Consider the following 70,554-nt stretch of genomic DNA (forward strand, 5'->3'; position numbering starts at 1 on the left):
GTGGCCAACACTTCCCCCCCAGCCGACTCCTCAGAAAGGAGTTAAAAGACCAAACAGACCAGTTAGACGCTTTTAACCAAAGCGACGATAAGTACACTTGTCAGAAGCAGTTGAAACAATATATCGCTGTCTGTGCAGATACGATGTTCATAGAACCAATGGCCAAGCACTAACAATCGCTAGGCTAACCCATTCCCCGTATACAACAAAGATAGCTAGGATAAGATGCTACACAACTAAGTACTATAACTAAGTACGATATACAATAAGTGCGTATAAGTGCCAGGACGTACAATATCGGTTCTTCCACCACAGACCCCAAACTCATTTCAGGCTGCACCTCGGCACCACCACCGAGGAATCATGCAAAAACACTCTATATCTCTTGTTTCTGTGATAGGTGAAAGCGGTTTGCATATTTTGTTGTTTTATGCAATTGCATAATGCCTGCACTTTTTGGGGTCGTATCCTCACTGTTGAATGCACTTAATGTTACTCAACTTGGACAAAAGTATCCGCTAAATTAATTTAATGTAATGCAGTGATGAGGCATAGAAATGCTTCCCTGTTTAGGCCTGGAAAGAATTTCAAACATCACTCAAGACTCAATTGTTTAGAGTTCACCTAGACTCTGCATAGCCACCCCCTCCTACTTATTGTATGTTGTACGTCCTGGCACTTAATGTACGCACTTATTGTATGTTGTATGTCCTGGCACTTAATGTACGCACTTATTGTATATTAACTTCTACGTGCTGGCACGAAATGTACGTACTTATTGTATGTTGTACGTCCTGGTACTTTATGTACGCACTTATTGTATGTTGTACGTCCTGGCACTTAATGTACACACTTATTGTATGTTGTACTTAGTTATAGTACTTAGTTGTGTAGCATCTTATCATAGCTATCTTTGTTGTATACGGGAAATGGGTTAACCTAGCGATTGCTAGTGCTTGGCACTTGGTTCTATGAACATATTTACTGTACCGACAGTGATATATTGTTTCACCTTCTTCAGCCAAATGTACTTAAGTCCCTTTGGATAAAAGCATCTGCCATATGCCCTAGCGCTGCGAGTTGAAGAGTCGCAAAGACCTTCAGAGCGGGGAACGGGGTCAGGATCTAAAAAAGGGGGTGGAAACCCAACCAAAAGACTCAAGAGGCACTTGTTCAGAGTTCACCTAGACTCTGTTTAACCACCCCTTCCCACCCCTCTTATGCACTTATTGTATGTTGTCCTGGCACTTAATGCATGCACTTATTGTATGTCGTACTTAGTTATAGTACTTAGTTGTATAACATCTAATCCTAGCTATCTTTGCATTACACAGGGAATGGGTTAACCTAGTGATTGTTAGTGCTTGGCACTTGTTTCTATGAACATTCTTACTGTACGGACAGTGATGTATTGTTGTTTCTCCGTCTTCTGACAAATGTACTTATTGTAAATCACTTTGGATAAAAATGTCTGCTAAACGCCCTAGATGTAAATGTATATCGATTCTTTCACTTGAGTTGTGAGCAGGAGAGAAAGCCCATGAGCTAAATTCAAGTTCCCAGCGATGGAAAATTATCTCTTTCTCGCGTAACAAGCATGCTACCTCACACCGATTGGTAACAATTTCTCTGCTCAATCCACTGGTATACGTTGGCGTTGGTCGTCACAAACAGACACGGAAAGCACTTGGTTATGTGTCGGTGTGCTGTGTTATGATGGCAATGTACTTAAGATAAGCATTATATCTAGGGTCCAACATTAAACAGTACAACACAAACACAGACAATAGAAACACTTCTAGTTTGAACTCAAAGCATTCAGTTCATCAGTTCAGGTCTAGCCAAAAGGGAATGCATACTACTGGCTAGAAAAATAGGTGGAAAATGAACTCCTAGGCCAAGGCAACAGATACCAGGGATGGATTAGGAAAAGATGGAAGGATAGAATATTCAGAATTATTATGACCTGCAACCATACTTTGCACCCAGCATGCAAGAGTGTGTAAAACCGATGGACAGTTATTCTGCCAAATATAAATACTCTGGATGTTTCACTGTTTACCTACCTATAAATACTCTACTGCCCTATTTAATTATGCTTTGTACAAAGGCTATTATAAGCATCCAAACACACAACATATCACCACACACATGCACACACACACACACACACACACACACACACACACACACACACACACACACACACACACACTTGCACACACACACACACACACACACACACACACACACACACACACGCGCACACACACACACACACACACAAACACGCACGGGGGTTTCCAGAACAAAACACGAAGAAGGAATGAAGGAATGTATCAAACATATGATTAGATAACTATATATCATTTCATTATTAAACACACTGCAGAATTAATTGAATATTTGATAGTTTGATAGATTTTATAAGCTGTATTCATGATTGACATATGCCAACACACGGAAGTACAGCTCTAGATAACTAGCTAAAAGGTAATCAATGAGTGATTGGCAAAGCATTTTTGTGAAGAAAATGTGAACCAATGCTCTGAAAGAGCTTATAATAGCCTTAATACTGTTAGTCAAATGTATGCGCTGTGTGATATTCGATGAGACTCGCTGATACAGACAGCGGGACTGTATGACTTACAGGCTGAACTCTTTCTCACCGGAGGAATCTTGTTGCATACTCAGCTTGCTATGCTGTGTGTGTTTTTAAAGATGAACCCCCCACCACCACTCTACCACCACCACCACCAACATCACCACCACCACCAACATCACCACCACCACCACCACTCTACCACCACCACCACCAACACCACTCTACCACCACCACCACCATCCCCAGCATAGGTCAAATACAATTTTGACCAAAATGTAACTGAAATGTTTTTAACAAATGTATTTTGATTAATTTTATGCGTACAAACACTGTCCAAAATCCAACGCTGGCCAGACAGAGCTCCACACATCTACAACATCCACACATGTACCAAATGCTCTGACTAAACAAATCAGGTATGTGGTGATGGCAGGCCTGTGGTAAGCCTACCTGGCCTACTACATCTACTGTGTAATCTTTGCGCATGACCGGAACCTTCAACACTAAAGGCTAGGTCGAGCTAACACTAAGGTTTGTGTTTTGTGTGCGAGGCTTTCGAGGGAGGCATGAAGGCAAGGGTTTGTTATTTTTGCTAACTCTCGCTGCTTTCTGCAAATCGCCTCCCCTCGCCTTAAACATCTCGGGGGGTGGGGGGGTTGTTGCCCTGCGAGCTTCAGTGATGGTTTCTATAACAATTCAATAACTGTTGATCCTCCGTTCCCCCCATTCTCCGTTCCATTTAGAAACGTGTTTAGAAAACATTTTGTATTTCGCTTGCTTCAATTAAATGCATTAAAGGTCCCATGACATGCTATTTTATGTATTCTTTAATATAGGTATTAGTGGGCAACTAACACAGTATTCAAAGACGTTCCTGAAATTCAGCCGTGGTGCAGAGTTACAGCCACTCCGAGCCAGTCGCACATTGAGCTTCCCCCAAATGCGCTGTTTCGGTGGGCGTGTCAAGGAGGAGGGTGGGGGTGTGGCCCTGAGCAGCTTGCAGCCAGGGACGGTACCATGCGCTGTTTACAGTGGATGTATCGCAATGGCGAGGCGCACACAGCCTTTAGCCGTGTTCTGTAAATATTCTAGAACACACGGGAGTCCTGGAGCTCTATATCTAAATATTATCATATAGCCTACACAGATATCTATATCATATAATATATATTATCACGGCCAAAAGCTGTGTGAGCCGATATTATGAATCTCAAACGACCGCGTTGGGTTCTCCGACGTTCCTGGTTCTTCAACGTCCACATCAATGTGAATACACACACTGTAACGCAAGTGTTTCTTGTCGGTTCTTTTGTCTTGTATTTCCACAACGAGACTGTCGTGGGGGTTATCTGAGCCATGGTTGAGAAGGAATTGGGGGAAAGGAACTTTGGTTTGACTCGCTGAAGTACATGAACTGCGACATGCCGCCGGTTGCCGCGAGGCACCATCGCCCGGCAGCGGGCAGCCGGCAGCAGGCAGCGCGCAGTTCAGTCGACTTCAGGTTGATGTGAAAGTGGAAGAACCAGAGACGTCGCAGAACCCGACAAAGTCGTTTGTGATTCATAATATCGTCTGGAGGCGCACACAATATGTTATATGATATAGATATCTATGTATTATATGATATTATTTAGATATAGAGCTCCAGGACTGTAACGCAAGTGTTGTACACTTCCTTGTTATTTGGATAACCGTTCTGCTGTTGGTGTTATGGCGCATAACACGTCGGACTCTCGTCTCTGGTATTTCTACAACGAGACTCGTATTGGGGGTTATCTCAGCCAAAGTTGAGAATGAATTGGGGGGAAGGAACTTTGGCTTTGACTCCCTCAAGAACATGAACCAGGACATGGAGGAGAAAGGGATTGTTGGCGGCGAATGTCTCCCGCTTGAGCCCCGCTGAGGGACCACCGCCGGAGGCGGAGGTGCCTAAGCGCTGCCCGGCAAAGATCCCTTTCTCCTCCTTGTCGTGGTTCATGTTCTTGACTTGAGGGAGTCGAAGCCAAAGTTCTTTCCCCCAATTCATTCTCAACCTTGGCTGAGATAACCCCCAATACGAGTCTCGTTGTAGAAATACCAGAGACGAGAGTCCGACGTGTTATGCGCCATCACACCAACAGCAGAACGGTTATCCAAATAACAAGGAAGTGTACAACACTTGCGTTACAGTCCTGGAGCTCTATATCTAAATAATATCATATAATACATAGATATCTATAATCTACATCATATAACATATTGTGTGCGCCTCCAGACGATATTATGAATCACAAACGACTTTGTCGGGTTCTGCGACGTCTCTGGTTCTTCCACTTTCACATCAACCTGAAGCCGACTGAACCGCGCGCTGCATGCTGCCGGCTGCCCGCTGCCGGGCGATGGTGCCTCGCGGCAACCGGCGGCATGTCGCAGTTCATGTACTTCAGCGAGTCAAACCAAAGTTCCTTTCCCCCAATTCCTTCTCAACCATGGCTCAGATAACCCCCACGACAGTCTCGTTGTGGAAATACAAGACACGTCAAAGAACTGACAAGAAACACTTGCGTTACAGTGTGTGTATTCACACACACACACATGTGGCGCTCGCACGGTCGAGTCTCATTGGCGGGCCAACGTCTCTGGGCGGGCCAGGCAGAGTAAGGGGAGGAGCTGAGATTCCTCATGACGTCATGAGCACAGACATTCCAAATCAGCGCGCTTGGGCCTCCGTTTTTTCAAAGGCGAGCAGAACAGCTAGTGCTCGTTTTACACCAAACGCAAGTTTTAGCCACTGGGGGACCATGGGCAGGCTAGGGGAACTCATATTTATGTTAGAAAACCTCACAAAGTGAGATTTTCATGTCATGGGACCTTTAATAAATTAGGGCCGCCAACAGAGGGCGCCGCCAGAGGGCACCCCAAACGCTTTTGCCCCCCTATGCCATCGCCTAGTTCGTCTATGCCTAGCGCCGGCCCTGCATCTCGGTGGTGTTAATTAACTGTCAACTGATGGCTGTCAACTGAATTTCCCGGGATACCTTTGGGTAGCGCAAAGTATCTGTTCTCCAAACCTTTTAAAGAGGAATTGGCACACTTGGCTATTTTCTAATGTAAAAGTAGGCCTAATCGCGTTCTGCAACAGTAACGCCTCGTGCCCACTGCATCCGTCCGTTGACTGATCCCCATTGACTTTGAATTGGGACGGACGCGCAATGCATTGTGGATCTGTGCGCTCCGTCAAAAAGTTGAAAAATGTGCAACTTTTTCGGCAGCGACGGATCCGGCATCCAATCAGATCGTGTATGGAAATTTAAGCACTGTGACACTACTCGGGCTCTGACGATCCTGGAAAGCTCCCCCATCCGTCAGCCACGCCTTCCGACGTCCTTTGACGGACAATGCAGTGGGCACGAGACGTAATTCCGTTTCTGCGCACGAAAAAAATCCCTGATAAATCAATCCTTTGCGGTCAATGTGGTCAGTTCTGGGGATGCATCAACCAACCGATGACTTCAGCGGTCCAACGTTAATTCACAGATCGTATTACCTTCTCCGAGGTCCATGACGGCAAGCACGGCGCTGCTGGTCGCCTCGCCCAGGGTGTTGCTCGCCACACAGGTGTACAGCCCGGCGTCGCAGGTCCGGCAGTCCCTGATCCACAGGCCGCCTGGGTCCTGGGCCTCGTTGGGCGGCAGCGGCTCCTTGTTGCGGTACCATCTCAGCTTGGGCTCCGGGTTCCCCAGGACGGACACCCTGAGGCGGATGTCGCACCCCGTCCCCACCGCCGCCTTGCGGAGCTTACGGACGAAACAGGGCGGCGTGGGTTCGTCCGGAGACACGGCCTTGGCCGCCGCCGGCTTGGTGACCTTTGCCCTTCTGGAAGGGGTGCTGAGGTCGGACGCCTGGCTCATTGTGGCTGCGGTTTGAAAGGGAGGGGGGGGTTAGGCCGAGGCTCCAACGGGGCGCACGGACCACAAAGCATTGCGTGTCCGTCCCCATTCAAAGTCAATGGGGAGCAGTCAATGGACGGATGCAGTGGGCACGAGGCGTAAGGCATCAGTACACTGGGGTTAAGTACATGGTTAAGTAAGTGGTTAGGGCAGGGGTCGGAAACCTTCACTATCAAAAGAGCCATTAAAGGTCCCTCCCACAAAACCTCTTCGCCCCCTAAAAGGAAGATAATACAGCATCTAACGCTTTATTTATAGTTATACTACATATAAAATAACCAATAGCCTGAAGTTTGTAAAATGTATGGGTGTAGGTTGTGACGTTTATTTTAGTTGACAAAATATTAAAACACTTTATTTTTCTATTCTAGCGTCACAGTATCACATTGATCTCTGAAATAAGAGGAGTTCCTTTGAAATAAAAAATAAATAGTTTTTCTTATTTTTTTTTTAATCAAAGCTCCATTGAGCCAGTGCAGAGGGTTGGAAGAGCCTTAATCGGCTACAGAGCAGCGGGTTGCTTACCCCTGGGTTGGGGTGTTCTATTGCACTCCCAGTGCAAAGGAACCCGGTTCGATCCACAATGTCAACAGCCTACCCAGCAGGCATCCTGTTGCGTAACCCCTACCGGCTCCGTAATGTCGCGGATCTGAATTCGCTGCAAATCTTTTTGGATCAGAGCTTTTGCTAAATGAAGCGTGGTACAATATCATGCGTACGACGCATCTATAGGCTAACATTTTTAGCGCGGGGGGCTCAGTGGGAATCGAACGCCTAACCCTGGTTAGTGTTTCAGGCCATGCTCTCGCAGTCAAGCTAGATAGGAAGCATTTTAGTGGTAAAACATTGTTATACATGCACGTTTGCAATGTTTTATTTTATTTTGTCAGTTGATTGAAAACTAGTCGTAAGAACAGCAATGCTACTACAAGAACCATTCTGTCCAACTGCATTTTGCCTATAAATAGGCCTACTCAAACCTAAATGACACTTCTCAATTCAAAACACCTATACAGACCGACTGCGACTTTAAGTTATTTAAAAAAGTAAACAGAAGTGAATGCTTTTCATTCATTCCATTTTTTCATTCAAAATGATTACGTTGCAAATACGGACGTTGCAAATATGGAATAATGATCAAACTCCCAAAACATTTGTATTTATTTATTCTTTCTTCTAAGTATTGAGACAACGAACAAAATAACTCATCTTATATCCCATTGATCAGCTACAGGGTGGTCCTTATAATAACCAGGTGTGTGTTAACCGTACAAAGTGTAGCTGTAGACCTACTTACCTTTCCTAAAAGCTTGGAGTAATCGCACTTTTGACATCCCCAAAGGTCTGCAGCGGGTTACATGATCTGCAAATACCCCCCCGGTACCATGTCTCAAAGGCCAGTTCGCGGTGTGTCCTCGGGCGTCAGCCTCCGGGGGTGATAAGTCCCTTCTGATTGAAGAAGCATTAGCGATTCGAAAAGTTCTGGAGGGTTGGCGTTAACCCCTTGGTGAAGAGGTGTGTGGGGGGGGGGGGGGGGGGGGGGGAAGAGAGAGAGAGAGAGAGAGAGAGAGAGAGAGAGAGAGAGAGAGAGAGAGAGAGAGAGAGAGAGAGAGAGAGAGAGAGAGAGAGAGAGAGAGAGAGAGAGAGAGAGAGAGAGAGAGAAAGAGAGAGAGAGAGAGAGAGAGAGAGAGAGAGAGAGAGAGAGAGAGAGAGAGAGAGAGAGAGAGAGAGACCGTGCTGGTGTTTCGTGACGTCATATTGTCCCTTAACTAGGAGCTCTGAAAACTTTGCCTCGGTTGTTCTTTTTTGGTGTGTCTTCGCTCTATCTTATCTGTTCCTCAGCCACACGCCAAACTAGTACCAGAGCGGTAGAATATCACACGCACACTCTCCGAGCTCTGAAAGGACAGCTGCACCACCAGGTCAAATGCACGCGCCTGCTTGTGTCACTGACCCATCTAGGCCAATGCACACGCGCACACGCACGCAAACACCCCCACACACGAACACGCAAAATCGTGAAAAGATGATTGGGACTTTGTGATCCGGTACCGCAAACCCAGAGAGATAACACACACACACACACACACACACACACTTTAGTATCGGATATCGATAGCACAAATGTATAGGAATCTTAGTGGTGAGAAACATCTATTTTCTCTCGAAACAAACTAATATTGGCGCAGTTTCTGTAATGGAACATAACATACAAGACCAATGGAGATTACAATATTCAATTTTCCTATTTTTTCCATTTATTTTATCCATTTCAAGTGTGCCTTACGTTCACAATGTTTAGTTCCCATGGCAACAGTGTCACCTGTTCTAAATCCCTAATTTCGTTCAGATGGAAAGAGGATGAAGACCGCCCTCTAGGGGTCACACTGGGTTAGAAATAGAAACAAACAAACATTAGAAATAGAAATATAAGAGAAATTACCAAAAGACTGATCAATCAGGATATACATTAATAATATGATGATGTCTATTACTGTAGATTAAGCAAAATATATAATGCTCTGCCGTGTTATCTAATTATATAAGGATTGTTAATAAAATAGAGGAAGCTAAATCCATAATTATCTTTATAACTGTTGAGGAGGCTCAATGTATAAGGAAGAAAAATATGATACATAATACAAATAGATATACCTTATTGTATGCTATGAATTTAAATCACAGAAACTTTTATTTTAACTGTAGAGTACTGTTGCGATCAAACAACACAACGCAATACATGTACATCCATGGTTCCAGATGCATGTATATAAATGCAGAGATGAGAGATGAACAAGAGAGATTGATACAACCTGCTGCATTACTACCTACATGTCTGTCAGTCCGTCCGTCCGTCCGTCCGTGCGTGCGTGCGTGCGTGCGTGCGTGCGTGCGTGCGTGCGTGCGTGCGTGCGTGCGTCTACAGCTCACATAAGGACACTGAGCAACCAGACCACATGAGCCTGAACCCAGGGTAGAGGTCCTGGGTGAAGGTGGACAGGAAGGTGTGGATGTGTGTTAGTGTGTCTGAGGACCCTCCTCCATCTGGGGACACTCTGTAGAAAGACAGAGTGCCAGCAGGCCGGTCCAGATACACTCCTACTCTGTTGGATTCATTAGGGCGGAGATCTATGGATGTTCTAACATTGGCGTAACAGGCAAAGTAACCAGTGGGAAAACAATAAAGACTCCATGAGGGGTTGTTCGCTCCAAGCCTGCCATCAGGTCCTTTTCCTCCCCTTCTAATCCCTCTGTATGTCACTCCTATGGAAACATCACCTTCTTTCCATTCTACCTCCCAGTAACAGCGGCCAGTCAGACCCTCTCTACACTACACCTGGAACTGGGAGTCAAATCTCTCTGGGTGATCAGGAAACGACTGGTCCTCTCCAACCCACGTCACCTTCCTGTTGTCCTCAGAGTCTGAAGACAACAGGAAGGTGAGGTCCTCTCTCCGTCTGAGGCTCAGACGGAGAGAGGAGTTTGTGGGCTGTGTTTGGGTCCAGTGTGAGTTCACAGGCATCTGGCGGGAGAACAAGACATGATGAGCTGCTGAACTGCACAGAAATAAATGATTATTATTATACTATTATTGTTTATAATAGTATCATGATATTAATGTTGTTATGTCTAAATAATAATCATAATAATAATAAAAAATACTTGTTAGGGTTAGGGTTATGTTTGATAAAGAGGATGCATCACTTAAATTGTCCGTGATGTGGCCACGGAATTTGCTCCAAGGCAAGTTAATGACACTGATATTCCTTGGCACACACCAACCCAGTATCACGCCAAGGCTTGAAATAGATACGTTGGTCCACATCGCAAGGCGTGTTCAGGGTCACGCTTTGCCTGACCAAGCTTGACCCTGAACATGCTTTCTTCTCCATTCGAAATGAATGGAGGAATAGCAGCAACAGGGGGCTAGACGTTCTCCTAGCATTTGGTGAAATTGTTACGTAGCCTATATTAATCTTTATTATCTGAATGGGAAATGCAATATTTTAGGACAGATACACCATTAAACGTGTTTTTAATAACATTTCTAGCCAGAAATATACCTTTTCCTTGCATAATCTCCAGTAAGTGAATGTGTATGATCTTTATTAATCTTTATTATCTGAATGGGAAATGCAATATTTTAGGACAGAATCACCATTAAACGCGTTTCTAATGACATTTCTAGCGAGAAATGTACTTTTTCCTTGAATAATCTTCAGTCAGTGAATGTGTATGATCTTTATTAATCTTTATTATCTGAATGGGAAATGCAATATTTTAGGACCGATTCACTGATAAACGCGTTTCTAATAACATTTCTAGCGAGAAATATACTTTTTACTTGCATAATCTTCAGTCGGTGATTGTGTCGCATCTTTAGTTTTATAGTTATTAGGAAGATTTTATCGGCTCGCTCGCATGTTTCAACGACGTCATGTTGCTAGGGACGCTGCTTTCGCTAAACTAGCAGCTCACGTGTTTCCTGCGTTTGTGTTATTAAACCGTTACTTTATGTAACTTTTAATGATATCATCTTGTTAGAAACACGTTTATCTGAGAGCCAACCCAGACGCCAAAAGCATACGTTGACAGTGTACGTTTTCGTAAACACTGGATTACGTCGCATTTCAACATAAAGTAGCGTGGTACACGCGCGCGTATGAGGGGCCGCCTGGGACAGAATTCATACTTGGTCTTACACACACTATTATAATCTCGCATATACACCACTATACTCATACACACACACTATTAAACTCCTTTTACATGCAAGTATGAGAGTGTATAGTCGTGTATGTAAGAGAGTATAGTAGTGTATGTAAGAGAGTATAGTAGTGTATGTAAGAGAGTATAGTAGTGTATGTAAGAGAGTATAGTAGTATGTGTAAGAGAGTATAGTAGTGTATGTAAGAGAGTATAGTAGTGTATGTAAGAGAGTATAGTAGTATGTGTAAGAGAGTATAGTAGTGTATGTAAGAGAGTATAGTAGTGTATGTAAGAGAGTATAGTAGTATGTGTAAGAGAGTATAGTAGTGTATGTAAGAGAGTATAGTAGTGTATGTAAGAGAGTATAGTAGTGTATGTAAGAGAGTGTAGTAGTGTATGTAAGAGAGTATAGTAGTATGTGTAAGAGAGTATAGTAGTGTATGTAAGAGAGTATACTAGTATGTGTAAGAGAGTATAGTAGTGTATGTAAGAGAGTATAGTAGTATGTGTAAGAGAGTTTGAATGAAATGGAAGTGAGTTTGAATGAAACGGAAGTGAGTTTGAATGAAACGGAAGGGTTTCCTCATTACCATTTACCTCCACAAACAAAAAGTGACCGTGGAAAATAAAGTAAATAAGAAGAAATACCACTGGCATCTTTTTGCCACGGTTGTTTCTGCTGCTTGATTTAATTGTTCCTTTTTAACCGTACGTCCACACCAGGAGCGACCAGACGCTTTGGTCGCTCACAAAGTTTCGCTGCGAATATTTCTGTTCGCTTTGGTCGCTCAAGTTGCTCATTACATACAATTCAATTATGCAGACGCATTTAAAGGAGCCGTATGCTTTTAGTACAGACAGCCCTATCAAAGAGTGAACTCCCATACACTTTGGCCATATTGCCGAGACGGTTTAGCTTGTTGGATAAAGTGCTTTGACAACAAGTAGGACAGTGATTCCCCCCAATATAAAAAAACTCCTAAAATGTAGGCTAATTACAACAGAGAACAAAAACCCCTGCGTGCTGTAGTAGGCTAGTTAAAATATGTTTCACTGATCTGCATCAGCAAATCATGATCTGCACTCATTCGTTGCACTCAAAACAAATAGACATTGGCGCACATGGCTAATTTGCATACGTGCACGGGGACTGGTTGGCTCCGCAAGGCAAATAACGGAACATATCTATCTATCTAGGCCTATCTGTCTATCTATCGATCTATCAACGCGTGTCTAGTTTTAATGTGATGTATTGTGTGTGTGTGTGTGTGTGTGTGTGTGTGTGTGTGTGTGTGTGTGTGTGTGTGTGTGTGTGTGTGTGTGTGTGTGTGTGTGTGTGTGTGTGTGTCCAGTCAGACTTGTTCTGTGTGGTCTTGTAGGCTACTGTCCTGTGTGGGCCGAACCACCTAAATGGATTCCCGACGATTTGGGTAGTTTGGTATTAATAAAGACTTGACTAGGCTATCTATCTATCTAGACTATTTAATTAACAATTATTCACCTCAGGCTCCGTGAATAGTGGGGAATAGAGGGATAAACGATAAGAGATATATCCCTTGTCATTTATCCCTCGTCTTGTCGATTAGTTTGTTTATGTGACGATTTCAAAAACTTTTTGGGTTTTGTTTAAAGCATGCTACACGCGATTAGTTGGTTAGATTGGTGGCATGTAGAGCAAATGAAAATGATTCCCGCTTAAATACGAACGTTCTAGATGTATAAATACTCCCGCTTATCATCACTTGGTATCCAAACAACTATGGCGTTTCGATCTCTGAACTGAAAAAGGGTTGGGTCGTACCAGAGCTATAGAGAGAGAGAGTTGCGACACTTCCATTGGACTCCGTTGTAGCGCCTACTTCCGGGGTATGGAGCCTCGAATAGTTCCAAACAACCATTTTACGGCGTAGGAGACCGTTCATTTTCATTGCTGGCCGCCGAGTAACTTCTGAGGTAAATTGATTAAATAGCTACCTCTTTTGAATTATCAACTGTCTATATAGTATCAGAGGCCCTTTATGATGCATATACTGATATTTATTTGTATATGCACAGCGTAATTATATATATATTTGTCTTGGTAGACGACCGATTGCCGGCTAGTTTGTTAGCTTGATTTCCCCATCTGTGAAGGTATCTCCAGGGGTAAATTGATTAAATAGCTACCTCTTTTGAATTGTCAACTGTCTATATTGTATTAGGACCTTTTTGATGCATATACTGATATTTATTTGTATATGCACCTCGTAATTATATATATTTTTAGCTTGGTAGACGACTGATTGCCTGCTAGTTTGTTAGCTCGACTTCACCATATATGAAGGTATCTCCAGGGGTAAATTGATTCAATAGCTACCTCTTTTGAAATTTCAGCTGTCTATATTGTATCAGGACCTTTATGAGGAATATACTGATATTTATTTGTATATGCACATCGTAATTATATATATTTTTATCTTGGTGGGCGACTGATTGCCTGCTAGTTTGTTAGCTCGACTTCGCCGTGTGATGGTACTAGGGTTGCCAACCGTCCCGTAAAATACGGAATCGTCCCTTATTTGGCAATTAAATGTTGCGTCCCGTATTGAACCAATACGGGACGCAATTTGTTCCGTATTTCCATAAATGTCCAATACACATGTCTGTCACACACACAAATACTAAATCTAACAATAATGATCAAAACAAAACACAGGGAATACTACGGTCAGCAAAATTGTCGCGGCGGGATCTACGCAAGACCCGCTCCGGTCATCTGTGTGTCTGCGCATGCGTGTGGTGGTCACGGTTGCCTAGCGACAGACACCACACACCGGCGCTGCTCACAAAACCCGCGCCTTTTAAAAATGTCTACTACACCCGATACTCCACCACGTCCTCAAAAGCGTAAACGCTTGCAGAGGTACGGACGTGAGTGGGAAGACGCACGTCCTTGACTGGACAGCGTCAGTGGAGATGTTTACAAGGCAAGTTGTCAAATATGTCGGCGAGTGTTTTCAGTGGCACACGGTGGGCTGTCTGACATCAGACAGCATGCAACAGGAGAGCAACACTGCAGACACGAAAGATCACAGAAGACCCAAGCGTCAGTGTCACAGTTCTTCATACCCCAATCATCTCCTGAGGTTGATACGGTATGGGACATTATGTTGTGATTGATTTCCTATCTGGTTGTGCTTTTGCCAGAACATCGCAGTGCATGGGCAGAGCCTATTTTAGTAAACTGTTGTGGTTTGATTGATTGTTTAGGATGTTGAGTTTTAAAAGTCGAATGAACGACCATTTATTTAATATACAGAAGTATATAAATATTATATATGGCCATTTAAAGAACAAATCATACTAATGGATTATCAGTTAATAAATAAATAAATACATTTGTTAAAAGAAAACCTTTATTCTTTAATATACATACATTTCCTAGATTAAAAATGTTTGTAGAGCTTTCTGTGTATTCTGTGTCACAATTTTTATATTTTTGAGGAATGCATTTTTCAGTGATCATTACATCAATTATATTATTAGTGTGGATTAACTGTTTGGATGACCTGACTTCTTTTCGAGTGACAAGACAGGCAGCAGACAAATGTTCAATTTGATCAACAATATGTCATCCCACTCCTCCTCTCTATATTACCGCAGCTGAGGTGACACAGGTGTACCACAAAGACACAACCTCAGCTACAACAGTGTTGACTGTGCACATAAACTGAATCAAAAGATTCTCCTGGATTCAAAAATTTAAAAAAAAAAATGTATAGGGACAACAATGGCAGAGTCAGTGGTTAAAGATGTCCTTGCTCCAAAGGTAGTGGCTGATGTTTTCAAGGCCCTAACATCAGATAAACCCCTCCCATTTTCCATTCAGACAGATGCATCAAATAAAGGAAACAGGAAGATGTTCCCCCTTGCTGTTCAATACTTCAGTCCAGAATGCGGGGTCACCAACAAAATGCTGGATTTCATTGAAAATGCAGATGAGTCCGCTGCTGGGATTGTAGCTCTCACAGAGCAGTCGCTTGACAAATTTGGCTTATCGTTGGATCATGTGACAGCATTTAGTGCACTGCAGACAACACAAATGTGAATCATGGAATTCACAACTCTGTCTTCACCAACTTGAAGAAGTAACAAAAAGATCTGCTGCAAGGAAACTGCCATGCCCATATTTTGCACAACACAGTGAAGCATGCTCTTGACCAGCTCACTGTAGATGTGGAAAATGTTGTGCTGAAGGTCTATGCCTTCTTTTCCACATCTGCCAAACGAAGAGAATCACTCAAAGAGTTTTGTAGGTTTTATGATGTTGAGTTCCAGGAAATTCTGCAACATGTCACAACCAGGTGGCTCTCCCTTAATCCAGCCATCACCCGGCTAATGCAAACCTGGATTGCACTGAAATCGTACTTCATCAGCCTGGGGGGAGGAGTGTCCTAAACAACTTCGAGCATTGTTAAAGTTCAGTGAGGACTCAACTGAGGAAGATGGAGACATTGTGGAGGTTTACCTTCTTTTCTGCAATAATATCCTCTCTCTCTTTGAGGAAGTTGTAAAGAAGCTGGAGAGTGATGAAACCACCTGTGTTGAGTTATATTCCATCATGGAAAACTTCAAGCAAAAGCTCACACAGAGACAAGATTAACAGTTCTATGGCTACTTAACTAAATTGAAGCTGCAGCGTCTCCGTCCACTTGATGCTGACATGGCAAGGGCAGATTTTAGTGCATTCCTCAACACAGCACTCTCATATGTTGAGAAATGGTTCAACTTTTCGGAACACTACTGGTTGTTCTCACTGCAACCTCTCTCTCTGCACCATGGCACCATGACCTTTACTGACATTGAGAGGGTGACCACCAAGCTCAACCTCATCCATAAAGTCAACATGGAGGAACTTTATGATGAATGCTCCACATTAAAACCCATTCTGAAGAGGCTCAAAGAAGATGCTGAAGATGAATGGAAGTCCAAAGGTGTGGCTGCCAGGTGGGTGGCTCTCTTTCGAGTAGCTGACCTGCCAAACATGTTGTCTATCACCAGACACATCCTGAGCATCCCAGCATCCACTGGATGTGTGGAAAGGATCTTCTCCAGAATGGCCAACAAATGGAGTGACTGCAGGAACAGGTGCTCCACAGAGCTCATGAGAAATGAGCTCCTGATCACTCTCAACTTTGAGCAGTCCTGTTCAGAGTTTTACAACAGCGCTTTAAAAGACAAAGAGTTACTCAGTGCTGCAAGGAGTAACAAGAAGTACACCTGGAAAAAGAAGTAACAGTTTTGAGGGGTGGAGTAATGTTGAGGGAAGGAGTAATGTTTTGCACTCTCTTTTCTTACATAAGTTTATAAGTGTTTTTGTTGTTTATTTGTACTGGTTTTTTTTGTAAAAATGTTCAAAGAGAGTCCCTATAGTTATGCACTTAAAAAGTAACATGAAGTTCTCAGTTTATTTAGTTTATATTTTAAAAGTTCATTGCTGCACACGCCACACAAAGAGATTTCATTCAAGATTTAATTGACTGCACTTTATAAAAGAATGGTATGTGGTAATAAAGCATTTCAAGCTTTAAGTATGACTAATTCCTTTCTTGATCAACCCTTTACTAAAAACACCAGCACAAAATAAAACATACCACTGCTGCGGGCGCCCCGCCCCACAGGAGTCGGGCCCGTGGTGGCCGTCCCTTATTTTAATTTCTGAAAGTTGGCAACCCTATATGGTACCTACACCAACAATTACAAAGTTCAGTAGTGAATCTAACTTTTAGTTAGTTAGTTATTTAGTTAGTTATTTATGTTGGATTGCTAGGATAATTTAGGTTGATTTAAGGACGGGTTTTATGATGCGATAGCTAGTAGAAATAACAGTGTGTTTGTTTAATTATATCCTGGAAAGGGTGATGTTCAGCCAGATGCCGCCGCTTCAACAATGCTGATTATGATGGGCAGTCAATTTAACCTGTATGGTTGACTGAATTGTTTCTCTTTCTTAGTGCCAAATTGATTCTCTTTCTTAGTGCCAAATTGATTATTTTTTGTTGTGTAAGAGCCCTCTGCTCTCCTTCTCATTATTTTTTCCTTTTTAGTTGCCTTATTAGGTGAAAAACTCATTATTCCACCAAAAAAAATCAAGTCATTGTGAGATTTTACATGTTTTATACACAGAAATTAATGAGACTGCTGATGCTGTTGGTGGATGCTGTTGGTGGCTGGTGGTGGTGGCGGCTGACGACGTTTGCTGATGGTGGTGGCTGGTGCTGGCGTTGGCTGCTGGTAGATGCTGCTTGTTGTGACTGCTGGAATAAGAGGAGGCTGGGGGCTGCGGACGGTGGGCCAGGAATGGAGAGGCCAAATACATCCATGGCAATCAGTAAGCCGGTTGGCAGTGGCCTAGATGTTATGACCTCAGGTGAGGAAGTCTGCTTTGTTGAAATTGCCTTCTTAGTCTGACTCTTGCTTCCAAGGTACCCCTTATTATGCTTGTTTACCTTCCTCTCAGCCCTGATGCAGTTTGACTGAATCCTTAACCTCAGCCTGATATATGTTGACAAGATTTTTTTTTTCAGCTCATGGCATGAGGGAAGGTTGCTGTCCAGACCCATGGCCTCTCTTTCCAGCTGTGCCACTACATTGGAGGACTGCATGAGGGAATCACTCGTCTGAGAACGGAACAGCTGCTCCACGTTCTGCAGGAGAGTGAACACCTCATCGGATGGACGCTATAATGCTCCCCTTTTAAATTATTTTAATTCAAGTAATACAGCTCTCTCACTTGCGGTGTTGGTGACTTTTTCCACCAGTGCACACTTGCATTCCTCACAGAGTGAGAAGCCGATAACCCTCTTCACTATGTATCCTGCCAGGTGGTAGAGGACACAGGACTCGGTCTTTGTCATGTTGGGTGGTGATGGGTCTACCAGCTGCTTCACTCTCACAACCTCAGAAGCACTGCAGCTGCTGTTCTGGGTGTCCAGGAAGTCCGCCAAGTGGTCTGATGCATCATCCAGGTAACTGCCAGTATGTGTTGTGGAGAGGAACTGCCCTACAGTGACAGCCCGTAGTGCATAGTGGAACTCCACAGGTGTCGGGACAGAGTTCCTCTGACATATGCAAGAAAACATATTTTCTAGGCAGTCCTGTGTGAACCGGCTTGTGAGAACAAATTTGTGCCCTTGTCTCAACAGATCTTGCTGGACCTCCAGAATTGTTGTTGTGGCCATCACCAGTCCAGTCTGGACTGGTTTCCAGCTGCCCTGGGGACCGATCTTCAGGCCCCGAAAAAGATGGATCGAGTTGCGGAGGAAGCTGATGGCCTTTTCATACTCTTCCATCTTGAAATGACTGAGGGCACAAACAACATTGCGGGATGACATGAGGTCAAACCAGTGGTCCATCTTCTCCAAAAACCATGACGTTGTAAGGTAGGACTCTGGTCTGCGCTCCTCCTCCACCATGTACCTCAGGGCTGCACTTGTTGACTTGCTGAATACGTGCATTGCTGAACTCACCTTCATCTTTTCGAAATGGCTAGGCTCCAGGACACCTCTGGACAGATTGGGTGCCAGCTTAAGTGCCATGCCCTCCTGGAAGGACACCAGATCCTTTTAAGGGGGCAGCAGAGACTTCACTCGATGCCAGCTGCTCCTTTTCCACCACATCCTGTGGTATGGTGATGATGTGACCACGGACAATGGCACTCTTCAAGTTCTTGACGAGATGAGGAACGTCAGGCATGAAATGGAGGCGCTGGCTTGGCTCAACAGGATGCTGGATCCATGGCTTGTCGTAGGTCACCCCAAAGGACTTCCACATTGCTCTATTGGGGCTCCCCATGTTTGTGGTGATGTTCAGTACATGAAGCCCTACAGATGCCGCTGCTTCAACAATGTTGATTATGATGGGCCGGTAAACTGCTCCATTGGTGGAATTGCCACTATAGTGGTAAGCCACAACTTGTTTCCACCGTGTTGTAGCTCCAGCCAGCATAAACACCAGTGCATGTGTCGCTTGACCTTTGTGCTCAGGCAGTGTGACATTTCCAAATAGCCTCCCCGTTCCCAAATGGAGCTCCACGCCTGGAGTAATGGACATCTCATCTAAGGTGAGCACACACTCTCTCTCCATTTCCGTCATACCACCTGCCTTCAGCCTCAGCATCTCAAACACTTCGCCCAAAACTCCTGGCTCCAGTTTTACGTGCTGCATCCTCCTTTGCAGCGTCCGGATGTTGGGCAGCGGAATATGCATTCGCTGGAGGGTTTTGTAACCAGTGGTGCCAGCAGTAAATTTAACCTGTATGGCTTTTTTAATTGTCTCCTTTCCCCACCGTATTTGTCTATTTTCCTGTCCAAGGGCTCTAATTTGGTCGGAATTAAACACTCGTTTTAAATTCTTGTTGACTGAATTGTTTCTCTTTCTTAGTGCCAAATTGATTCTTTTTTGTTTTACAAGAGCCCTCTCTGCTCTCCTTCTCAATAATTGTTCCTTCTCTAGTTGCCTTATTAGGTCCTCCACAGTCGCCCCATCAGTCCCTGGCAGTCTGGTCCCTGGAGCAGCAGTCCCTGGAGAAGCTGTCCCTGGAGCAGCTGGCCCTGGCAAAGTTATTACTTCACTGTTGACCCCTGACTGACTGGCCCTCGGCACACACATCCCTGGATCTCCTGCCACTGAATCACCTGCCACTGGCAATGTGGCCTCTTGATTTCTCTCTCTGTCTCCTGTCATGTCCCTTTCAACGCTCTTGAAATTCACCTCAATTTCTCCCTCAATCTCTGTAAAAATTACAGGTAATGTTGCTGTTATATGTATTTTGCCTTTGCATTTGCAACTACTGTCATCTCCAATGTAAGAAAATGAATTGAAGCGAAACATTTCTGTAATGTGAATTAAATCATCTGCCACAATCAGAAACCAATAAAATGTATAAATGGATCTACCGGCAAATAGTGTCTTATCTACATTGTGTGCAAATCCTCAGAGAATCCCTGCCTTCTGGTTGTTTTTTAAACTGAATGTACAAATATGAATTAGGTTCTCATTCGGAGTGTAGTCTATCCTTGAATTACATGAAATGGGGAATATTGTTAGCTGCATGGATCATACCGAAGTTTAATTTGGCGCAATATGTGTGGTCCGTTGCCCTTGTATCCGGAGGCACCCTCACAGAAGGGGGTTTCCTCCTCTTCGGTTTAGGGCGATGGATGAAAATTGTTGGGACTGCATCGGGCCTCAGCTTCAACATCCCAACTACTTTTGTGGCTTTGAATTTGTCATTTTCAAAGTGTACCTGTAGGTAGGCTTGTAAGATCAGTTTCCATTGCACTTCAAATATCATTGGAAATTTGGAAAGTCATAATTCTCTACACTTACAATTATTATGCCCTTTGAAATGCTAGCAAGTGATCTGAACATTACTTACGTTACATAGTTTGTGACTGTTGCTGACTGTCAGTAAGTTTTGACGGCTGACCATTGCCATCCATTTTTTCCTGCGCTCTTGGTCCTTGGGGAAGCCGTACATGTGGTAACCATTCTCGGACCGATTGGAGCATCCAAATGCTGCACAGCCAACCAAGGTATGACCATTTATCTATAAAATGTTAGTTGTAACCAATGAATCATGACACCATTGAAGATCACAGAGCGGGTAACAACTGTTCCTCAACCACTTATGCCCCGACTTTTGAGAATAGGTTAGAGTTCATGACCAAACGAGGATCCTCCCTCCTAAACCCATTTTGAATTTGCTCAGGGCTATTATAGATATTGTAATGGCATAAAGTATAGTATATTTGCAACGTTATATGTTAATGGTTTGCCCTAAGTATATAGTGTTCCCTGCTGTGCATTGTTGAATCTGTTCACACAATCGCAATCACTTGTTCTTGTTGTCACACTAATTGTTTCATAAAAAAAATACAATTTCATTCATCCAAGCGTAATGAGTTGTTATTCTTTAATATATTTGATACTTTGTGTGGCTTATATCTTTAAATGATCATGGTAGAACATCTTGAATACTTTGATTTAAAAACAGATGTAAGGTAAAAGTTAAGGTTAGGCCAGTATGCTAACACGAACGTGAAGCTTTCCCCCCAAAACTTAAAACCGTATCTAATAGCTTTCAGTTGTCCCCCTACCACTCTAAAACGGACATTTACAAATATGCAATAATGCAATAATGCAGTAAAAAAATAATAACAGTCAGACAAATACTTGTATGTGTTTTTTCATTCATATTTACCATTCAATATTGAAATCTCTGCTGTCGTCCCATAGAATAACATTGAAAGCGCGGCGTGTTTGGAACTATTGAGGCTTACATGAACCACGTGACAACCACGTGACCACCCTGTCGGCGAGATCATAGCGTGTCGCAACTCTCTCTCTCTATAGCTCTGGGTCGTACAACACCGGGGCCGTGTTCCAATACCCGTACTGTCCGTACTGCGTACTCAAAATTTGAGTACGCAGTACGTTCCAATTCAGATCCGGCGAAAAGAAGTACCTATACTTCAAGGACCCGGATGCCGTACTCAAAATGGGCTAATCGTGAAGTGTGGATTGAAGGACACTCTCCGTACTCAACGGCAGCCATCTTAGCTACGTAGCGGAAGAGGCGGAGCCAGGCTGAGCCAAAGTCGGCGCATTTTCCACATAGCCTGCATTAATAGTCATTTTGTAGTTTTTATAGCTTTTTATAGCTGCTAGGCGTAAAGAGTTCACCATTCAAAGCGGGATGTTTATTGCGGGGGAGGAGCCGCGGCGGCAGTCGTGATCGTCATTTCCGGTAAGTGCACCACAGAGTACTCGATTTGGAACAGCACTCACATCTGAAAAATTAGCGTACTCAAGTGAGTACGGATAGTGCAGATAGTGTACTTCCTTTAAGTGTACTCATGGAAGTACGGGTATTGGAACACAGCCGGGTGCCCAGTTACAGCCGCGATTAATACTTTAGCCGACATTTTGTTCAGTGAGTGAATAAAGGTAGGTAGGAACCAAAGTTCCTGCCGGTGTTCCCTGGGATCTACGCAAGCGAAGAGCGTCTACATTCCGATTGGCTGTCAGTGTTTGGCCGCTGAAGCGCGTCATAGTCATTTGCATAAAGTTAAAAAGTTTTCAACGTTTTTTTGACGCTCTGGTCGCTCAACTTTGGCCGCTGGTAGCGTTGGTCGCTTTGGTCGCTTTGGTCGCTCTTGCCCATAGAAAGTGAATGACTTCCGGCGATTTGGTCGCTCAACTCGCTTCTGGTGTGGACGTACTGTACGTCTTGAGTTGGTGGTGCTAGCTTTACTTTCAAAGCAGCAAGCCCACTAGATAATATAGGCGGCGGGCGCAGAGCCACATAGGGACCAATGTGGGCCAGTGCCACTATGATTGACAGGCGGCCCACCCCATCAGGAACCGAGGAATCAAACTCATTCAAACTCACTTCCGTTTCATTGAAACTCACTTCCGTTTCATTCAAACTATTAAACTCCTTTTACATGTAAGTATGAGAGTGTATAGTCGTGTATGTGAGAGAGAATAGTAGTGTATGTGAGAGAGAATAGTAGTGTAGGTGAGGGAGTATATAAGTGTATGTGAGAGAGTATAATAGTGTATGTGAGAGAGTATAATAGTGTGTGTAAGACCAAGTATGAATTCTGTCCCAGGCGGCCCCTCATACGCGCGCAGGCAGGCAGGCAGGCAGACAGACAGACAGACAGACAGACAGACAGACAGACAGACAGACAGACAGACACACACACAATGCATTTCGCTGATAAAACAACAACAGGTGGTGAAATGCTCCAGATCTGGATCCACCATTGCCAAAAGACCCCCCCTTAAATAAATACTATGGCAGTTTAAAGAATTAATTCATGCATTATCATTCAACTTGAACATGTGTTTTTACAGTATAGAGTGGTGGAGGGATGACGTATGTTGGCCAACCCGGAAGTGAGCGTCGCCCTGGGTTCCCTTGACAAGAAGCCAACAGGTTTTTCCATCGGATTATTGAAGAAAATAAATAAATAAATAAAAATAACCGTGCTCCAAAGAACGAAATGTAAACCAATGCATTCTGAATGTTCTCTGATTTTTCCATGCTACACAGAACGAAATGTAAACCCATGCAAATAAAGACTTAGGCCTGCAGGGGGAGTATGGGCAGGTTGGGAGCGCACCGGATTGGCTGGGGGGGGGTTGGACATGAGTGCGAGCAGGTGTCAGCACTCAGGCCAATCAGGGAATGTTTGTATATATGTGCCTGCTTTGTGGTTAGGGGGGAAACCGGGGAGCAGAGAGAGAGAGGCAGGGGCGATCGCCACCAGAGATTGCCTGGAAACGCATCCTGTGACCGCTTGGAGTGGAGTTATGATTTACGTCCAAGGAATTGTGTTTTGTTGGACTGAGCGATCGAAATAAAAGGACTTTCTGTTGGAAAAAGCAAACCTGGTGTCCAAGCGCTCTGTGAACCTGCTACAGTGGAGCCCAAAGTGGGACGAGCGCAGACATGGACCAGTCACCGCTAGGAAGCGTGCTCGGGCATCTGGCCCAGATGGCGGAAAGGCAGGGCCAGCTTCAGCAGACCCAAAGCGAGGTGCTCACAGAGCTGGCCCAGTCCTTGGGCCAGTCCGATCGGGCCGTCTTACGGGAGCTCCTCGCCTCCGGGGGACGCGGCGAGGGACCCAGGGGAGCAGGACCCGTGGCCAACATCCACGTCCCAAAGATGGGGGAGGCGGATGATGCAGAGGCCTTCCTGTAGACTTTTCAGGGGGTGGCCGAGGTCTCCGGGTGGCCTCGTCAGGAGTGGGCTCATCGGCTCCTGCCGCTCCTGACAGGGGAGGCCCAGCTTGCGGCCCACAGTCTGCCGGCCGGGGCCCAGCGGGATTATGGGACCATCGCCAGGGCCATCCGGGACCGGCTTGGCCTTTACCCAGAAGAACATCGTCGCCGGTTCCGGACGCTGGCGTTCACCGAGGGGCACCGTCCCTTCGCCTTTGCCCAGCAGCTGCGGGACCAGGCGAGGAGGTGGCTGGTTCCAGACCAGAACTCGGCGGAGGACGTGGTGGAGCAGGTGGCCCTGGAGAGGTTCGTTGAGGGGCTTCCGGCCAGGACCTCCGCCTGGGTCCGGTACCACCGGCCCGAGAGCCTCTCCGCTGCAGTCGACCTGGCGGAGAGCCACCTGCAGCCCCCACCAACGGCCCAGCGAGCACCAACACCGGTCCCATGCACCGGTGCAGCTGCCCTACGACGGGACAGGCCAAGCCCAGCGCCGAGGGCAAGAGGGGGGGTCCCCGTTCCGGAGCTGGCACGTGAATCACCTCCCACCCCCACTCCACAGACGGGCGCTCAAACGGCAGGGGAGGGGTGCTGGAGGTGCGGGCGGCCTGGTCACTTCCGGCGGGATTGCCCTCTAATGGAGGTGGGCCAGGTCGTCCGCGTCACCGGTGCCCCGTCTCCTCCCCACGGTCCCGGCGAGGCGTACCGTATCCCGGTGAGGATACAGCGGGGTACGCACCAGGCGCTGTTGGACTCAGGCTGCATGCAGACCATGATCCACCAGCGTCTGGTGCGGTCCGAGGCGTTGGTGGAGGCGTCGAGCGTTTTGGTGAAGTGTTTACACGGGGATGTGCACGAGTATCCTTTGGTCCCTATCGAAATTCGTTGTGGGGGGATCCCCAACTCGAGGTCCCAGCGCCGAGGTTCCCACCGGTGGAGGATTTCCCCCTCGAGCAGTCTCGGGACGCCACACTGAGCTCAGCCTACGACCAGGTGATGGTTATTGATGGGAGAAAGGTCCGGCCAGACGCAGCGCTGACTTACCCACACTTTATGATGGTTAGGGATAGGCTTTATCGGGTGAGTCGTGACACCCAGAGTGAGGAGGTTATTACCCAGTTGCTGGTACCCAGGTGCCGCCGGGAAATGGTTTTCCAGGCGGCGCATTATAACCCAATGGCGGGCCATTTGGGGTACGATAAAACACTTAACCGGATAACGGCCCGGTTCTATTGGCCGGGGATTCGGGCGGAGGTGCGCAGGTGGTGCGCATTCTGCCCCGAGTGCCAGTTGGTGAATCCCCCGGCCTTCCCCAGGGCTCCCTTACGGCCCCTTGCCCTGGTGGAAGCCCCCTTCGACCGCGTTGGCATGGATATTATCGGGCCATTAGAATGTTCCTCACACGGCTATCGATTTGTGTTGGTCCTGATCGACTACGCAACCCGATACCCGGAAGCAATTCTGTTACGCAACATCTCCGCGAAGAGTGTTGCGCAGGCGTTGTTTCATGTCATATCGCGGGTGGGAATTTCGAAAGAGATTCTCACTGACCAGGGCACCAATTTCATGTCACGCACGATTAGGAACTTTACGGGTTGTTAAAGGTCAAGGCCATCCGCACAAGCGTCTATCACCCAGCCACGGACGGCTTGTGTGAGAGGTTTAACCGGACGTTAAAGTCTATGATCCGTAAATTCGTACACGAGGATGCTCGGAATTGGCATCAATGGCTAGACCCTCTGTTGTTTGCAGTGCGGGAAGTGCCCCAGGCTTCCACAGGGTTTTCCCCATTTGAGTTGCTTTATGGGCGCAAGCCCAGGGGCGTCCTGGACCTCATTAAAGAAAACTGGGAGGAGGGGTCCAGTGACAGCAAGAACGAAATCCAGTACGTCATGGACTTGCCTGCAAAGCTTCACTCACTAGGGGTATTGTCACGTGAGCACTGAGCCCAGGAGATTCAGAGACGCCTGTACGACAGAGGGACTAGATTACACGATCTCACTCCGGGTGATAAGGTCCTTGTACTATTGCCCACCTCTAGCACCAAATTACTCGCGAAGTGGCAAGGGCCCTTTGTGGTCACACGGCGGGTTGGGGACGTGGATTACGAGGTAGCGCGTTCGGACAGGGGACGAAAACAAGCAGGTCTACCATGTTACGTATTTTAAGAACCTAATCTACCCACACATAGACCCTATGAAGCAGGACCAAACATATAAGCCGTAAATACTATACATAGCCACAAGGGGAGCAAGACCTTATTGAAGGCTGCTCCACCACAGAAGGCATCACCTTTAGTTAGGTGAAGAAGCCGAAGCCATTACGTCACCCCGGCCACGCCCACTACATAGGACACGCCCACTTGACGTGCTCTAGCGGGGGATTCGAAGGAAACAGCCCCAGAGATTTTCACCCACACCCGCGGAGAGTCATGGGCCTTTGCCCGTGGCTCGAAGTAGCTAAAGTTATATCTCTCACACGTGTTCAACACGCTTCCTCTCCTTTTGCTCCGGATGTGACCCCGGCCTGTGTCGGGCGGTGGGGGTGTGTGGGGGGACGTGTGACATCTGGCCTGCAGGGGGAGTATGGGCAGGTTGGGAGCGCACCGGATTGGCTGGGGGGGGGTTGGACCTGAGTGCGAGCAGGTGTCAGCACTCAGGCCAATCAGGGAATGTTTGTATATATGTGCCTGCTTTGTGGTTAGGGGGGAAACCGGGGAACAGAGAGAGAGAGGCAGGGGCGATCGCCACCAGAGATCGCCTGGAAACGCATCCTGTGACCGCTTGGAGCGGAGTTATGATTTACGTCCAAGGAATTGTGTTTCGTTGGACTGAGCGATCGAAATAAAAGGACTTTCTGTTGGAAAAAGCAAACCTGGTGTCCAAGCGCTCTGTGAACCTGCTACAGTGGTATTCTATTTTTTTCAACGGGGCTGCATCCAGTCAATTGACCGTCATGGTTGCTATGGTGGTTGCTATCGACCGCCCCCTCTAATCCTTACATGGCTCTAAAAACCACCCGGCAGAGGAGCTGCCGTCAATTGTGTTGTTTTTGTCGTAAACTAGGGTCTGATGGTTAAAAAATAGACAGATATTCCAAGGTATCCTTAAATGGCAGCTTGGATTTTTTTCTTTTCTGCAGTTTAGACTTCTTCTATAACCTATTTTTGAAAGCAAAACATCAAGATCATTGATTTAACGAGGCAGGGTTATTTGAAACAATTTATTCAATAAATATTTGTGAGAGGTCATTCCTTCTCCTGAGTTTGATTCCTATTTATGTCTAGTGTACACCCCTACTGTCCACAAGCATCACCCCCCCCCCCCCCTCCCCATATGGATTTGGAGAATTGTTGCCACGTCCCAGTGGTGGAGGTATCATATATATGAAAGAGGGCATTCAATTATACTACAATGATCAATTAGGAGGCCGAAGCCCTAAAGGAAGTGATGCAATAGGTGACTGAGTCGAGAACCCAGGGCCGGCTCTGACCAATTTGGTGCCCTAGGCAAGATTTTTGCTGGCGCCTCTTACCCCTTGGGGGTGGGGGGGGGGAATGGAGGGCGCTCTTTTATTTTGTTATGTTATGTTGTCTAATATTTATTTCGACATAACTACTGGTATTAAGAAATATAAACATTGAAGTTAAAGTTAGATGAATACAGCATAAAAAAAAAATAAAAAAAAATCCCATATTTTCGGGGCCCCCGGCGGATGGATGCGCCCGTAGCATTCGCCTATACTGCCTATGCCCAGAGCCGGGCCTGAGGCTAAGCATATAGCTATAACACATATAAACACTTTTCTTATACTTATGATATACTATCCTAACGTCCTCAACCTCTTAATCACATGAAATATATTCTTAAACATTTATGTCAGGTGTTCAGGGCCAAAGTAAACTTAATAATGCTCTACGTGTGTTGCCACAATAATATTCTCTGCGAACGACCAACTGCCATTTTACACAAAAGCCGTTAGGCGCGAAACAAACAAAGGACTTTTAAAAAGTTCATAACTCGACATTTCCAGACTTTAATCTGTACCCAAAGTTTATCAACCTGTTTTTAATATGTTCCGATTCATGAAGATAGTAATAAAAGTGATTTTCACCGTGTACAAACCTGAAAAGCAGGTAGATGAAAGTACAGGAATTAAGCAACGAAGCTTTGTCGTCATTTTCCGAAATCCGTCTGGCGAGGAACCGGAAGTGCCCCTCAACCATAGAATTCCGGACTGCAATTCATTTTGGTTCCGCCCCCCTTTCCCAGTACTAATGCTTTGTCTCACAACAAATATTTACTCCCGATCCCCACAACAATATTAGACCGTAATAATTAGCGATAAATAAGTACTCAAAAATATAAATTAACGATCAACGGTTTTACACATAAACTTTTTCATATAAACGGTTTTACATATAAACTCTTTACATATAAACGATTTCAATAAATTGAAATAGTGGTCTGGTTTTGAGAGTACCACACACTCCCCAACAAAAAGAAGTGGCTCCTGACACCTGATTTGAATTCTTCACAACTCTACACCTTCAAAAGGTGTAAGATCTAGATCTATGTGTATGTAAGTATCTCCCCAATGTTTAGAAGCAATGAGTCAGTGAGTATAGATATGGAGGGATAATAGATGGGGGTTGCAAAGCATGGGCATAGGGGTAGTGGTAGAACATGTGGCCATAATGGATTGGTTGAATGTCAACTGCGTTCACAGTGGGACGTAACTGGTAGGCAGGCTGGCCAAGGGAGGGGTATGTGAACACGTAGCCAGGTCTCCTTTCTCTTACTGATTGTCCAAGCACGACTTGGGGTTCAGGCTGCGGTTCTGGGGCACACTCCTCTTGTTCAGTGTTACAATGAGCCTGACCCATGTCCTGTTGAGACTGATTCTTGTCCTGCTCACTTTCACGGTTTATATCAGGCTCCTCATTATTGACATCTCTCTCGTCCATAACATTTTCCACTTCTCTTTCCAGTTCCACATTGTTTCTCTGTCTGATCGGAGTTCCACTAGGTCCAGGTCTGCTTCGAATTGGGCTGGTGACACTTGACCTTGGTAAGTTACTCTCAACTCTTTCCACAGGTACCCGTAGCCAGTAATGAGACACACCCTCCTCTTCAGAGTCACTTGTCTCAGAACTCTGTCTCTGTTCTGTGGGCTTCGGAGAACTTTTTGGTTTTCTTTGTGGCTTGGGCCTATTTGTGACTTGGTTTTGGGGAGGTGTCACGTTAAAATTGTACCGGGGGCGAAAATTGTACCGGCCTACGTCATCATTTGTTTACATCCTGACAACCTGACAACCTGCCCGGCAACAGACGACGCGATGCAGAAAACATGTTTCCAAACGACGAAATAACATAATACAGATAGCGGATCGCTATCTGTATTATGATAGATAGCGATAACACTTGTTTTTACTTTATATTTGTATTGTATTTAATTGTTTAATCGAAACAATAAAAAAAAATTGCCCGCAAAATTGGCGATCGCGTCAAATGACGCGTCAAATCACGTAGGAAGGTTCTTGAACATTCTAGACCATGAAACCTGCTTAAAACACTCAGTTTACTAGCTAAATTCGATTAAACAATTCAATACAATACAAATATAAAGTAAAAACAAGTTTTATCTAGCGATCCGTTATCTGTATTATGTTTCAAGAACCCTCCTACGTCATTTGACGCGATCGCCCGTTTCGCGGGCAAAACATTTGTCATTTGACGCGATCGCCCGTTTTGCGGGCAAATTTTTTTATTGTTTCGATTAAACAATTAAATACAATACAAATATAGAGTAAAAACAAGTGTTATCGCTATCTATCATAATACAGATAGCGATCCGCTATCTGTATTATGTTATTTCGTCGTTTGGAAACATGTTTTCTGCATCGCGTCGTCTGTTGCCGGGCAGGTTGTCAGGATGTAAACAAACGATGACGTAGGCCGGTACAATTTTCGCCCCCGGTACAATTTTAACGTGACAGAGGCTCTACCGGTAGGTTGTTTACTTGGAGCAGCAGGTTTCGATGTAGGGTGCGGACGGGGCGACCTCCCGTCTCTGGGCTTATTCTGTAGACAGGGTTATCCCCAACCTGCTCTCTCACAATGTAGATTATCTTCTCCCAATATGGCCTGAGTTTCCCCGGCCCACCTCTCTCATTGAGGTTACGTACCAGGACTCGGTCTCCAGCTTGAAGAGTCACACCTTTGCTCTTTTTGTCATAGTGGGCTTTCCCTTTGGCACTTGATTGTTGGCTGTTTGCTATTCGATAAGCCTCAATCATCCTTCCTGCCCATTTTTCCGCATATCCTGTTGGTGTTTCATCTTCTTCCTCTGCTATTAGACCAAAGAGGAGATCAACAGGGAGGGTTAGTGCTACTTGCCTATAGATGGCTGGCAGAACCAGTTGTCTGCGACCAATGGTTTTCTTGTAGAGTAGGCCATCCACTATGTGCAGCCTGCTCCATTCCCTTAAGAGTCTCCTTGTGCCTGTGTCGACTTTTCCTTTCTCGTTCTCTGTTAGGGATGTATTGTTTATCTTTAGTTTGTTGCTTTACTAGCTCATCATGGCTGATCGTCTGCAAAGGCTCCATGTGAGACTGGGTTTGGGATGCTAAGTTAAGGGCTGCCACCCAGGCAATGTCTCCCTGTTTGGCCCTTTGAGTTCCTTCCCACAAAGCACACACTTCATCCTCCGACAGCCCTTCAGAGTACTCTACCATGGAGGCCTCAAGGTCAAGCGGAAGACGGGATAAGGTGTCGGCGTCGATGTTTGTTTTCCCAGGCCGATATCTGATGTCAAAGTGGAAATCAGCTAGCTGTCCTACCCAGCGGTGGCCTACTGCATTGAGTTTAGCAGTACTGAGAATATATATCAGGGGGTTATTATCTGTGAAGACAGTGAAATGAGGGGCATAGAATAGATAATCACTTCAGCGCCATGAACTCAAGCTTCCCGCTGTGTAGGTTCCCGCAACTTTAGCATATCTTTTTCAGGTGCCTGGTTTGATTATTCTCAATGCTCCCCGTACAACCTCTGCCTCCACAATGCCCTCTCTTATTCCATCATCGAGTTGTTCATCTCAGTCACTCATCCCAGAGCACTGGTCTCTAGGGGTGTAACGATTCATGCGATGCATCGATGAATCGATTGTCAGTCCTACCGATTCAACTTAAAGGCCCACTATGCAACTTCGGGCATTCCTTGGCTGTTTTCTTGGTTTTGGCACGCACATTTCTCTATACAGCGCCCCCTACAGCTTCGTAGTAGATATTTCACACCACTGTCGTAACAACTCGTTGACGACCCTTCCCCATGCACTTCTACGCGAGCCATGTGCATTTGTTTTCAAAGAAGCCGGCGAATGCGTGGAGCCATGTCCGAAGTAGATGTTCATAAAGTGTAGGCAAGGTTATACATTTTTAAATGGTGTATTTGTATTGCAACAAACATAAATTCATCCTTTTTTATAATTGACGGGGAGAATTTATATCCTAGATTATAATTGTTATATCTTAGGTTGAACAGAACAATCAGTGTAAGAGGTTTGGCCAACATAATAATCTAAATAAACAAGAACATGGATTCGGGGATTCAGTCTGTATCTGGGGGACGAGAAGGACGAACAGCAAAACACCCATGGAAACAAAGGTGTTTATATGGTTGCAACCAAGCAAGCTAGAAACATACAGGGCTCACAACAAAACGGTCGAGAAAACAAACGGTCGAGTATCCTTTTCTCTTCTTCTGTTCCTCCGACATTGGGTTTCTCTGTCTCTTTTTAGTCTGTCTCTCTATCCCTTAGTTACTTGTGTTTATATCGAGCCGGTTCCGTGTTTGGGGGTCTGTGCCGTAAAGCACCAACGCCCGGAGTTCAGAAAATTGAACTTTCAACGCTCCAACGCGTGACGCTTAGCCACGATAGCCAATCAGCGTGGAGCTTGACCTGACGTCACTGGCAGAGAGTAGTGACCCTTGCACAGAAGCATTCGGCCGACATCTTTCTTCATTCTGGGTGGAAATAGTAACATAGTTACGCCATTAAATGCGTTTATGGAAACATTTTTAGTGAGAAATGTGCATTTTACTTTCATAATGTTCGCTCGGTGAATGTGAAGGATGTTTGGTTTGATAGTTATGACGAAGAGGGAACGCTCCGTTCACTTGCATGGACAGAGTCTCTGGTTGCTAAGCAACCTCAACGTCTTGGCGGACTATTTCTCTGCTGATCAACACTACGAATGCTGGAAACACACCAGACACACCATGTGAAGTTATTTAACCCGATTATCGTTATTTATGAGTCCTTAGCCCGAGTGAAGGAGTTCAAGTACCTCGGGGTCTTGTTCGCGAGTGAGGAGACTATGGAGCGTGAGATTGGCCGGAGAATCGGAGCAGCGGGGGTGGTATTGCGTTCGCTTTACCGCACCGTTGTTACGAAAAGAGAGCTGAGCCGCAGGCAAAGCTCTCGATCTACCGGTCGATCTTCGTTCCTATCCTCACCTATGGTCATGAGGGTTGGGTGATGGCCGAAAGGACGAGATCGCGGGTACAAGCGGCCGAGATGAGTTTTCTCAGAAGGGTGGCTGGCGTCTCGGGATAGGGTGAGAAGCTCAGTCATCCGTGAGGAACTCGGATTAGAGCCGCTGCTCCTTTACTTAGAAAGGAGTCAGCTGAGGTGGTTCGGGCATCTGGCAAGGATGCCCACTGGGCGCCTCCCTTGGGAGGTGTTTCAGGCACGTCCAGTGGGGAGGAGACCTCGGGGAAGACCCAGGACTAGGTGGAGAGATTATATCTCAACACTGGCCTGGGAACGCCTCGGGATCCCCCCGTCAGAGCTGGTCAATGTGGCCCGGGAAAGGGAAGTCTGGAGCCCCCTGCTTGAGCCGCTCCCCCCTCGACCCGACCCCGGATAAACGGATGACGATGAGATGAGATCGTTATTTATATCCGAGATTATTTAATCTAACCCGATCTAAACTCTATCATGCACCCAAACACGGCGGCGTTTGGGTTTCCTACTTCGGACTCTAGCGCAGCCACAGGCGCGTTGGGCGCGTTGAACCATTTTTGTGACACACAATGATCAAGCGTCAGGTTAGGCGCGTTATAACGCGGTTGGTGTGGCCGTACGTAGTCGATTGATCCATGATGAATGCAACAATTGCCTCGAAACTGGCGGTTTAAATCTAGCCGGTGCCATGTTTGGGTGTGTTTCTGTGCCGTAAAGCATTTTCGAAACTACAATCTGACTACATTTTCGAGGATACTTCCGTTACGTCACATCCGGATTGTCCCGGTCCGAGCAGATGAAGTTGCATATGCGCTTTTTCACTGGAGAGGCGACATGGGTAAATGACACACCCACCAATCGACCCAGAAATGGATGCAGAACCATCAGCATAACTCTCAACCTGCATACTTAATGTAATTTTGGCTAAAAAAGTTGCATACCATAATCGATCTGCTAAAATAAATAAATAGAATGAATCGCTTTGGCTTCACCAATAATCAATATAAATGCTTTAAATCGTATTAATCGATTATGATTCATGTTTTAAGACTTAGTTTACACGTTTATTTTGTGAAGTGCAGCTCGGTAATCCGTAACTCTGTCATCAGCTAGTCAGCTTGCAAGGAAGTCCCACGAGAGTTTTTTTTCTCCCTCACCCTCTACTGCATGGACATAATAAAGGATGGACCACGGACTGGAAAATGGCCGCCCATTCATTCCTAAGCAAACTGCTCAGTGGCGCATGGTAACATACAGGAGCGATTTGCTTCCGCGGTATGTGGCCAGGACACGTGACCTAGTCCGTGACGTACCGGATGCAGAGATCTTCTTCTTCTAGTTTAGTGGCGGATAATAGTTTTTCCCCATATACCGCGACCTACTGGACTACTACACAGGAGTTTGTGACAAGGACGTTGACAAGGACAAGGACGTTGGCAAATCATACTTTAAATCATACAAATAAATTCAAAGAAAAAACCAAACTAACGAAACAAAATAAACAAAATAAAACAAACTAACAAAAGAAATGAATAAATAAAAATAAAAAATATATATACTTAAGGTTAAATTCTTCTAATTAGGTTAGTATCTTTTAGCTAATTTATCAGCAATTTCATTGCCATATATTCCATGGTGGGCTGGAATCCAACAGAACTGAATAACTAAACCAAGGCTTATAATATTTAAAAGAAGATGCTTTACCTCTATGACCAAATCTTCACGTATTGAATTATTTGTTATAAAACTTAGTATCTACAACCCATCTAAGAGCGGTTATTATTGTGGCCATCTCGATTGAGTATACTGATAAAGTCACCCACTCTATATCCATATCCTTTTTCAAATTCTGGAATATATATGCCAATACCACATTGTCCTTTGGGATCTTTAGAACCATCTGTAAATATTTTCAGATATCCATAGAATGAAGTATTTAAATAACTTGAGCAGGCATTAGCAAAACTTTGCTTGGTGAGATGCTCGCTTTTTCGAAATGGAATAAGATGCAGCTGGGTAGGCGCTGAGAGGTGATGCATGAGGCATGATGGTGGCACGGCAGACAAGTAGAGGAGCATGATGGACTGGGATCTGATGAGGAAACAAAAAAAGATGATCTAACTTAAGATAAAATATACTCTGAAGTTTCCATTTTCTGCAAACAGAAGAGAAGGGGTTTAATTAAGGCTTTGTATCATTAATAAGATAGTGAACTGTGAATAACAAACGAAAAAATATAAAAGGCCTGGCTTAGTTTAAAGCCCACTCACCAGGTCAAGGTGCAGGCCAAGAGTGGGAACATAGAACAAAGACTCACATCACAAACTCAGACAGTCACAACATGTAAAAAACATAAATACATGAAACATGCATATAAATACGAGACCAAAGACTCACATCACAAACTCAGACAGTCACAACATGTAAAAAACATATGAATACATGAAACATGTATATACAAGACCATAGACTCACATCACAAACTCAGACAGTCAAAACATGTATATGAATACGAGACACAATAGAACAAAGACTCACATCACAAACTCAGACAGTCACAACATGTAAAAAACATAAATACATGAAACATGCATATAAATACGAGACCAAAGACTCACATCACAAACTCAGACAGTCACAACATGTAAAAAACATATGAATACATGAAACATGTATATACAAGACCATAGACTCACATCACAAACTCAGACAGTCAAAACATGTATATGAATACGAGACACAATAGAACAAAGACTCAAATCACAAACTCAGACAGTCACAACATGTAAAAAAAAAAAAAAGCCCATTGGGAAACTCCAACTCCCATTGTCATTGTGACACAGCACTCCACAGCACACAAGTGAACACTGCACACAACGAAATTGCATTTATGCCTCTGGGATACAAGTCTGACACCCTAACCGCTTACCCATGACTGCCCGTTTGAGCTGTACCATTGTAGTTTTTTTTTACTTTTCAGAAATGTTATACATTTTCATCTGAAAAAGAAGATTTTCCCCTTTCCCTTTCATTTAGGCAGACGTGCAAGTTAACCCCTTAACGCCTGAATTTATATAGCTGCATATAAAAAAATATTTTATTTGTGTTTTACCTTAAAGTAGATGGTAAATAATGCTGAGATTATTATTTTCATGGAGAACATGGAGCAATTGATCTTAAAATCTTAAATATGGAAAACCCAATAGGTACAGCGTGCTGCCCCCCCCCCCCCAAAAAAAACAGCCATTTCAGCAATAGCATGCTGTATGTTGAGCACACATGATGCAAGACCCCCCCCCCCCCCCCCCCCCCCCCCCAACACCTTTGTTTTTAATGCCTTCTTTATGTAGGCCTATTGTATGCTACAGTAGAACAGAAACCACCATCACAACAGTGTAGCTGAAGTTTGAGGGCTCAAAGCAGTCAGGCTGTTCACTTACCTGCAAAACCAAACTAACGATTTTAATTTAACAAATTGATACAAAAATTGATACATAATTGTCAAAAGAATTATAAACACCTTTGTTGGCCCTCTTCACAATGGGACCCTTTCCCCCCAAGCATTAATCTCAGGTGTTTTCGTATGGATTTAAATGGTGAGGTTAATGGCTTATATGGAGAGATTGCATTTGACCTGGTTGGGAACAGTGGAATAAAGAGCAAAGAACCCCATTGAAACACAACGATTGATCGACCCTGCTCACTGCAGGCTAAGATGTTTCATTAGCAAGAAAAAAAGGCAAAACACTGATGTATAAAATTATACAACGTAAGTTTTAATTGTCATGTGTATGTCAGTGCAAACAACTGATGAAAATGAAATGCAATATATAAATACAATCTTACCATTGCAATTTGACTGAACAGACAAAATAAATAAATGAGAAACTATGTACAGAAAAGGAGTTTGGGTGTAAGGGAAGGTACCTCCGCAAGCCGGGTTACCGTTCTAGCCGCTACAAAATAAATCAAATATAGCCTACAACCTCTTACGACAGACAGCAAAATAAAAAAAATGGCTGACAGTAAAATAATTGTATCAGAGCGGTCGCTGCGAAGGCACGTTAAAAGAGGAATCTTACCATTGCAATTTGACTGAACAAACAAAATAAATAAATGAGAAACTATGTACAGAAAAGGACTTTGGGTGTAAGGGAAGGTACCTCCGCAAGGGTGATTGCTTGAAGGATAACTTGTTTTACCGCTTAAAGGGATATGCCCCCAGGTCACTTTTCTCCCCTTAGGCTTTAAAAGCGGACAGTCCATTACAACACCGAGATGTAGGCTTGGTGACCCAATTTGTGCTGCACTTTGCACCTGGTGTGCCTAGGAGTGATAAGGGAGGGAGGGAGGGAGGGAAGGGAGGGAGGGAGAGAGGGAGACCACCTTACAATGACACATTTAGGTAGATGCGCTTCAAACAGCTGAGCCAGACGAGATCTTTTGCTGATGGAACTCTGATGGATTCCAACATCAGAGTTTGGATGGAGGATCAGGTAAGTCTGAGAGATGGGAACTGAAAAGTATTGGTAGATGGGGAGGTTAAGGGATTGGGGGAATAGAGACAGATAAACCAGGGGGGGATAAACCACATATTAGGGAAATGAGTACAAGATAGCACTGGTGCTACCCGGATAACACTACTTTATTGCTTTGCTTACAATATTGCTTCATCAGTACAGGACCCCTGATGTAGCATGTTTTCTTTTTAGAGAAACTGGTCCAAACTGATATGATATGCAACAATAACAGCAATAAGCTCGCGACCATATAACATCAAAAAATAACCGTCAGCTGCCTGCCAACAAAGCTCGCGACCATATAACAACAAAAAATAACCGTCAGCTGCCTGCCAACAACCAAATTTGATGCCCACAACTTCACATCGTCCAGTAAACACGGCATTCAATACCAAAACAAACAAACAAGTAAACCGGTTCACTTAGCCAAGGTAAGGCAAACCCCACCCGTTTGACAAAGTACCGGTTAAATTGCTAGCGCTAGTCGTAATGTTGTACACAAATTCGCTAACAACTGTAGCTAGCCGCCAGCCAGCTAGCTAGCCGCCAGCCGGGTTACCGTCTAGCCACTACAAAATAATTCAATTATAGCCTACCTCTTACGACAGCAAAATTACAAAAAATGGCAGAGAGTAAAATATTTTTATCAAAGAGGTCGCTGCGAAGGCATGTTAAAAGAGGAACGGATGCTGCGTTGGCAGCGCTTCATGCTAGCGGGCCCACTCACTTTAACCTGGCCGCTGGCGCAGACACATTAGATACACCACCAAGTGTCCCAGCTTACACCGAAATAGACAACGACGACGCAATTGAAAGCGGAGATGGGGATTGGGTAATGGCATCAGAGGAGAGCGCCTCCTCTGGCGAGGATGACTAGGAGTTCAATGATTTGTCGAGCTCTAGCAGTGGCTCAGATTCAGAGGAGGGGGGCAGTTTTCAAAGGAACTTAAGACATGAGCTCAAGGAATGGGCAATCACAACAAATACACCAATTTCCCACATTTCCAGCCTGCTCTCCGTGCTTCGCAAGCACTTCCCAGATTCCAAACTGCCAAAAGACGGCGGCACTCTCCTGTCAACCCCTACTTATGCGGAGATAGTACCAAAAGCTGGGGGGAACATGCACTATTTTGGTGTGGCAAAAGGGATCTTGGGCCGAATGCAAGAACAGGACTTAGCTAAAAACCAAACACTAAAACTACAAATAAATGTGGATGGCCTGCCCCTTTTTAAAAGCAGCAGCCAGCAATTTTGGCCAATTCTTGCACTAATTGAAGAGGACCCCATTAGATCCCCATTTCTAATTGGTTTATATTGTGGATACTCCAAGCCAACCGATGCAAGCGAGTACCTCTCTGACTTTGTGGCAGAGATGGGGAAGCTTGCATCTGATGGCTTGGAGTTTCAGTCAAAGAAAATCAAAATCGAAATTTCCTGTTTTGTCTGTGATGCACCGGCAAGGGCATTTCTAAAAAACATAAAAGCACACAATTCCTATTACGGCTGCGAAAGGTGCATGCAAGAGGGCTCATGGGCGAACCAACGCCTAAATTACTCCGAAACAGATGCGGTTCTCAGAACCGATGACAGTTTTGCCACAAAAGTCAACCAGGAACATCACAAAGAGGGCGACAGTCCATTACAACACCTAGATGTAGGCTTGGTGACCCAATTTGTGCTGGACTTTATGCACCTGGTGTGCCTAGGCAGGGCCGCTGACAGGTTTGGCTGGGCCCGGGACAAAATTCTCTCAATGGGCCCCCCCCCCCCCCCCCCCCCAAAAAAAAACCTCTGACTCTTCCTCTACTCTGGGGGATGGATCCACTCCTCCTGAATCACTGTTTCTTTCTCTCTCTCTCTCCCTTCACTCTCCTCCCCTTCTCTCTCACTGGTAGCCTGTTCTTCCTCTATCTCACTGGTAGCCTGTTCTTCCTCTCTCTCATCCTCTTTGGTAGCCTGTTCTTCCTCTCTCTCATCCTGTTTGGTAGCCTGTTCTTCTTCTCTCTCATCCTCTCTAGCCTCTCCTATAAAGGTGAACATATTTCGATAAAAAGGGCTATATCTAAATTAACAGGGGTCAAAATGAACCATTTAAAAAAGAACAAATTGAAAACCCCTTAATTTGACGATTTAACACAGAAAAGAATAGACTGATCAACTTGGCTAACTCTATCCCAAAGACTACAAAAGTTTAAAAATCTAAGTTGTTTTTTTTTGTTCCCAAAATTGTCAAACGCCGAAACACAACCACAGAATTCCCTTGTGCAGCTCCCAAACACATGACGTCGGGATGACAAGCCCATTTATTACGGATAAACCAAAAGGACTATTTACAACTTTAATTGGATAGGCTATGGATATGGACTGAGTGAAGTTATGGCTTTCAGAATCATACCACAATAAAACTCACGCTATTGTATTCACTTAGAGCTCATTAACTGCACATTTCATCGACCATTTTTCACTTGACCAAGGGGAATCATGTCAAGGGTACTTTTATTTATCGCCAGACCCGCGTTTATGTCCGCTGAACTTCCAGAGAATGTTTGGGGAACAAGGCGGAGCCCATTCATCTGGCGAGTTTCAAGTTAACGGCAATCAGAAACTAAGTTACAGGCTACCCCAAAACGTCACGTTTATAACCCATTCGTTACATCCAACTCTATCTAAATGGCAATTTCACATGTTGCCATGCCACTGGCTTATTTTAAACCATGAGCCGCGTTACACTGGCTGTAATTCAGTTGACTGGGAATGAGGCAGGCATGTGCGCAGCGCGTGCCTGCCTATTTGCGGGGTAATGTGCATATTCTAAGATTCAATTAGATATAGGCGTATGAAACAGTGTAATAAAGCCGTTGTGGTTATCAAATTATTCAATGCCCCCTGTCTGTCTGATATTGATCTCCGTGTGACTTGCTCATGTGGTGCTGCGCTAATATCCAGTAGGGCCGAGCTCTTCGAGTGGCCAACGACGTGCGTCGCGACCTAGGTCGCATTGGTCGCGACGTAGGTCGCATTGGTCGCTGTGTTGGTCGCTCGTCTGGCTGCCGTTTTCTCGTCTGGCTTGGTCGCTCAAAGTCTATGGGCGGTCCTTAATCAGTTAATTTGCATGTTATTAACGGGTTTTTTGCGACAGTTGAAGTACCAGAAAGCCATGCTCTCTGGCGAAAGCTACCTACAGCTCTTTATTGCTAATAGTTTTAATATTTTTATATTAACGTACAGTTTAAAATGATGAAATCGTTGGTCTATCAGTATCAATAAAATACATAAGTTGTAATTTGGGGCGTATTCAAATAATTTATTTAATTTTATTTTATATCTTATATAGCCTATATATTTGTTTTCTTAAATGTCATTGAGCCTAATAAGGTATATTATGCACAAAGTTCTTCGTTATAGAGCGATAGGCTATACTTTAATATAACAGGAATAGTTTGAAATCAATGCTACAGTGGCGCAAGCTGTGGTACAAGTGGTAGTGACGCTAAGTTATTGATCCTGAAGGCCGGTGTTCTATTCTCTCCACGGACTGATTCATTTTTGCTCTTTTAGTCAAACTTATTGACGCAATCGGCCTCTTTCATTTAACATTTTTGTATGATTTAGTACGATGGTATGGTATGATAATTATATGACGGGCTGCGATGCTGGCTGGTATCTATGGAAAGCCAAGAAGGCCACAATCCGGACCTAGATTGGCGCGGTAAAAGTGCAAAACCGTACGGAATCCGTACGGTTTCCGTACGGTTTGGCAAGAATTCCGTACGGAATCCGTACGGATTCGGTACGGTTTTGAATGACTAATAGCCGCGGCTATTAGTCATTCACTCCGGCTATTAGTTATTCGCTCCGGCTATTAGGTATGCAGAACGAGCCCCTCCCCTTCTTTGCTTGACCACTAAGTTTGAAGGTTGTCTAACCAATCAGTGAAGAGAAAGACCAGACTAAAGTAACGCATTGTCGAAACTAGAGCTGCAGTGCCTCCATGTTTCGCCGTAACATAAGACTGTGTTGTCTTTACTAGTTTCACTACAATGTAATGACCACCACTAGCTAGTGGAAGATATATTTGTGTCTAGTACAGTGATATATTTGTATATGTTAGGCTATATATTGAGATGGCAGTCCCTCATCCCCAGATTGTTCGCGATATGCAGTAGCCAGCTCGGCCATAACATTACAATATTTCATGGATGCAAGCAAGCCAAGACAATCGATCTATATCTATAGCCTACATGACAACACGCGCACACACACACACACACACACACACACACACACACACACACACACACACACACACACACACACACACACACACACACACACACACACACACACACACATTAAGCACACTGGTAAAGCAATAGGAGCCTGCATTGGCTAAAGTTGTTGGGATGCACCTTATTTTATAACAGGGAGGGGCAAAGTTGTGCATTACAATGCAAACACGACAATAATTGGCACCGTTCTTGCGCACTCAGAAGAACATGAACTGAATAAATGCCAGGTATATCGGAGACGGGTACACAATCAGTGCATTTGCAAATGAGAGCCTGCAGTAGGACCGATCTTGTGACATTATTTAACCATCCATCTACAGCTAATACGATCAGACAGATACATCATTGATCACATAAAAGCCCACAACAAGCCCAACATCACCACGGCAGGTGCGCTCTCTCACGCACATTCACACAATCACTCCAACTTCTCCAACTCCAAGGCAAGGCTGTTACACTAAGACCACAAACAACCACAACTAACCAGCCTACATATCCACAATAATGCACAACAATCAGTTCTATACATTGCGTCTATCTTCTGTTTGGTGCACATGGCTAATTTGCATAGTTTGCACCGGACTGTCGGCTCCGCTTGTCAAAAAAATAGAACGTATTTGTGAATAAATGCTTTGAATTCTGAATACTGGACTCGGTGAGCTTGAATAGGCTACATTTAAGTGACCTTTAGTGAGATGGCCTAAAATGGAATACAAATGAATTATTCTAGGACATATAGGCTTTCAGGATCAATTCAGAGGTTCAACTGTTCGGGATCGGGTGTTGTCAGCAGTAGTCATTATGCGCTAAAATGGTCCCTGCCAGTGTTTTTCTATTCTGATGTTTGTGGATGAATCTTTCAGCTACAGCTTTGTTACATTTCCTTGCGATGGTTTGCTAGTTTAACTATACAGCAATAAATCAAATGATGTAAGATGATGTGTCCGTTGCGTGGCTGTCATGTGAGAGCCGTATACGCATTTTAAAAACACCTGTAATCAGCGTGACTCACGCTGATGTTTTTAAAATCACATCATCTTACATCATTTGATTTATTGCTGTATAGTTAAACTAGCAAACCATCGCAAGGAAATGTAACAAAGCTGTAGCTGAAAGATTCATCCACAAACATCAGAATAGAAAAACACTGGCAGGGACCATTTTAGCGAATTCAAAGCATTTATTCACAAATACGTTCTATTTTTTTGACAAGCGGAGCCGACAGTCCGGTGCAAACTATGCAAATTAGCCATGTGCGCCAAACAGAAGATAGACGCAATGTATAGAACTGATTGTTGTGCATTATTGTGGATATGTAGGCTGGTTAGTTGTGGTTGTTTGTGGTCTTAGTGTAACAGCCTTGCCTTGGAGTTGGAGAAGTCGGAGTGATTGTGTGAATGTGCGTGAGAGAGCGCACCTGCCGTGGTGATGTTGGGCTTGTTGTGGGCTTTTATGTGATCAATGATGTATCTGTCTGATCGTATTAGCTGTAGATGGATGGTTAAATAATGTCACAAGATCGGACCTACTGCAGGCTCTCATTTGCAAATGCACTGATTGTGTACCCGTCTCCGATATGCTATATACCTGGCATTTATTCAGTTCATGTTCTTCTGAGTGCGCAAGAACGGTGCCAATTATTGTCGTGTTTGCATTGTAATGCACAACTTTGCCCCTCCCTGTTATAAAATAAGGTGCATCCCAACAACTTTAGCCAATGCAGGCTCCTATTGCTTTACCAGTGTGCTTAATATGTGTGTGCGTGTGTGTGTGTGTGTGTGTGTGTGTGTGTGTGTGTGTGTGTGTGTGTGTGTGTGTGTGTGTGTGTGTGTGTGTGTGTGTGTGTGTGTGCGTGTTGTCATGTAGGCTATAGATATAGATCGATTGTCTTGGCTTGCTTGCATCCATGAAATTGTAATGTTATGGCCGAGCTGGCTACTACATATCGCGAACAATCTGGGGATGAGGGACTGCCATCTCAATATATAGCCTAACAAATATATCACTGTACTAGACACAAATATATTTTCCACTAGCTAGTGGTGGTCATTACATTGTAGTGAAACTAGTAAAGACAACACAGCCTTATGTTACGGCGAAACATGGAGGCACTGCAGCTCTAGTTTCGACAATGCGTTACTTTAGTCTGGTCTTTCTCTTCACTGATTGGTTAGACAGCCTTCAAACTTAGTGGTCAAGCAAAGAAGGGGAGGGGCTCGTTCTGCATACCTAATAGCCGGAGTGAATAACTAATAGCCGGAGTGAATGACTATTAGCCGCGGCTATTAGTCATTCAAAACCGTACGGAATCCGTACGGAATCCGTACGGAAACCGTACGGAAACCGTACGGAATTCTTGCCAAACCGTACGGTTTTGCACTTTTACCGCGCCAATCTAGGTCCGGATTGTGGCCTTCTTGGCTTTCCATACTGTCCGCGCTGGCTGCCACTGTCCGCGCTGGCTGCCACTTGCCGGTGTTGTGTCGAGATGTGTTTCCCCGTCGAGATGTGTTTCCCCTAGTCCCCGCCCCCGTCCGAAATGACCCGAAGAGCGAAGGAAGCGCGCGTACACAAAAAGCTCGCCCAGGAGCTGCTGTGCTCGTACCACAGAGGCACTTTGGAGAGAGCTAAGGTTCAAAGCTGACTTTCTTTTGCGAGTTTTATCTGAAGATGTTGTATTGTAGATTTCTATCAATAAAAAATATTATTTTTGTGAGAGACTTTTCATTTTGAATGTTATGGACTTTTGGAAGGAAGTGTGCTCATTCATAATATTGTCAGATACTGTTCCCCCTCTGTTCCATAGGAAAGGAGGCTCACACATCTTTGAAATTCTTACTGCTGACTTATTTCCCCACAACAGATAAGTCCTGTGATTTTCAGGCTGATATCATTCAATTTGACCATTTAGAACAGGGGGAACGCATCCTGACAGCTTGGAATATTACTGTCAGGATGCGTTCCCCCTGTTCTAAATGGTCAAATTGTGTGATATCAGCCTGAAAATCACAGGACTTATCTGTTGTGGGGAAAGAAGTCAGCAGTGTGAATTTGAAAGATGTGTGAGCCTCCTTTCCTATGGAACAGAGGGGGAACAGTATCTGACATGAATGAATAGAATGAACCTTAGCTCTCTCCAAAGTGCCTCTGTGGTACGAGCACAGCAGCTCGTGGGCGAGCTTTTTGTGTACGCGCGCTTCCTTCGCTCTTCGGGTAATTTCGGACGGGGGCGGGGACTAGGGGAAACACATCTCGACGGGGAAACAGATCTCGACACAACACCGGCCGCGCTGGCTGCCACTTGCCGGCCGCGCTGGCTGCCACTGGCTCTGGCAGGCTGACCGACTAGGTCGCGACCATAAAAGCGTCGCGACCCTTTTGGCGGCAAATAGGTCGCAACCAACCAGAGGTATGGCTGAATGAGCGACCTGTGGCAGCCAGCCATTGTCACCATGGCTGCTACCACAACCAAAAGCCTATGTTATCAGTTAACATCTCATTGAACAGAATAAATATGGGCTACGTGCGTCAGTGTAATAAAAACGTACATAAATATATAGCCTAGCTTAGATATTGATAGACCAATATGCCTTTTTATAATATAAAAATAAATAGGCCTTTTGGTCTATCCATCTATAATTAATTTTAAATTAACTTTGTAATACAGTGATGCGTATGAATTTGTATTGATTATATTGTATAGCCTTTTCTTTTTTAAATGTCAAAGACTAATAAAATATCCTATGAAGCAAATTATAGTGTAATATAGTTCTATAAAAAGTGTAACGTGTCTATCATAGAAGTCACAGTGGTGTACCTGTTGATAAGTGTAACGATGTTCATCATGTTAGCCACAGTGGTGTAAGTGGTAGCGTCGCGATGCTAGGTTAGTAATCAAGGGGATGTGGGTACGAATTTATTCACAGTCAGATAGATTTTTGCTCTTTTAGTCAAACTTATTGACGCAATCGGCCTCTTTCATTTCAACATTTTAGCAGGATTTAGTACAATGTTATGATAATTATACGACGTAATGACGGGCTGCGACGCTGGCTGGGTCGGTTGGCTGGCTGCCGCTGGCAACTGCCGCTGGTCGCTGGCACTAGCTCTGGCAGGCTGACCGACCAGGTCGCGACCATAAAAGCGTCGCGACCCTTTTGGCGTCAAATAGGTCGCAACCAACCAGAGGTATGGCTGAATGAGCGACCTGTGGCAGCCAGCCATAGCCAGCGTCAATAAGTTTGACTAAAAGAGCAAAAATCTGATTGTGAAAAATTCGAACCCACGAACCCTTGATTATTAACCTAGCATCGCTACCAATTACACCACTGTGGCTAACAAGGGAAACATCGTTACACTTATAATCAATGACACCACTGTGGCTTTTATGATAGACACCGTTACACTTTTTATAGAACTATATTACACTATAATTTGCTTCATGGGATATTTCATTAGTCTTTGACATTTAAAAAAGAAAAGGCTATAGGCTACAATATAATCAATACAAATTCATACGCATCACTGTATTACAAAGTTAATTTAAAATAAATTATAGATGGATAGACCAAAAGGCCTATTTATTTTTATATTATAAAAAGGCATATTGGTCGATCAATATCTAAGCTATATATTATTGCATGCACGTTTTTATTACACTGACGCACGTAGCCTATATTTATTCTGTTCAATGAGATGTTAACTGATAACATAGGCTTTTGGTTGTGGTAGCAGCCATGGTGACAATGGCTGGCTGCCACAGGTCGCTCATTAAGCCATACCTCTGGTTGGTTGCGACCTATTTGCCGCCAAAAGGGTCGCGACGCTTTTATGGTCGCGACCTAGTCGGTCAGCCTGCCAGAGCCTATGGAAAGCCAAGAAGGCCACAATCCGGACCTAGATTGGCGCGGTAAAAGTGCAAAACCGTACGGAAACCGTACGGTTTCCGTACGGATTCCGTACGGATTCCGTACGGTTTTGCAAGAATTCCGTACGGAATCCGTACGGAATCCGTACGGTTTCCGTACGGTTTCCGTACGGTTTCCGTACGGTTTCCGTACGGATTCCGTACGGATTCCGTACGGTTTTGAATGACTAATAGCCGCGGCTATTAGTCATTCACTCCGGCTATTAGTTATTCACTCCGGCTATTAGGTATGCAGAACGAGCCCCTCCCCTTCTTTGCTTGACCACTAAGTTTGAAGGCTGTCTAACCAATCAGTGAAGAGAAAGACCAGACTAAAGTAACGCATTGTCGAAACTAGAGCGGCAGTCAGTGCCTCCATGTTTCGCCGTAACATAAGGCTGTGTTGTCTTTACTAGTTTCACTACAATGTAATGACCACCACTAGCTAGTGGAAAATATATTTGTGTCTAGTACAGTGATATATTTGTATATGTTAGGCTATATATTGAGATGGCAGTGTGCGAAATACCCATCATTATTCGGGGATGCCCTCATCCCCAGATTGTTCGCGATATGCAGTAGCCAGCTCGGCCATAACATTACAATATTTCATGGATGCAAGCAAGCCAAGACAATCGATCTATATCTATAGCCTACATGACAACACGCAGACACACACACGCAGACACACGCAGACACACACACACACACACACACACACACACACACACACACACACACACACACACACACACACACACACACACACACACACACACACACACACACACACACACACACACACACACACACACACATTAAGCACACATTAAGCACACTGGTAAAGCAATAGGAGCCTGCATTGGCTGAAGTTGTTGGGATGCACCTTATTTTATAACAGGGAGGGGCAAAGTTGTGCATTACAATGCAAACACGACAATAATTGGCACCGTTCTTGCGCACTCAGAAGAACATGCAGTAGGACCGATCTTGTGACATTATTTAACCATCCATCTACAGCTAATACGATCAGACAGATACATCATCGATCACATAAAAGCCCACAACAAGCCCAACATCACCACGGCAGGTGCGATCTCTCTCGCACATTCACACAATCACTCCAACTTCTCCAACTCCAAGGCAAGGCTGTTTCACTAAGACCACAAACAACCACAACTAACCAGCCTACATATCCACAATAATGCACAACAATCAGTTCTATACATTGCGTCTATCTTCTGTTTGGTGCACATGGCTAATTTGCATAGTTTGCACCGGACTCTCGGCTCCGCTTGTCAAAAAAATGGAACGTATTTGTGAATAAATGCTTTGAATTCTGAATACTGGACTTGGTGAGCTTGAATAGGCTAAATCTAAGTGACCTTTAGTGAGATGGCCTAAAACGGAATACAAATGAATTATTCTAGGACATATAGGCTTTCAGGATCAATTCAGAGGTTCAACTGTTCGTGATTAATTTTGCTTAGCCAGTGAAAGTGACCAGCTGTAGATTCCGCACTGTTAAAAATACTTCACTACAAGTAGGCTATAAGTCCTCCAAATAATTCAGCAGAATTGCATTACTGCCACACGCATAGGCAGCAGTAGTCATTATGCGCTGAAATGGTCCCTGCCAGTGTTTTTCTATTCTGATGTTTGTGGATGAATCTTTCAGCTACAGCTTTGTTACATTTCCTTGCGATGGTTTGCTGGTTTAACTATACAGCAATAAATCAAATGATGCAAGATGATGTGTCCGTTGCGTGGCTGTCATGTGAGAGCCGTATACGCATTTTAAAAACACCTGTAATCAGCGTGACTATGACTTTCCGAGCGGATCATGGGGGGCTCTTCAATCATTTATTTTTCAGGATTTTCTCCCGTCATCCTCCAGTTTATTGCAAACATCTGGAGATAAGTCGGTTTAATTAAATACTCAAGTGAAATACAAGTGTACCTCCAAATTGCACTTATTGTACAGTACTTCGGTAAGGGCATTTACAATCCATCACTAAAGTTTTAATAGAATATTCTGATTCAGCGGATTTAAAATGTATTTTTATAATCTTCACAAATCTTGCAGCAATGCAATGTTAATATATCATCATGGGAAATGAGTATTCTGATTCAGCACATTTACTATTTATTTGTATAATCTTCACAACTCACAGCAATGAAATGTTAATTTATCATCATGGGAAATAGCATATAAACAAGCTTCATAAAAATTCATTTCTAAGCAGTAGGCCTACTACATATTTCTCAACGTAAGCATCATGACCATAAGCTATCCCAACGTTTCACACCTTTCACACAGTAGGGCAGCATTAGTCATACATGATTAACAACACATCAAATAAACGTTATTGAGGGATAACAGTGAATAAAACATCTGCGTCTTGGGTAAAGATGGGCTATGCTTAATGTGAGGAGCAGAGCCCGATTGGAAGGAAGCCCATTCAGGACGAATTTTACCCGGAGAAGGCAGCTTCCAGGCAGATGAAGATGGGGGGGCTCTACTTCTTATTACCACAACAGGAACAGAACGCAGCCAAGCCAATGAATTCAACCAAGTCACTGAGAAGTCTGTCTTTAACATTTGGAAAATACAGTTCAACCATGTAGGACTTTTCTAATTCCCCATTGTACTTTACAGAGATAGAGCACTTTGTTGCAGTCAGACATTTGTTTTTGTTTACCTTTAACATAGTGAGGCTGGAACACAATAGTTTGACCTGGCTTGGTGGAAAGCCCACTCACCACGTCAAGGTGCAGGTCATGAAAAAAGGTGTGTGTGTGTAATTCCCTATGCAGTGCTGTATTTACAGGTATGCCTAGGTTCACAAATCAAATAGTAAATATTTTTTTACTTCTTATTACCACAACAGGAACAGAACGCAGCCATTCAGCCAAGTCACTGAGAAGTCTGTCTTTAACATTTGGAAAATACAGTTCAACCATGTAGGACTTTTCTAATTCCCCATTGTACTTTACAGAGATAGAGCACTTTGTTGCAGTCAGACATTTGTTTTTGTTTACCTTTAACATAGTGAGGCTGGAACACAATAGTTTGACCTGGCTTGGTGGAAAGCCCACTCACCACGTCAAGGTGCAGGTCATGAAAAAAGGTGTGTGTGTGTAATTCCCTATGCAGTGCTGTATTTACAGGTATGCCTAGGTTCACAAATCAAATAGTAAATATTTTTTTACTTCTTATTACCACAACAGGAACAGAACGCAGCCATTCAGCCAAGTCACTGAGAAGTCTGTCTTTAACATTTGGAAAATACAGTTCAACCATGTAGGACTTTTCTAATTCCCCACTGTACTTTACAGAGATAGAGCACTTTGTTGCAGTCAGACATTTGTTTTTGTTTACCTTTAACATAGTGAGGCTGGAACACAATAGTTTGACCTGGCTTGGTGGAAAGCCCACTCATCACGTCAAGGTGCAGGTCATGAAAAAAGGTGTGTGTGTGTGTGTGTAATTCCCTATGCAGTGCTGTATTTACAGGTATGCCTAGGTTCACAAATCAAATAGTAAATATTTTTTTACTTCTTATTACCACAACAGGAACAGAACGCAGCCATTCAGCCAAGTCACTGAGAAGTCTGTCTTTAACATTTGGAAAATACAGTTCAACCATGTAGGACTTTTCTAATTCCCCACTGTACTTTACAGAGATAGAGCACTTTGTTGCAGTCAGACATTTGTTTTTGTTTACCATTAACATAGTGAGGCTGGAACACAATTTGACCTGGCTTGGTGGAAAGCCCACTCACCACGTCAAGGTGCAGGTCATGAGTGGGAAAATAGGTGTGTGTGTGTGTGTCTGTGGGGGCACTTCAAGCGTCCTTCCCTGTGTGTGTGTGTGTGTGTGGGGGGGGGCACTCCAAGCGTCCTTCCCTGTGTGTGTGTGTGGGGGCACTCCAAGCGTCCTTCCCTGTGTGTGTGTGTGTGTGTGTGGGGGCACTCCAAGCGTCCTTCCCTGTGTGTGTGTGGGGGGGCACTCCAAGCGTCCTTCCCTGTGTGTGTGTGTGTGTGGGGGCACTCCAAGCGTCCTTCCCTGTGTGTGTGTGTGTGTGTGTGTGTGTGGGGGCACTCAAAGCGTCCTTCCCTGTGTGTGTGTGTGGGGGCACTCCAAGCGTCCTTCCCTGTGTGTGTGTGTGTGTGTGTGTGTGTGTGGGGGCACTCCAAGCGTCCTTCCCTGTGTGTGTGTGGGGCGCTTCAAGCGTCCTTCCACGGGGTTGGGCACCAAATTAGGCCACGCCGAAGGTACTCCCACCGGAGGTTATTCCTTCCTCCATGGCCTCCTTAAATCCAGTGTACTCCGGATAAACCGGTAGCCTGAGGACCAGGGAACACGTATTGGCCGTGGGGAAAAGGGCCGGTCCATCTTCCTCATGGAGGAATTCAAGCCGGGGTCCGATGGGAAAACCCACGGCAGGAATTCTTTGAAGGCCTGTGGCAAATGCCAAAACCGCCCCCAGGGTGAGACTCGTATCTCCATCTGTTATTACATAAGAGATAACTTGTAGGAACGACCGCATGTGAACATTAACAGGAATTTTACACTGCCTGACATGTGCCAATCTTTCGTCGTCCTTAGTTAAGATAATATATACTTTATTAATCTCAGCAATGAGAAATGTAGGTTGTTTTATGTTGGTTTGTGTTGCATTTCTCAGATCACAATAGAAATGTTCAAAAGTCCTTGTTTTACCCTAAGTGTGCACTAATAAATCAATGTGTCATTCTTTCAAAAAAATAAATAAAATGTGTTATGCTGGTTCTGTCACAATCTAGGCATTGGTTCACTATAATTCCCTATGCAGTGCTGTATTTACAGGTATGCCTAGGTTCACAAATCAAATAGTAAATATTTTTCATGTGTGCATTTGTTCATTCATGCAGAGCTGTAAACAGTATTGTATTTTTCCTTTGTGTATTGTGACCAATTATTGTTTGTGAAGACTTAACTTCTACGGGATGCCCCTTTTATATCCATTCATGATAATATCACCTGTTACCAGTTACTAATGTTGAAACAGTTGAACATTGTTGTTTTTTGAGCATTCTACAGCTTTCCTAGTCTTTGGTGGTCCCCTGTTTTGAATTGTGTTGCTGGCATCAAATTCAGAATAAGCATATATTAACAAAGAACAATTAGATAGATAAGGGTTGTAGATAGAAACACTTCCTTACCCTCCACCTCGATCAGCCAGTCCCTCCAATATACAAGGGTCCTGGCCTCCTTCCTCCTCCGATTGGAGCCCGGCTCAGACAGGTAAGACGTGCTGAATGTGGACTCCAACCGGGAGGCCAGCAGCGGCTCAGGTGTGTCCATGAAGACCCCCTTGAGCTCCTCAGGGTGGAACCTCAAAAGGGCTTGAATCCCGAAGGTCTCCAACCCTTCTTTGAATCTTTAAAATCAATGAGATAATAGATCAGAGAAAATATAAGGTGATAGAATATCCAAGTCTGTTGCTCTGAAGCCTGTTCTAGCCTACTCCATTGTACATAATGTGAAGATAAAAATCAATTAGACAAGAAATCCTTTCAATTAATTGAAATTTAGATTATTTTGGAACCCATGATAACTTTTCACTCCAACACAAAGGTCTCAGTCCATTAAATAGTCAATTCCCAGCTCCACTTACTGATTCAGAGCAGTCAAAATACGGCCCTCTGTGAGGAAGTTGAGGGCTGCCCCCAGCAGCTCATCCCTCTGCGGGAGGCTCCTCACAAAGGAGAAGGAGCCCATGAGGGAGAGCTCGTCTGTGGCCTCCTCCATAGCCTCCCTGGCACCTTCCACATGTGTGGCATCTGCAATCTAATATCATACATTAGGAACAATAATTATTTGGGATTTCTAAGCACTTTCATGGCACAAATTATCTTCTAACAGTGAAGAATGCATTGACATATCTGTATGGCATCAATCATATATTGAAATTCAACATCAGTACACTATAGAGCACACCACACAGTATCTTGACACAAAAACACTGACAAAAAAAAAAAAAATCCAAAAAGTGGTTTCAATTAACATTAACCATTTACTTGCCTTTCGGAGCTTGGTCCTCAAATTGTAATCTGTCACCTCTTCCAAAGTGGCAGGAAGAGGGGACAGATTACACACCTGTCTGTAGAGGCGCTCAGATAAAAATCTGGGAGAGACCTGCCCCTGCACCAGGCAGACGGCAATCATCTGCCCCACCAGCCTGTACTGTCCTTTCTGCAATGCTGTGATAAGGGGAAAAGCACAAGGTTATTAAAGTTTGTTGCTCATTTTAAATGCATGTTAAAAACTCAAAATTGCAACGCCCAATACCATAAATTAAATTCAAAGCTTACCAACACTGTTCAGGGCCAGGGTTTTGTTGCCCTCAGGACCTTCGAATACTAAATGATTCTGTATTTGGTGGATGAGGAGGGTACAGAACTCTCTGGTCGGTCCCCCCTCATCCACTGCGCCTTCTGCCACCCCATCGCCATCCACAAACACCACATCCAACTTTGCGTAGGGGTCAAAACTCGACCTGTTGAAGGCCCTAGCTGCACATTGAAACTCCTCCCCTCTTAAGCAGTTCACCCGGCTTCCCTGACCCATCCTCAAGACCAGGTCCTGCAGTGGCAGAAGGATGTCCTTCACATCCAGAGGTCTGGAAAAACAAAGAATAACAATTCAGGTTTTAATAAAATCTATATCACCAGATATGCCTTACAGCATTGTTTCTCAGACCACTCCTGGAGTACCACTTATCCTGTTAGTCATTTTAGCAATCCCTGATTATCAGATGTGTAGATGCAGGGAGAGGGTTAAATTGTACAGGATAAGCAGTCCCCCAGGACAGGATTAAAGAACACTACTTAAAATTAGGGGTGCAACGGATCACAAAACGGAAGGTTCGGATCGTGCATTGGTTTTTGAGTCACGGGTCGGATCATTTTCGGATCAACAACAGCAAATAAGATAACAAGACAAATGTGACTTTAAGTAGAATCTTCAAATGTGTAAAAACAAAACAAAATAAAGTGAACAATTTGGTAAAATTCCTGCTTCCTTTAAGCACAGTCAATATTATTATTATTTTTAATATGAGGCATTATTCCTTCGTTTTAACTGATGGTAAATAATCCCTAACCCTGGATTTACAACTTTAAACTCAGGATATCTGCATTGCCTGGGGAGAGTTTAGAGTCCACACTCTCCAAAGGCAATGCAGACATCCTCATCTTCTTTTTTTTCATCAAGTATGGTAGCGAAATTCAGTTTCTGTCATGTTTTATTTGGCATTTTGTAAATCCATTGATTTCGGTTGGAAGACTTGACGCTCATTGCAAGGGGGATTGATTTAAAACATTTTCCCTACTTGGATAAGCTTTGCTTAAGCAACAGGGCAAGATGCAGTTATTTTGATACTGTCACAAGTTTAAAGATAATTTCAGTTTATTCTTAAATTATGGAGGGAAAAATTGGGATTCTGACAGGGCACCAGACTCTAAGTTATTAATGGGAAACACGGTTCACTACTCACAGACTATTGGCAGATGGGATTGGGCTGGGAGGTGGAGAAGGGCTGGAAGGTGGAGAACGGCTGGGAGGTGGAGAAGGGCTGTCAGGTGGAGAACGGCTGGGAGGTGGAGAAGGGCTGTCAGGTGGAGAACGGCTGGGAGGTGGAGAACGGCTGGGAGGTGGAGAACGGCTGGGAGGTGGAGAAATGCTGTCAGGTGGAGAACGGCTGGGAGGTGGAGAACGGCTGGGAGGTGGAGAACGGCTGGGAGGTGGAGAAGTGCTGGGAGGTAGAGAAGGGCCGGGCAGGGTGTGCAGGGTTTCTGGGCCGGCAGGTTGGGGTTGGCCAGCAGGTGGCAGAGGTACCTGAAAAGTGAAGACCATCAGTATTCTTTACCTATGCAGATATTCTGTACTGGCTCGGTCTAAATAAAGCCCTATTACAAAAGCTAACAACTTCAGGCCACTGGCTGGCTGAAGATGAGCCTGGGATCTTATATGGTAACCCTGAAAAAGTAGTTTCTCAATGAACAGACGACAGACTTGGAATTAATGTTTTCAAAAAAATTCTTGCTAGTGCAAGAGTGGTTATCTTTTCCACATTTGCTCTTCCTTCTTAGACACCTACAAACCTTGAATGAGTACTCAGTCAAAGTATTCACTTATATTGTGAAAATAACCGTTTTGAAGCAGTTTATAACATGAATACTGTCAACATAGACCGGTGCATTTAGAGGGTGCCGGACCTCATTGGTTGAGGGAATGGCAGCCGCAGCACCCTGTAAAATAAATTGTTAATGCCAGGTACAGTGGTCGATGTTTATTTTATTTGACCTGTTGTGCTTATTTGTTAATGTTCATCTACCTTTGGTCGGATGTACAGATTGGACCGGCCCATCATGCCACGTCCCCGAAGGTCTCTCGGGCAGACATCGACCAGAACGATGAATCTACGGCCAATGAGCCTGCAGAGGTCGAAGGCCTCTGGCATGTACGGCACTTTATCCCTGAGGGCGTGCAGGAACTCCTCGCGGGACATTGTGTCCTGCAGTACCACTGTGCAGGTGACTAAGATTTCTAAAAAAACATGAGAACAATTATTTAGTAGTAGTAGTACTATACTCAGTGGCTACTTTCTTTGGTAGAATATAATTGTACACGTGTTCAATAATGAAATCATCAAACAAACGTCCCCTTTTCTTTTCAGGGAAAGTCTTCTTCAACCCTGCTCACCTTGTGTACAGCGGTACACCGCAATGTCCTGCTTAAGGACGGAGACCTTTATCAAAAGTTGTGTCCTCCGTGGTCTTCTCCTCCTGCTGCTTTGTGCGGGTCCTGCTCCTTCCTCCCTTCGAAACAGTGCAAACCTAGGAAAGTGTTCATTTTGATAACAAATTATTTTTTTTGCCTCTAACAACGTTTTTAGTATCAATCCGCAAGTCCGGTAACTTGTCAATGTAATTTGCGGGATATGTATAAGATAAGATAAGATAAGATAATACTTTATTAATCTCCCGTAGGAGAAATTTGTTTGTTGCAGAACAGCCCAGCAGCAGTTGAAGGACACAGGATAAATTAACAATGCAATAAATACAATAATTACAAAGTGCTAATGCATTTAGACGCTTATAGTTAAAATAAGGACAAAAACAAGACAAACAGAACCAACATCAAGATGGGTGATGCATATACATATATATACGCATACCTAAACACACACACATGCATATGCAAACACATACACAAACACAATCGATATTTTCTCGATAATGACCGTCGTTCTATACATTATCCCTTACATATATAATATCACGGCCTAAAGCGCGGGGAGCTTTCGTAGGGATTGGGTTTAGCGGGGTTTATTTACCGGCGCTGCTATGGTTACCGGTGTTGTGTCGAGATGTGTTTCCCCGTCGAGATGTGTTTCCCCTAGTCCCCGCCCCCGTCCGAAATTACCCGAAAAGGCCCTCTGTTCCATAGGAAAGGATGCTCACACATCTTTCAAATTCATACTGCTGACTTATTTCCCCACAAGAGATAAGTGCTGTGATTTTCAGGCTTAAATCATTCAATTTGACCATTTAGAACAGGGGGAACGCATCCTGACAGTCATTATCTGGGACTAGGGGAAACACATCTCGACGGGGAAACAGATCTCGACACAACACCGGTCTTGTGCGTTCCAACGGTTTATTAGGTATCTAATAAATCGCTGTCTAACCAATATTTAATTTACTGCCTCTTCCGGGGTCATTGCAATATTACGAATAGACTGCATCGGGTTCTCCGAAGTCTCTCCCTCTTCCACAACAGGTAAAGACATGCAATGGTGATTATGTCGGCCATGGTTGAGAATGAATTGTCAAAGTAGCACCGTTGGCGGGCAAACGTTTTCCCGGACAAGGCGACGTTGAAGTACGACGACTGATGATTTGAATCATCGACTTTCAGGTTTTTTTCGGGTTTATTTTTTTCTCACGTCGCGCCCCCCTTGAAGAACTCTGGCGCGCCCCACCGTTTGAAAACCACTGCTGTAGGCTATTTGTCTGCGTGTAGCATTTTGAGATTTCTGAATGTAATGATATTTGGTTGATATTTGTTCTAGCTTGCCCGACAGTTAAAGTCAATTTTTTCTCACACTAGTAATGACACGTTTACACCGTGAAAGCAAGTCTTTATTAAACGAATGCAAGGCATTTTGGAATTGTCAACCGATCAGCTCAACTAGCGCGCGTTAACAGCGATGCTATTATCAAAATGAAATATGTGACCTTGGGTGTCTTGAAAGGCGCCTCTAAATTAAATGTATTATCATTATTATATATATTACCTATCCACAAGTCCGTCTGTGGCCTCCTCGGTACTGCGATCCATGGCTCGATCGAAGTTTGCGTTCACCTGTCTGCGGATTTCAGAGAGTCGCCTGTGCATTTTGAACAACTCAAACTCCCGCCGAGATCGCAACGTATTTATACACGTTAGTCGCCCCTAGCGGCAGTAAATTTAATTTCAACATCTTGACGTGGGTCTGGCTTGCCAGCCTATTGGCGCATTTGAATTCAAATAATATGAACTTGACATGGGTCTGGCTTGCAAGCCTATTGGCGAATTTGAATTCAAATAATGCATAATGTGAGGTTGTTGCCAACCATCCGCCCCCCCCCCCCTCAAAATAAGCTCTTCTAATTGGTCCACGAGTTGCTCCAATTTTATTTCTCGTGAGTTGAGTCGTGAGTCGAGTGAGTTGAAGCCGTAGACATCGGACTGACAGGTGGAACTCTTCAAGAATGTCTAGAAGACAGTTCATAATGCGGTGCAAAAGCACATTTAATGACTGTATGAGATTGCTTGAAACAGATGCTGTAGACGTCCAATCTACATTGACCAGGTAGGTTTTGGGAATTTTCCAGCCAACATGTAAAGGACATTGCTCAAGAATTTAAATTTTAGCCTAAAGGCTACTCCTTCCACACTAAAGGCCGTGTTCACATCTAGCGTTTTTTTTAATCTGCCAGCGTTTATTTTATATTATATTCCTATGGAGCAGAGCGTTTCTGGAAAAAGTCACGGCCGTTTTTTTTTTTTTGTGTGGACGGGGCCTAATAAGTTATAAAGTAACCGTTCCTTAGATGGGTATCGTTATCCAGTCACTTCTGGCGTGGGTGGAACTTTAGGATTCCAAGAATGAATGTTAACAACTTATTTTGTGACAAGCAGTTTATTATTTTCTATGTTCATTGCAAACCAAAATTCATGAAATAATTCTGCCCATGCAAAACTCGCGTCGTTTAGTGACAGTTGTCGCTCATAATAGCTCCATGCTGTCGCTTATCTGCACTGATCCCACCACTTTACTGTTCCCCCTAAAACGAAAAAAGGGTGTTCTGAATTCCCCTATATATATATATTTGCTTGCGTGTTAATTCGCTCAGGCAGATATTAATGCGCCCTTACCACTAGGTGTGGGGTAGCTTCACAGTTTCACACTTACCATTTTTTTCCTAATTTCACGAAACCTTTCAAACTTTCAGGTTGGAAACCATGGAGAGGACCCTAGTGTGGTCACGGGGAAGGCTGCTTGACATCTCCTCAGCTGATCTTATAATTCGAGATGTTCGGGAGATTATAGCTGAAGTTCGGAGATCTGTGCCTACCACTCCGGGACAACAAGGTATGCTTGCATGGGGCTGCTGATAGGATTATTAATCAACGCCTAAATTACTCAGTTTATGGTTTGTTTTCTGACTATTCCGTCTTAAAAAGTTCTTAAGCCCTTTTTTAAATTTCAACTTAAAACATGTGTAGCTAGCTAGCCAGGTGAGTAAACATCAACAATCTGTTATATTTCTCAGGCTACCAGGCACCTCTCATTTGGACCGGAGGTCGTGGTCCCCCACAGTTAAAAATATCACAGGAGCAACTGTGTTTTTTGAGGACCTGTGGTTTCACTGGGAAACAGATGGCACAGATTCTGGGTGTCTCTGTTCGTACACTGAGCCGTCGTTTAAGGTATGTTTCAATAATGGCAGTTCCCTCTTGTCTCAATTGTTGTAATCATCCTGGAGGGCTGGTTAAAGGTGCAAAAGCACATCGAAATACCGTAGGTCTAACATTACCTCTATGTGCAAATGTTATAGGCAGTTCAACCTGAGGCGCGCTGGGACATTTTCCACCTGCTCAGATGCTGCCTTGGATGACCTCATCAGGGAGACAGTGGCTGGGAATGACCGCATCGGCCCAGAGTCTGTGAGGGCGCAGCTGCGTGCGCAGCAAATTAATGTTCAGAGGAGCAGAGTGCGTTCAAGCATGCTGAGGGTGAACCCTGCAGCAGCTGCAGCGCGAACAATGTCCCAGGCTCTGCAAAGAAGGGCATATAGAGTTGCTGGCCCAAACTCCTTGTGGCACATCGATGGCAACCACAAGTTGATAAGGTAGATATTAACATTAGCATACCAGACTTTGGTGTTCGCTTTAAAGGTGTGGTTAATTTGTCTCCGTAGGCTATGTATTGTTCATATAAATTATATTTTCACTGTTTCAGGTGGAGGATTGTTATCCATGGGGCCATCGATGGATACAGCCGGTTGGTTGTGTTCCTCCGAGCCTCCGACAACAACCGGAGCAGCACGGTGATGGAGAGCTTCCTGAGTGCTGTGGCGAAGTATGGCGTGCCTTCGAGGGTCAGGACTGACCACGGAGGTGAGAACAACTCGGTCTGCCTCATGATGAACCTTTTTAGAGGGTCAAACAGAGGTAGTGCTCTCCGGGGGAGAAGCACCCACAACCAGCGCATCGAACGGCTCTGGGGGGATTTGTGGCGAGGAATGTCCAACGTGTACTATCAACTCTTCAACTTCCTGGAGAGCGAAGGTATCGTGGACATCGACAACGAGATGCACATGGCGGCACTGCACTACGTGTACCTCCCGCGGATTAACCGTGACCTTTGCGGCTTCATTGAACAGTGGAATAACCATGGACTGAGGACGGAAAGGCATGCTACTCCACTGCAGATGTTCGTCAGAGGTTGCCTGGAACAGCAGGGACAGACAACTACTGCAATGCTTTCCGTATTTGGTGGAGAAGGAGGTGCTGCTGAGGAAGGAGGTGCTGCGGAGGAAGGAGGTGCTGCTGAGGAAGGAGAAGGGGAAGACCCAGCAAGAGAGGGCGGTGCTGGTGCAGGAGAGGTGCACTGGCCTGAGAGGGTCACCGTACCTTCAAATCAGTACCTCATTGGGGATGCTGTTTTGGAGCAGCTAAACAGCACCTTTGACCCTCTTGCTGGTCCTAGAGGAGACCTTGGACTGGACCTCATCCGTGAGGTTGTGTCTCTTCTGGCATTACAATGAGACACTGTCTCATTGTAATTGTTCCCCCCCGTGGAAGGACGCTTTGAGTGCCCCCACACACACACACACACAGGGAAGGACGCTTGAAGTGCCCCCACAGACACACACACACACACCTATTTTCCCACTCATGACCTGCACCTTGACGTGGTGAGTGGGCTTTCCACCAAGCCAGGTCAAATTGTGTTCCAGCCTCACTATGTTAATGGTAAACAAAGACAAATGTCTGACTGCAACAAAGTGCTCTATCTCTGTAAAGTACAGTGGGGAATTAGAAAAGTCCTACATGGTTGAACTGTATTTTCCAAATGTTAAAGACAGACTTCTCAGTGACTTGGCTGAATGGCTGCGTTCTGTTCCTGTTGTGGTAATAAGAAGTAAAAAAATATTTACTATTTGATTTGTGAACCTAGGCATACCTGTAAATACAGCACTGCATAGGGAATTACACACACACACACACACCTTTTTTCATGACCTGCACCTTGACGTGATGAGTGGGCTTTCCACCAAGCCAGGTCAAACTATTGTGTTCCAGCCTCACTATGTTAAAGGTAAACAAAAACAAATGTCTGACTGCAACAAAGTGCTCTATCTCTGTAAAGTACAGTGGGGAATTAGAAAAGTCCTACATGGTTGAACTGTATTTTCCAAATGTTAAAGACAGACTTCTCAGTGACTTGGCTGAATGGCTGCGTTCTGTTCCTGTTGTGGTAATAAGAAGTAAAAAAATATTTACTATTTGATTTGTGAACCTAGGCATACCTGTAAATACAGCACTGCATAGGGAATTACACACACACACCTTTTTTCATGACCTGCACCTTGACGTGGTGAGTGGGCTTTCCACCAAGCCAGGTCAAACTATTGTGTTCCAGCCTCACTATGTTAAAGGTAAACAAAAACAAATGTCTGACTGCAACAAAGTGCTCTATCTCTGTAAAGTACAATGGGGAATTAGAAAAGTCCTACATGGTTGAACTGTATTTTCCAAATGTTAAAGACAGACTTCTCAGTGACTTGGCTGAATGGCTGCGTTCTGTTCCTGTTGTGGTAATAAGAAGTAAAAAAATATTTACTATTTGATTTGTGAACCTAGGCATACCTGTAAATACAGCACTGCATAGGGAATTACACACACACACCTTTTTTCATGACCTGCACCTTGACGTGGTGAGTGGGCTTTCCACCAAGCCAGGTCAAACTATTGTGTTCCAGCCTCACTATGTTAAAGGTAAACAAAAACAAATGTCTGACTGCAACAAAGTGCTCTATCTCTGTAAAGTACAATGGGGAATTAGAAAAGTCCTACATGGTTGAACTGTATTTTCCAAATGTTAAAGACAGACTTCTCAGTGACTTGGTTGAATTCATTGGCTTGGCTGCGTTCTGTTCCTGTTGTGGTAATAAGAAGTAGAGCCCCCCCATCTTCATCTGCCTGGAAGCTGCCTTCTCCGGGTAAAATTCGTCCTGAATGGGCTTCCTTCCAATCGGGCTCTGCTCCTCACATTAAGCATAGCCCATCTTTACCCAAGACGCAGATGTTTTATTCACTGTTATCCCTCAATAACGTTTATTTGATGTGTTGTTAATCATGTATGACTAATGCTGCCCTACTGTGTGAAAGGTGTGAAACGTTGGGATAGCTTATGGTCATGATGCTTACGTTGAGAAATATGTAGTAGGCCTACTGCTTAGAAATGAATTTTTATGAAGCTTGTTTATATGCTATTTCCCATGATGATAAATTAACATTTCATTGCTGTGAGTTGTGAAGATTATACAAATAAATAGTAAATGTGCTGAATCAGAATACTCATTTCCCATGATGATATATTAACATTGCATTGCTGCAAGATTTGTGAAGATTATACAAATACATTTTAAATCCGCTGAATCAGAATATTCTATTAAAACTTTAGTGATGGATTGTAAATGCCCTTACCGAAGTACTGTACAATAAGTGCAATTTGGAGGTACACTTGTATTTCACTTGAGTATTTAATTAAACCGACTTATCTCCAGATGTTTGCAATAAACTGGAGGATGACGGGAGAAAATCCTGAAAAATAAATGATTGAAGAGCCCCCCATGATCCGCTCGGAAAGTCATAGTCACGCTGATTACAGGTGTTTTTAAAATGCGTATACGGCTCTCACATGACAGCCACGCAACGGACACATCATCTTGCATCATTTGATTTATTGCTGTATAGTTAAACCAGCAAACCATCGCAAGGAAATGTAACAAAGCTGTAGCTGAAAGATTCATCCACAAACATCAGAATAGAAAAACACTGGCAGGGACCATTTCAGCGCATAATGACTACTGCTGCCTATGCGTGTGGCAGTAATGCAATTCTGCTGAATTATTTGGAGGACTTATAGCCTACTTGTAGTGAAGTATTTTTAACAGTGCGGAATCTACAGCTGGTCACTTTCACTGGCTAAGCAAAATTAATCACGAACAGTTGAACCTCTGAATTGATCCTGAAAGCCTATATGTCCTAGAATAATTCATTTGTATTCCGTTTTAGGCCATCTCACTAAAGGTCACTTAGATTTAGCCTATTCAAGCTCACCAAGTCCAGTATTCAGAATTCAAAGCATTTATTCACAAATACGTTCCATTTTTTTGACAAGCGGAGCCGAGAGTCCGGTGCAAACTATGCAAATTAGCCATGTGCACCAAACAGAAGATAGACGCAATGTATAGAACTGATTGTTGTGCATTATTGTGGATATGTAGGCTGGTTAGTTGTGGTTGTTTGTGGTCTTAGTGAAACAGCCTTGCCTTGGAGTTGGAGAAGTTGGAGTGATTGTGTGAATGTGCGAGAGAGATCGCACCTGCCGTGGTGATGTTGGGCTTGTTGTGGGCTTTTATGTGATCGATGATGTATCTGTCTGATCGTATTAGCTGTAGATGGATGGTTAAATAATGTCACAAGATCGGTCCTACTGCATGTTCTTCTGAGTGCGCAAGAACGGTGCCAATTATTGTCGTGTTTGCATTGTAATGCACAACTTTGCCCCTCCCTGTTATAAAATAAGGTGCATCCCAACAACTTCAGCCAATGCAGGCTCCTATTGCTTTACCAGTGTGCTTAATGTGTGCTTAATGTGTGTGTGTGTGTGTGTGTGTGTGTGTGTGTGTGTGTGTGTGTGTGTGTGTGTGTGTGTGTGTGTGTGTGTGTGTGTGTGTGTGTGTGTGTGTGTGTGTGTGTGTGTGTCTGCGTGTGTGTGTCTGCGTGTTGTCATGTAGGCTATAGATATAGATCGATTGTCTTGGCTTGCTTGCATCCATGAAATATTGTAATGTTATGGCCGAGCTGGCTACTGCATATCGCGAACAATCTGGGGATGAGGGCATCCCCGAATAATGATGGGTATTTCGCACACTGCCATCTCAATATATAGCCTAACATATACAAATATATCACTGTACTAGACACAAATATATTTTCCACTAGCTAGTGGTGGTCATTACATTGTAGTGAAACTAGTAAAGACAACACAGCCTTATGTTACGGCGAAACATGGAGGCACTGACTGCCGCTCTAGTTTCGACAATGCGTTACTTTAGTCTGGTCTTTCTCTTCACTGATTGGTTAGACAGCCTTCAAACTTAGTGGTCAAGCAAAGAAGGGGAGGGGCTCGTTCTGCATACCTAATAGCCGGAGTGAATAACTAATAGCCGGAGTGAATGACTAATAGCCGCGGCTATTAGTCATTCAAAACCGTACGGAATCCGTACGGAATCCGTACGGAAACCGTACGGAATCCGTACGGAATCCGTACGGAAACCGTACGGAAACCGTACGGAAACCGTACGGATTCCGTACGGATTCCGTACGGAATTCTTGCAAAACCGTACGGAATCCGTACGGAAACCGTACGGAATCCGTACGGAATCCGTTTTGCACTTTTACCGCGCCAATCTAGGTCCGGATTGTGGCCTTCTTGGCTTTCCATAAGAGCCAGTGGCAGCCAGCGCGGCCAGTGGCAGCCAGCGCGGCCAGTGGCAGCCAGCGCGGCCAGTGGCAGCCAGCGCGGCCAGTGGCAGCCAGCGCGGCCAGTGGCAGCCAGCGCGGCTGGCCTGTCGTCGCAGCTAGCCAGCCGATACCAGCCAGGCGTTGCTGCCCGTCATTACGTCGTATGATTATCATACCATCGTACTAAATCATACAAAAATGTTCAAATGAAAGAGACCGATTACGATTACGAGTTTGAGTAAAATGGCAAATATATACCTGATCGTGATGAGTATCGAACAGCCATTGTGATGATTACCAAACTAGGGCCACTTACACTTGTACCACTGTGCCATTGACTTTTTGTCGTTGTACTTTTATTAAACTATATAACTCTATAACGAAGAACTTTTTACCTATACTTTATCAGGCTTAATGATATTTAACAAAAGAAATAGGCTATGTATAATTTCGAAAATACAGTATTTCAATATGCCCCAAATTACAACTAATATATCACTCTATAACGAAGTGCTTTGTGCATAATATACCTTATTAGGCTTAATGACATTTAACAAAACAAATATATAGGCTATATATAAGATATAAAATGTATTATTTGACTGATAGACTGATAGACCAACGATTTTATCATTTTAAACTGTACTTCAATATAGAAATATTAAAACAATATTAGCAATAAAGAGCTGTAGGTAGCTTTCGCCCTTTCTGGTACTTCAACTGCCGCAAAAAACCCGTTAATAACATGCAAATTAACTGATTAAGGACCGCCCATAGACTTTGAGCGACCGAGCCAGCCAGCGACCAAAACGGCAGCCAGACGAGAAAACGGCAGCCAGACGTGCGACCAACACAGCGACCAAAGCGACCTACGTCGCGACCAATGCGACCTACGTAGCGACCAATGCGACCTAGGTCGCGACGCACGTCGTTGGCCACTCAGAGAGCTCGGCCCTGCTCCTAATATGTTTACCGTACCGGCTGCAGCATCACCTGAGTCTTTTCTGAAATATTTATAAATATATATAAAGTGATCCCCTCAGGCTTTCGGCTTCTTCCTCTCTTTTTCGCCTTTCTTTTTTTTTCAGGGCTCCTGACTTGTGCATGTTGAATCAACTCGCGCACTGACCACTAATGGAATGATGTCGTCTTTTTTCTTCTCCAAAGACCAAACCATTTTGGCATAGGGGTGATAGGGGGTTATTGGCCGTTTTTTCAAGGGCAATGAAGGCAAACAATCTAGGAGTCATTAATTGAATGCAAATAAAGCACTTTTCTTCTCTAAATCAACACATTTTGAAGTATACATACAATAATTAATCCCAACTTCATGGGGGTCCAGTTATGGGCCCCCCCCTTTCCAGGGCCAGTCCAGGGCCCGGGACAACGTACCCGTTTGTCCCCCCCTGTCGGCGGGCCTGTGCCTAGGAGCAGTGTTGGGCAAGTTACTTCCAAAATGTAATATATTTCATATTACTAGTTACTTGCATTTGAAAGTAATACGTTTCTTTACAATATTACCTTCTGTGTAGAGTAATAAGTAATAAGTTACTTATTACTTTCACCAAAATCAACATTCAGGACAAGGCGGATGGGGGGGGGGCAAACATTAAAGTCTAATGAGGTCTATATTGCATCTGCATGTAGTGTGTACCATGAATAGCTGAATTACAATAATGTTATGATATAGAATAATTAAACAACCAAAACCTTTACACGACAAGACACAAACTCTTTTTCTATGCCTCATTTATTAGCTCCTGAGTTACAAAGTGCAGCCACACAAACATTTAACAAAAAAGTTGGATTCCCATGAAATCAAACATGTTAATAGTTTATACTATTTCAATAATAAAATAAAAGTGCACTTCAAGAATGACGTCTAACAGCCACCAGACAGGGCATGTTTTGTAAGTATTTTAGAACCTGAGCATATATCCTGCCCTGAAATAGCAGTAAATAGCAGCAATAAAAAAGAGCATGAGAACAGCATAAATAATGAAACACATTCAACATTTCAGTCCCACAGAGACTTTACAAGGAACTTATGCTTAGAGCCTATTAATGTTTTGGTTAGGACCAAACACCAAAGTCTTAATAGACAAAATATACAGCCAAACAAGGGCTGGAGTTTGTGTGGCTCGGATTGTAACCAAGCCCCCAGGAACACTGCATACTTCCGCAATCCACCAGTGCTCAGCGGCCAAGCCTGGTATTGCAGCTGTTTAAGCGGGCTGTGGACGGGTCCCTCAAATCATGGGACCCAGAAGTAGATATCTCCGTTCACTCCAATACAAGTGGGGAACAGGAATGTGTCTCCGCAAAAAATGTCTGGATATCAATCAAAGGCTCATAATTACCTTAAATGCCATGTCCAGCCGTTATCTCGCTGGGGAAGAGGGGTGTGCAGCTGAAAGGAGTCGTAGTGAAACAAATGGCATCCGAGCCTAGTTCAGTGCTCCGTTAACGTGTCCGATTTTTGGACTGGTTCATCTGCTGCTCAATAACTCTCACGGTCCTCTGCTTGCGATCATTGTGATTCATCATGTATTGATCCATTTATTCAAAAGATCCAAAGACAAAGAACAGGTGCATTACGGTATCATTTTATATTGTTGTTGGACCGGAGTGGGGGGATGGGCACGCATGCGTTCTATATTTCTGCATCCGGTATGTCACGGACTAGGCCACGTGTCTTGGCCCCATAACGCGGAAGCAAATCGCTCCTGTATGTTACCCTGCGCCACTGAGCAGTTTGTATATGAATGAATGGGCGGCCACTTTCCAGTCCGTGGTCCATCCTTTATTATGTGTCCATGACTGTAACGCGTTACCGGACTCAGTAACTGTAATAATATTACCGAAATATAGTTAGTAATGCGTTATATTACTCCGTTACTGCCTAAATGTAATATATTACGGTAACGCGTTACTTTTGCAACGCGTACGCCCAACACTGCCTAGGAGTGATGAGAAAGTTGATCTGGCTGTGGCAGAGAGGGCCCCTTCCAACCCGCATTGGGAGTCAATCCATCTGCATTATTTCGGAGAACTTAATCAAATTGGGCAAGAGGCTGCCAAAGGAGTTTGGACGCAAGAGAAGGTCCCTCCGTGAGGTTGATCGGTGGAAGGCCACTGAATTTAGGACTTTTTTACTATACACTGGCCCCATTGCATTAAAAAAAAACCTACCAAAACACATGTATCAACATTTTCTGTTACTCCACGTAGCAATTACAATTTTATGTCCCCCCCGTCTCCACCACCGTTATTGTGACTATGCGGAAAATCTCCTGGTTGTGTTCGTTCAGAATTTTCATGCCATCTATGGGGACTTTCTGGTGTATAACGTCCACAGCTTGATCCACCTGGCAAGTGATGTTAGAAAATATGGCCCACTACCCCAAATTTCAGCCTTTCCCTTCGAAAATTTCTTATATAAATTAAAGAAACTAATTAGAAAGCCAAACCAGACATTACAACAAATTGTTAAACGATTAACGGAAAAATCAAGCATCAACCCAGTCTGTCCATCTTCCCATAACCAAAGTTCACCCTCAACAACACAGTACGCCACTGATAGATTTACCCTGTCCACAAAGGATGGGAACAACACAGTTTCGTGTGGTGGTGCCACTTTTAAAATAGAGGCAATTAGCAGGACACTTGGTGGTACGTCTTTTGTGGCGAGGCAATATTTAGACCAACGTCCATTTTTCAACCACCCCGTTGATTCAACTGCACTGGGGACAGCTGTGGTTGGGAACCTGGCAGAAGAGACCACGTCAATTGCCGTTAAAGATATTGACTTTAAGATGGTCACGTTAGAATACAAGAACAAACTTGTGGCATTTCCACTCAACCACAACTAAATTAATTTAAAAATTATTCATATTTCAATCAATTAAATCGGTTATCTAAATTCAATGTGTTCAACTTTTTCAAAACTTATTTTCTGTTTAGATGTATGCGGTAGTGCATTTTACCGAGTCAAACGAGGTGGAGGTTGTGCCTTGCTCGTGGCTAAGTTTGGATGGCAAGGTGTCTTTTTGGCCACCGCATAAAGACACCAAGGGGACGAAAGTTGCAGTCATCCAAAGCGCTATGCCAGATGAGACCTGGGGAGAGTTTTTTGTGGAGGTGGTGAAAACCTTTGGTGAGACAGACAAAAGTAGGATGTACCACTTTTTTCCCCTTAGGCTTTAAAAGCTTTACTCACTTCATTGTTGTCTTCAACAGCCAATTATGATGCAGCGCGTATGAACCTGAAAAAAGCCCAAACCAGGAGCACCCTGACATCACATGATGAAAGGGGTAAAAGAAGGAGAATGTAAGCACTGTGCAGTAATCTATACTATGAAAACCATCAGCTACACAAAACAATGCATGCTTATTGAGTGATTTCTTTTCTAATGCAGCCCTTCCTCAAAGCTGAAAGAAACTGTGCCTGCAGATGAGGGGGAGAAGCATACAAGGTCTGATTACAGATGGCCATGCATTATCACTCACATAAAGACATTTTGTGATTGGCAAGTTTGCAGTCTTACAAAACTGTTGTTGTTCATACTCTTGTACTGTTCCAATGTATAGGGCTAAGAAAAAAGAAAAAAAAGGAGTCCTCCACAAGCCCCTGCTTTCCCCACCTGCTTTTAGATCATCACAGCAGGACATATGTAACGGGTACAAATAGACTGCGCCTTTAAGACGAATGACGGGCACAGAAAAGGGGAGGGGAGAGGAAAAAGGCGCGGAGAGAGGGGCGCAGGAGTGTGAAAGACCCCGAAATTGTGCAAACACGCTGGTTTTGTTCGTTTTGTTTTTGTAAGTTCAGTTTATTACTAGGTTGGGTTTGGTGCGGTTTTGCGTCGGGTCGGTCGCTGAGAGTGGTGCGGCGGTTTTGGGCGTTTGTTGTTCGCTGAGTCTGGACGCCAGTGAAAACGACGGGGAGAGAGGCCCTCCAGGTGATTGTTGCGAGGAAGGGCGCTGTCCTACGCGGTTGCCTAGAGCTGCCAAGGTCCGTGGACGTTTCGGGAGAGGTTTGCCCTGCCAGCCATCACACATCCCGAAGTGCGATCTCTGCTGTGGTATTGGTAACCTATGCACCCCACATAACCATTTACACTGAAACAGATGACACACCGTGCGCAGCCCGAACAGAACTGTGAATGAACGAACTAACGCTGCGCCGGTACACACACACACGCATACGCCCCCACACACACACACACACACGCACTGCACTGGAAGGGACATTGCACCGCTGTGCATTCGATGCACATACCCCTGTTCAGGAAGGACGAAAAAGAGTGTCTTTCTGTCCGAGTGTTATAATATGTGTGTAATGTGATTTGTGATCGAACGTTAAATGTGATTGGTGTTTTCCCTGTTCAAATGTTATTGTTGATTGGAGCGGATGAATGCTGTGTTGAACATTGGTAGGTGCCTTTTGAACCATTTCTCTGAGATGTCAGTGTTTCATGTTGAGTAAACACCAGAGGTAAAGGACAAACATTCTCTATTTTATTTATTTTATTTTGTATTGTATTACTTACTTGGGGGTAGGGGCGCTTCACCTGTTTAGCCAAATCTTAGTAAAGTAGGGGGGTGGTGTCAGGTCGCAAACACTGCACACACTTTACTGTGGATCTAGACAGCTAAACTACGCACAACCTGTTCACTCACCTGAACATTGAAGCCAAAGGCATTGGGTGTGGGGGACCTAGATCCTGGCCCACCCAGTCCTCTCCAGGTTAAGAACTGCGTTACCCCTACAAGGCGGCGGCAATAATCCCGTCCGTCACACATACATAAAGGTATAACACATCATTCCAAATCTGAATTCTGCTATTCTACTCACTATCTTTTTTGAATGTCTCGAATCTGGGAAATTTGAATGTAATGAACTTCAATACACTGACTACTCTGATTATAAATATACATCTTCTTGCCTACAGTTGCTGCCCACACATCAGCTGCTCTTGAACAGGCCTCTGCCCAAATCTCTGGCAACATTCAAAGTCAATTCGGTACACAAACATCTGGCCTTACACAGCAATACTGAAAATCTGTTTAAACTGAAGTCTGTTAATTTTAGCAAAGGGTCTTGACATGACAGTCATGATGTTTTTCAGTCCTGTAGAACGGGATCATGCACTCCTGCGTGCTGTGGAGGAGTTGAAGGCCTTGGTGAGGCAGAACAACCTCCTCCTCCAGGCCCTTACTAGGCAAAAAACTACAGCAGCAGCAGCAGCAGACACTCTATCTGAGGAATTTAAGTTCCCAATGAACTGCAAGGAAGACCTTCAAAGGGTGGAGGATCTTCTGAGGGAGAAATCCCAGGAAAAGGCCCTGGTATAGTCATGACTTCTATAATACTGATATATTTCAGTTCTTTGCTACAATGCATTACCAAAGATCAAAGTGCATGAAAGTCCTTGTGCACAACCCTTCAGCTTTCCAGGTGCAGGTGTTAGGCTGGAAAACGTGATCAAATGTGAAAAGTTCATTAAACACCGCACACTGGATACTGTTCTTTTTTCTCTTTATTTTTAGGAGCGAACAACGCGTTTCGCCCAATGCGTTTTCAGGGTCGAACCTGAATGCAATGTGGTCGTGTTTTTCCGGAGGAGAAGAAGAAGCGGAATAACCGCGAAAACGAATACATTTAATGATTCAGTCTCCGGCTTTCGTTTAGAAATGATAAAACAACTTATTTGGGATTTAAAATAGAAAATGTAGCATTAAAATGTAATGAAAAAAAACGTGATCAAGGAAATGTAACATTCAACAACAATACAACCTCCAGCTTTCCCCGTGAGTGCCCGGTTTGTTTACATGATGTGGGCGCATCTGTCTGCGTCACACAAATACCCGGCGCGAATTCTCGTTTGTTCGTTCCCTATATAGTGCACTATATCATGAACACTATATGGAATA

At 44.3% G+C, this 70,554-nt stretch overlaps 4 protein-coding genes and 1 long non-coding RNA gene across 6 annotated transcripts in view; 2 read left to right on the forward strand and 3 right to left on the reverse strand.

Annotated features, from left to right (window-relative positions):
* LOC115541713 (striated muscle preferentially expressed protein kinase) overlaps positions 1 to 8,048 on the reverse strand; it is a 149,851-nt gene extending 141,803 nt beyond the window's left edge. The window contains exons 1-2 of the mRNA XM_030353559.1: positions 7,832 to 8,048; positions 6,132 to 6,500 (exon numbers count right to left, since the gene is read on the reverse strand). Of these exons, the coding sequence (XP_030209419.1) occupies positions 6,132 to 6,500; positions 7,832 to 7,868 (406 nt within the window). The 5' untranslated portion in view covers positions 7,869 to 8,048. The remainder of the gene's footprint in view (positions 1 to 6,131; positions 6,501 to 7,831) is intronic.
* A 9,465-nt stretch (positions 8,049 to 17,513) lies between these two features.
* LOC115542137 (uncharacterized) lies at positions 17,514 to 19,787 on the forward strand. 2 transcript variants are annotated; one of them, XR_003976470.1, is made up of 6 exons: positions 17,514 to 17,653; positions 17,811 to 18,251; positions 18,429 to 18,665; positions 18,776 to 19,345; positions 19,462 to 19,538; positions 19,738 to 19,786. It is a non-coding gene; the product is annotated as an uncharacterized LOC115542137 (long non-coding RNA). The 2 variants fall into 2 exon arrangements; XR_003976471.1 differs by lacking the exon at positions 19,462 to 19,538 and having other exon boundaries at positions 19,738 to 19,787.
* Positions 19,788 to 50,363: 30,576 nt separating this feature from the next.
* LOC115542587 (G2/M phase-specific E3 ubiquitin-protein ligase-like) lies at positions 50,364 to 53,898 on the reverse strand. The gene is made up of 5 exons (XM_030354896.1): positions 53,804 to 53,898; positions 52,620 to 52,927; positions 51,923 to 52,508; positions 51,468 to 51,685; positions 50,364 to 50,772 (listed from the first exon to the last, which is right to left on the reverse strand). Exons 3-5 carry the CDS (start codon positions 52,054 to 52,056, stop codon positions 50,522 to 50,524), a joined length of 603 nt encoding a protein of 200 aa, XP_030210756.1. The 5' UTR covers positions 52,057 to 52,508; positions 52,620 to 52,927; positions 53,804 to 53,898; the 3' UTR covers positions 50,364 to 50,521.
* LOC115541714 (uncharacterized) lies at positions 52,225 to 56,911 on the reverse strand. The gene is made up of 6 exons (XM_030353560.1): positions 56,609 to 56,911; positions 55,012 to 55,145; positions 54,644 to 54,855; positions 53,970 to 54,144; positions 52,326 to 52,508; positions 52,225 to 52,232 (listed from the first exon to the last, which is right to left on the reverse strand). The coding sequence occupies exons 1-6, from the start codon at positions 56,707 to 56,709 to the stop codon at positions 52,225 to 52,227; spliced, it is 813 nt and encodes a 270-aa protein (XP_030209420.1). The 5' UTR covers positions 56,710 to 56,911.
* Positions 56,912 to 57,353: 442 nt separating this feature from the next.
* LOC115542586 (uncharacterized) lies at positions 57,354 to 59,717 on the forward strand. Its single transcript, XM_030354895.1, has 2 exons — positions 57,354 to 58,709; positions 58,820 to 59,717. The coding sequence occupies exons 1-2, from the start codon at positions 58,399 to 58,401 to the stop codon at positions 59,625 to 59,627; spliced, it is 1,119 nt and encodes a 372-aa protein (XP_030210755.1). The 5' UTR covers positions 57,354 to 58,398; the 3' UTR covers positions 59,628 to 59,717.
* The last annotated feature ends 10,837 nt before the right edge of the window (positions 59,718 to 70,554 follow it).

The sequence above is a fragment of the Gadus morhua genome, chromosome 4 (genome assembly GCF_902167405.1).
Source record: "Gadus morhua chromosome 4, gadMor3.0, whole genome shotgun sequence".
Classification (NCBI taxonomy): Eukaryota; Metazoa; Chordata; class Actinopteri; order Gadiformes; family Gadidae; genus Gadus; species Gadus morhua.

Excerpts from the sequence above, each read along its gene's own strand:
- LOC115542587 (XM_030354896.1), bottom strand. The coding sequence starts at position 52,056 with ATGGAGGAGGCCACAGACGAGCTCTCCCTCATGGGCTCCTTCTCCTTT. Across the intron at positions 51,686-51,922 it reads ATTTTGACTGCTCTGAATCA|ATTCAAAGAAGGGTTGGAGA; the intron begins GTAAGTGGAGCT and ends TTGATTTTAAAG. Across the intron at positions 50,773-51,467 it reads CTGGCTGATCGAGGTGGAGG|ATGGAGATACGAGTCTCACC; the intron begins GTAAGGAAGTGT and ends ATGTAATAACAG.
- LOC115541714 (XM_030353560.1), bottom strand. The coding sequence starts at position 56,709 with ATGCACAGGCGACTCTCTGAAATCCGCAGACAGGTGAACGCAAACTTC. Across the intron at positions 54,856-55,011 it reads GGTGTACCGCTGTACACAAG|AAATCTTAGTCACCTGCACA; the intron begins GTGAGCAGGGTT and ends ATGTTTTTTTAG. Across the intron at positions 52,509-53,969 it reads CATTTCTCCACCTCCCAGCC|CATTGCAGAAAGGACAGTAC; the intron begins GTTCTCCACCTC and ends CCCTTATCACAG.
- LOC115542586 (XM_030354895.1), top strand. The coding sequence starts at position 58,399 with ATGTGCAAATGTTATAGGCAGTTCAACCTGAGGCGCGCTGGGACATTT. Across the intron at positions 58,710-58,819 it reads GGCAACCACAAGTTGATAAG|GTGGAGGATTGTTATCCATG; the intron begins GTAGATATTAAC and ends TCACTGTTTCAG.